Source organism: Zootoca vivipara, chromosome 6 (genome assembly GCF_963506605.1).
Source record: "Zootoca vivipara chromosome 6, rZooViv1.1, whole genome shotgun sequence".
Classification (NCBI taxonomy): Eukaryota; Metazoa; Chordata; class Lepidosauria; order Squamata; family Lacertidae; genus Zootoca; species Zootoca vivipara.
In genome coordinates, this window is record NC_083281.1 from 16,495,562 (window position 1) to 16,554,172 (window position 58,611).

At 44.6% G+C, this 58,611-nt stretch overlaps 3 protein-coding genes across 9 annotated transcripts; all 3 read left to right on the plus strand.

Moving 5' to 3' along the window:
- Positions 1-2,217: 2,217 nt before the first annotated feature.
- LOC118086693 (cytochrome P450 2G1-like) lies at positions 2,218-12,870 on the plus strand. Of its 7 annotated transcripts, XM_035118624.1 has the most exons (11): positions 2,218-2,230; positions 3,657-3,797; positions 4,272-4,297; positions 5,029-5,191; positions 5,909-6,058; positions 6,183-6,343; positions 7,122-7,298; positions 8,561-8,702; positions 11,309-11,496; positions 11,640-11,781; positions 12,689-12,870. In XM_035118624.1, exons 1-11 carry the CDS (start codon positions 2,218-2,220, stop codon positions 12,868-12,870), a joined length of 1,485 nt encoding a protein of 494 aa, XP_034974515.1. The 7 variants fall into 7 exon arrangements, with proteins under 7 accessions (XP_034974515.1, XP_034974514.1, XP_034974511.1 ...); XM_035118623.1 differs by lacking the exon at positions 4,272-4,297 and having other exon boundaries at positions 3,657-3,823; XM_035118620.1 differs by lacking the exons at positions 2,218-2,230; positions 4,272-4,297 and having other exon boundaries at positions 3,644-3,823; positions 5,029-5,212.
- Positions 12,871-20,922: 8,052 nt separating this feature from the next.
- LOC118086687 (cytochrome P450 2A13-like) lies at positions 20,923-35,687 on the plus strand. Its single transcript, XM_035118611.2, has 9 exons — positions 20,923-21,164; positions 25,213-25,375; positions 28,379-28,528; positions 30,502-30,662; positions 31,986-32,162; positions 32,547-32,688; positions 32,850-33,037; positions 33,621-33,762; positions 34,011-35,687. The coding sequence occupies exons 1-9, from the start codon at positions 20,985-20,987 to the stop codon at positions 34,190-34,192; spliced, it is 1,485 nt and encodes a 494-aa protein (XP_034974502.1). The 5' UTR covers positions 20,923-20,984; the 3' UTR covers positions 34,193-35,687.
- Positions 35,688-40,333: 4,646 nt separating this feature from the next.
- LOC118086690 (cytochrome P450 2A13-like) lies at positions 40,334-56,026 on the plus strand. The gene is made up of 9 exons (XM_035118615.2): positions 40,334-40,613; positions 49,756-49,918; positions 51,009-51,158; positions 51,454-51,614; positions 53,392-53,568; positions 53,819-53,960; positions 54,081-54,268; positions 54,700-54,841; positions 55,523-56,026. The coding sequence occupies exons 1-9, from the start codon at positions 40,362-40,364 to the stop codon at positions 55,702-55,704; spliced, it is 1,557 nt and encodes a 518-aa protein (XP_034974506.2). The 5' UTR covers positions 40,334-40,361; the 3' UTR covers positions 55,705-56,026.
- Positions 56,027-58,611: the final 2,585 nt, after the last annotated feature.

Genomic DNA, 58,611 nt, shown 5'->3' on the forward strand with positions numbered 1-58,611 from the left:
TTTTTCAAAACTTCCCTCTTTCCCCTATAATACACTTCGAGCAGCATCATTGATACATCATCACTACATCACCAGCATGTTGCAAATGGGGAGGGGTACACATGGGTTACACAAGTTCAACATTAGGTCACTTGATCAGGCACCTTTCCCAACACCTCTTAAATCCCCATCACCGAAAGAACAATAAATCTCTTTACATCTCCTTGCCCTCAGGACTTGACTGGAAGATGGGCTTTCAGAACACCTGACTTGCTCAACTGCCTCTGCGGATGTCTAGTGTTGCCCCCTTGGTGGGGGGCCCGTGTCTGTGCTCACACACTTGGGGAATTATGTTCCTGCTGCCCACATGACTTCCTGCTTCTTGGTTCATGGAGGGAGGTGGAGCCCAAATTCACCTTTCTTTAAGGGTTTAAAATGGTGTTGGAATGAGGAGACACGGATAATGTATGGATTTTCTGCAAATTTATAAACCTAGATGTGCCCCCCGTCATTTCCGTAACACTCATGAAAGCCTGTCAAAAGTGTGTTGTGTTGGGGGGGAATGACCTGCCGCAGGTTGTCTACATTGCGCTGCCTGTCAGAGGCATCTCAGGTCTTTTCATGCCTTGATAAATATTAGTCAGCTGAGGCCATACATGTTTGAGGTATGGAGGATCAGTTAGTGTTCTCACTGCCTCGCCTCTGTTGACAAGGGTTTGAGTGATTGGTGGGTAAACAAAGGCACTCAAAGTGCAAAGTCAGGCTCCCAAAGAGAGAGTTATTCCCTTGCAGGGGATTGCGTAACACCAGCTGCAACCCAATCTCGTTTTACATAACTGCTGATACAAAGCTCAGCCCCCCACCTCCTCGCCTGCTTCTGTTGATCCTCTTGCTTGCAGAGCACTTCCCAATCTCTAATTGATTTTAATGCTTGTAAAATGCTTTTCTGTTTGCTAATGTTTTAAATGAAGCAATCATCAAGCATTCTTGACATAGGACAGTTGCCTGAAAGGCCAAGGCCACTGAGTTGAGAGTTGACAACACCTGTTATTGATTTTGAGGTAGCCATGAGTTTACCTGCTGATGCTAAAGCATGGAAGTGCCTCGTTGTTCCTTTTAAAAAAATGATTTTTATTAAAGATTTCAATTTTTCGAAATAAACATTTTACAAACTTTAAGATTTCCACTGACTCCCCTTCTTCTCCTTCCATGGTTTGTTTTGCATATGCATATCCTCTGTTCCTGCATATTTTACCTTAACCATTCAAATCAGATTTCTGCTTTTACAACAATCTATTATTATAATCCCCATGATGGGGTGAGCTCCCATTCCTTGGTCCCTGTTCCTGCCAACCTAGCAGTTCAAAAGCACATCAAAGTGCAAGTAGATAAATAGGTACCGCTATAGCGGGAAGGTAAACGGCGTTTCCGTGTGCTGCTCTGGTTCACCACATGACCTGGAAGCTGTACGCCGGCTCCCTCAGCCAATAATGTGAGATGAGCGCCACGACCCCAGAGTCAGTCACGAATGGACCTAATGGTCAGGGGTCCCTTTACCTTTATTATTACTTACACTGTTGAATTTATCTTAACGCTGCCAGCCTTTTCAGCTGCGTATAGTTGTTTTCCACATATTCACCGAATATTTCCCACTCATCTTTAAATATCTATATGTTAAACCTGCGCATTCTGCAAATTCCAACATCTTAAGTTGCCAATCCTCTTTAGTTGAGACCTCGCTCACTTTCCATTTTGGGGCTAACAAAACATGGGCTGCTGTTGCTGCCTACATATGCAGGCTTTTCTGACACCTAGGGATTTCTGTCTGGATTATTCCCAATAGAAAGGACTTTGGTCTTTTTTGGGAAAGCAATTTTAAATATTTTTCCCCAACTCATTATAAATCACTTCCCAAGGAAGTGCCTTGTCATTCTTTGGGCAGCTGGAACCCTTGCATCACATGAATTTTTGAATGGGTCTCATTTTCCAAGTGGTGCCCTGTTGAAATTGCCCTGGATGAGACAAGACTCCCAAGCCTTGTACGAAGTCAGACCACCCAGCCCCAAACAGTTTACTCCACTCAGAGTTTGTTTCCGCACCATGGGGTGGAGAATCTTCAGGCAGGGCTTTGGCAGTGGCCTCTAAACCATGCAGAGATGGGAAGGACAGAGAGAGAATAACCTCCCTGTGATGTTTCAAGGTTTTCTGTGCACAAGGGGAAAGGGAGTGCTGTCAGGCATGGAGCCCTTGGGTGGCTCGTCTTGAGCTGGCCTCAGTTTACCAGCTGGAACATAGCAAACTGTCTTCCACTGAGTCAGAACACTGGTCCTTCCAGTTTGTCATAGTCTGCACTGACTGGCAGTGGCTCTCCAGAGTTTCAGACAGAGAGTCTCTTATAGCTCCATCTGGATATGCCAGGGATTGAACCTGGTCCTGAGGCCTTCTGCATGCATGGCAGCTCACAGAACTGTAGCTGGAAGGGACCCCAAGGGTCATCTAGCCAAACCCTATGCAATGCAGGAATCACAGCTGAAGCCTTCTTTCCCAGCCTGGCTATGAGATGCTGTTAGAGATTGAACCCAGCACCTTCTGCATGTGGGGCAGGTGACCTGCCACTGAGCTAGGGCCCTGCCTGGGCAGGCGATAGTTCTCCCTATGATCTCGAACAAACATCTTTCAGTATAGAACTTTTAACTGGAGGCTGCTTCTGGGACCTAGCAATGGGCTCATACATGGCGGAGCAAAGATCTCCATGGCCCAGTATACAAGCAGAGGCTGTAGATCATAGGAGTTAACTCCTAGGGAGAGCCAGTGTGGTGTAGTGGTTAAGAGCGGTAGACTTGTAATCTGGGGAACCGGGTTCACGTCTCCGCTCCTCCACATGCAGCTGCTGGGTGACCTTGGGCTAGTCACACCTCAGCCTCACCACCTCACAGGGTGTCTGTTGTGGGGGAGGAGGGGAAAGGAGATTGTTAGCCGCTTTGAGACTCCTTCGGGTAGTGATAAAGTGGGATATCAAATCCAAACTCTTCTTCTTCTTCTTCTAGGGGCCAAGGTCCCTTTGGCCCCCAATAAAATATTTGAGCCCCCCCCCAAAAAAGTTGATGGGCATTTCCATTCAAATGGTGTGCATGCATTTGTGATAAATTATGTGGGGCGGGAATTACCTCCCCCCCCCCCGATATTTTATTCAAGTTGGCACCACTGCTGTAAATCATCATCATCATCATCATCATCATCATCATCATCATCACATACAAATCTCCTGGAAGCTCAAAGGAACTTTCCTGATAAATATTGACAGCAAGGCTGTGTCATTGATTTCTGCAGACTTTGAACTCTGATCCTAAATCTGCCTGCTTCTGTAAGATACAGTAGGAAGGTGGGAAGCTATGCAGTTTTTTTGTTTTGTTTTTTTAAAAAAGCATTCTTCAGTTTAGCCAAGAAATCTTCCACGTGCCCCTAATGCTCACTTTGAACTTAGAGAGGAATCCGTCCATCCTCTACCTTCCCCACACAATGAATGTTATATTGAAACCCAATCTTGTTTTCCTGCTCTGCAACCAAGTCCAAGAGGCCAGGCTAGCTGGTTTCACTTACACGGCACGGGCATATAATGGGTGCGCCGAGGTTGGCCTTCAGCTGAATTCTCAGCCACTTGGCCATGGAGCTTGGAGGGGCACTGAGCATCTTCCTGGGCATCTGCGTCTCCTGCTTGCTCCTCATCTCAACATGGAAGAGGATGTACAAGGAAGGCAAGTTGCCCCCTGGGCCAACACCCTTGCCTTTCATTGGCAACTTGCTGCAAATCAAAACCAGCGAGCCCTTTAAGTCCTTCTTGGCGGTGAGTTGTGCTCTCTTTGCCATCAGAAGCTTGGGATGAAATGGGGGGGGAGGGTGTATGGATGGGCTGGGGCTGTATGCTTAGTTTTCAAGAATTCTTGTGTTTCAAACTGCCCGAGTGGAGCCAGGGAACAGTTATGAGCGCATGTTCCCCCTTCCGCAAGGTAGCTCTTATGACTCCATGAAGGCTCCAGCCAGGTGAGACCAGAGGTCTGCTCAGCACAGCATCTGTGACTGAGCACAACTCTCTGGAAAGCCCCCAGACGGGCCTGTAGGCAACATCACCCACACTTTTTGCTTCACAAAGGCTACTCAGAGGTATGTTGCCTCTGAAAAAGGAAGCTACCAGTATATATCACCTTTTATGAGCAAATACCCACCCTGCATGAATTTATTTTATTTCTACTTACGGCCACCCAAGCAAGTGTCCACCACCATAATTGTCTACCACCATCACCACTTAACTCTATGTTGTGTGAAGTAGAACTTTCCCCGCCTCTGTTCTGAATCTCTTGCTAACGAATCTCTTTGAATGACAGCATGTTATAAAATTAATTGCAGTGTGTGTGTGTGTGTGTGTGTGTGTGTGTGTCTGTCTGTCTGTCTGTCCACTCTCTCCACGCCATATATGCCAGCCTGGACTACAACTCCCATCAGCCTCAGCCAGCATGGTTATGGTAGCTAGGGCTGATTGAAGTTGTAGACCAAAACACCTGGATGGCACCAGGTTGACCCAGAGGGATTGTAGGCTTTTACAACCTTCTTTCATGCCTCCCGCTTTGCCTGTTTCCCCATTGTCTTCTTAACTATACGTTTCCGAGCACAGTTCAAAGTGTTGGTGCTGACCTTTAAAGCCCTAAACGGCCTCGGTCCAGTATACCTAAAGGAGCATCTCCACCCCCATCGTTCTGCCCGGACACTGAGGTCCAGCTCCGAGGGCCTTCTGGCGGTTCCCTCATTGCGAGAAGCCAAGTTGCAGGGAACCAGGCAGAGGGCCTTCTCGGTGGTGGCGCCTGCCCTGTGGAACGCCCTCCCATCAGATGTCAAAAAGGAAAACAGATACCAGATTTTTAGAAGACATCTGAAGGCAGCTCTGTTTAGGGAGGCTTTTAATGTTTAAGAAATTAGTATATTTTAATGTTTCTGTTGGAAACATTATTATTATTATTATTATTATTATTATTATTATTATTATTTCTCCTGCAGCTGCAGCAAAAATATGGTCCCGTGTTCACAGTGTATCTTGGGCCACGGAGAGTTGTGGTCCTGTGCGGACATGAGGCAGTGAAGGAAGCTCTGGTGGACCAAGCTGAGGAGTTCAGTGGGCGGGGGGAGATGGCTTCTATTGACCGGAACTTCAATGGCTTTGGTGAGTCGAGTAGATCTGGTGGTTTCTGCCAATACAACATGGATAAACTTTTATGATTGGTAAAGGAGAGTCTGTTCTGCACGTAGGAATAGAGCAGAAATTCATATTTAAAGGTGAACTGGTTGAATCTGACCTTTTTGAAGCAATACATAAACCATCATTCAGAATTTGCCAGCTCTCCAAATTTTGCAGTGCAATTCTCCAAACAAGTAACGCGTACCAAAATGTGTCCGCTAGTGTCCATAAAAATGCATATGTAAGATTCAAATATCCTTTATATTAGGGGGAATTGGTTGCAAAAAAAAAAATGTATATACTAGGAGAATATCACACTTGCAGGTTGGTTAAAATTCATGGATTTCAAACTGGCATGGGAATGTGGAGGACCAAACTTAAGTTTGGGAAAATATGAAAGGGGAAGAAACTGAGATCTACAGATTTTCCCATCTCTAGTTGGGGACAGCCTTTCTCAACTGGGTGTTCTACAGCTGTTTTGAACGACAGACAGTGAGGTCTGCTGTAAACTGGGGGAGTTTATTGGGGGCAGGCCCAGATTGCCACCAGAATTTCTTAAGTTTCCTGCCAGACAGAACCTCTCCTGGGTTTGTGAGTCGAGGAGCTGAGTTGTAATATGTGCCTGCCTTGTGGCAGGGCAGGAGATGAGGCTTTTTTCCCAACCACGGCTGCCCTAATGAATGTCACTGCCTTCATTTCCAGGAGTTGCTTTGGCCAACGGGGAACGGTGGAAGCAGCTGCGTCGCTTCTCCCTCACCACACTGAGGAATTTTGGGATGGGGAAACGGTCCATTGAGGAGCGGATCCAGGAGGAGGCCCAGTACTTGCTGGAGGAGTTTAGGAAAACTAAAGGTTAGTTTTGGCCTCGCCCAACTCCTCCCACAGTGCTGCTGCTGCCGCCGCCGCCAGTGGCTTGTGGAGACGGAAATGGGGCAAGGGTGCCGTTGACAATGACCCTTGGCTTTGTGCTTTTCAGGACTGCCCTTTGATCCCACCTTCTTCCTAAGCCGCACAGTCTCCAATGTCATCAGCTCCGTTGTCTTTGGCAGTCGCTTTGAATATGACGACAAGGTTTTTCTCTCCTTGTTGCGCATGATCAACGAGAGCTTCATTGAGATGAGCACCCCTTGGGCACAGGTAATGGATAAATCTGGAGGGGAGTCTGTCTGTCCTTCTTTCTGCAAGGGGGAAGCATTCCAAAAATGGAACCTCGGTTTCTCAAGAAGACAATGCGGAGAGGCAATAGACCCCTTCTCTGGGAGTCTCTGCTCTTTATTTATTTATCTATAATATTTTTTTATTTGATTTTACAGCTCCTTTCCCAATCATGAACACACATGGTAAAAATAGCACAAGATTCTTCTGAATCTCAAAACCTCCCCCCTCCCCTCCATGGGTTCTTCAGGTGATTTTTTTTAAACTGCATATAATAAGTCCATTTAGTTTACTATCCTCCATTGTATCCAAAATAATTTCAAGAGTTATTAAAAACCTGCACAAGAGTTCAAGTATCTACAGTGGTCTTTCAAATAGAATGTAAATTTGTCCCATTCTTTATTGAGGCTTTGATCCTCCTGATTTCTGATATTCCCAGTTAATCTTGTGTATCTGAAGAAGTGTGCATGCACACGAAAGCTCATACCAAAATATAAACTTAGTTGGTCTTTAAGGTGCTACTGAAGGAATTTTTTTATTTTGCTTCGACTCAGACCAACACGGCTACCTACCTGTTCCCAGTTAATTTTGCCATCTCTGCATAGTCCAGTAGTTTCTGCCAGTCCTCCTTGGTGGGAATCTTACCTTCTTTCCATCTCTGGGCAAGAGTCTTTGCTCTTTATTCATCTCAGTGTACAAGTTGTGTTCCTTGGGTGCATGATCTCAGAATACAGCAACAACAGCTGCTTTCCCCTTCCAGCTCTACGACATGTATTCCTGCGTCATGCGATACTTGCCCGGGAGACACAACCGCATCTACTACCTCATCGAGGAGCTCAAGGATTTCATTGCAGAGAGAATCAAAACGAACCAAGCGACACTCGATCCCAACAACCCGCGGGATTTCATTGACTGCTTCCTTATCCAGATGGAGAAGGTACCAGAATGGATCCCCAACTTCAGCGGCAGCCACAGGAGAAGGGAAGAGAACCAAACTGGACCGTATTGTTTGAAATTGGGAGGGAAGGCACCCCCCCCCCTGCCAGGATAGGGGCAGCAATACTTGGAATCCTGGTTGTGTGTGCAGCTCTCGTCACTCAGAAACATGCGCTGAAAGCCAACCAAAATGCTTGGGAGTGGCTTAGTGCATTTCCCCCTATGATGAAAGGCTACAATATCGGGTTTTCTGGTTGGGGGAAAAAAGACAGCTCAGAGGAGACATAGCAGAAATTTGTCCAATTATGCATGGTGTATGCCAAGGGTGGGGGACAGTTTTCTGCCCTAGGGCCATTTCCCCACAGCAGCGGTGAATGGAACCAGAGGAAAAAGTGGGCTGAGCAATGAATTTGAATGTGACCTTTGCATGGCAGTTTCTGTAACACCCACACCCCTCCCTATCTGTCCAGACAAGCAAGAGGCATTAGCAGAGTCAGTGCTGGATTTACGTATAAGCTAAACAAGCTATAGCTTAGGGGCCCACTCTCTTGGGGCCCCCCCAAAAAATAAAGGAAAAAAGAAAACTGCATGTACATTTCAAAATACGAGATAAAAAACAAATAAAATAAAACCTACATACAGTTAGAGCCTAATAATTATTTCACTATTACAGTGATACTTCGGGTTGCGGACCCGATCCATTCCGGGGTGTCGTTCGCACCCCGATAAGCCCACAACCTGAGCAGCGCTTTTGCACATGCACGAAAGTGCGATGGAGCACTTCTGCGCATGCGTGCGGGGGCGAAACCCAGAAGTAAGCACTTCTGGGTCCGCCGCATTCGTAACACGAAAAAACGCAACCTGCAGCAGACGCAACACGAGGTATGACTGTAATATACTTCTTCTTAATTGCATTTCTCTATTAATATACTTCTTCTTAATTGTATTTCAGTTCAACAATGACTTTGATAAAATACAAATTTCGTTATGTGCAAATGGCTTAAGATACCTATTAGGTCCATAAATTACCATGTAGCATATATTCAACACAAAAAAGCAGCAATTTGTTGTTGACAAGCTGGACATATAAAGGGCCCCATTACCTTCAGTATCTTAGGGCCTCATCAGACCTAAATCCGGCCCTGAGCAGAGTTAAAGCACACTTTTGAACCATAAAACCATTCTTCCCACCAATGGCCATGCTTGCATATACAGTACGGTGCACATGCACAAACATATGCTAATTTCTTTGTTCCTTCAAAGGAAAAAGGGAACCCTTCCAGTGAATTCAACCTGAAGAATTTGGTCCTCACCACCCTTAACCTGTTCTTTGCTGGGACAGAGACAGTCAGCTCCACCCTGAGATATGGATTCCTCTTCTTGATGAAACACCCAGAAGTGGAAGGTATGGAGGATGACATCTGGGACTGGCAGAAGTCATGCAAGTGCTGAAGCTGCCTTATAGCCAGTCAGACGTTTGTTCCATCTAGCTCAGTACTGTCAACACTTACTGTCAGCACCTCACCAGAGAGCCTCTCCTGGCCTGGAGATGCCATTGGGGATTGGACCTGAGACCTTCCCCCATTGAGCCATGGCTCTTCTACAAGCCTAGTTAGTTGCTATCACATTCATTTAGGGCAGCCTTCATCTGCCTGGGGCTCTTCAGGTATTTGGCGCTACAACGCCCATCAGACATGGGTGGAGCTGTGGTCTAAACCACTGAGCCTCTTGGGCTTGCCAATCAGAAGGTTGGCAGTTCGAATCCCCGCGACACGATGAGCTCCTGTTGCTCAGTCCCAGCTCCTGCCAACCTAGCAGTTCAAAAACATGCCCCAAAGTGCAAGTAGAAAAATAGGTACCGCTCCGGCGGGAAGGTAAACGGTGTTTACGTACGCTACTCTGGTTTCAGTGTTCTGTTGTGCCAGAAGCAGCTTCGTCATGCTGGCCACATGACCCAGAAAAACTGTCTGCAAACGCCGGCTCCCTCGGCCTGTAAAGCGAGATGAGCGCTGCTACCTCAGAGTCGCTTTGACTGGACTTAACTGTCAGGGGTCCCTTTACCTTTACCTTTTTTCATCTGCCTGGGGCTCTTCGGGTATTTTGGGCTACAACGCCCATCAGACCCAGTCGGCACAGCAATTTTAGTCCGAAATATATAGAAGCACCAAGTTGGTAAAGGCTGGTTTAGTATAGCAATCCAGGTCTGTAGCCAAATACTACCCATTAAGGCTTCGATAGCAGTTTGTAGCCATCGTCATTTATCATTGATAAGATGATTAAATGATGGCAGCTAATATGCATTAGCAGCTGTATCGAAATCAGAAGAACCAGGAGACTAGAGGTACCCAACTAGACACAGTGCTAAATCATCATGAGGATGGCTGACAGGAGGGAGGGAGGGAGGGAGGGAGGGAGGGAGGGAGGGAGAGAGAGAGAGAGAGAGAGAGAGAGAGAGAGAGAGAGAGAGAGAGAGAGAGAGAGAGAGAGAGAGAGACTGTCTTCCTTCAGTTCCTATGAAATGTGCTGCCTCACTCTGCTTTTAGTCATGGAAGGCAAGCTTCTGCTGCCGCCAATGGGGACTTTCCCCCAGAGTCTAATAGCGGGGGGGGGGGGCTTTCATTGAGATCACAGTGAAGTAAAGGTAAAGGGACCCCTGACCATTAGGTCCAGTTGTGACCGACTCTGGGGTTCTGCCACTCATCTCGCTTTACTGGCCGAGGGAGCCGGCGTACAGCTTCCAGGTCATGTGGCCAGCATGACAAAGCCGCTTCTGGCAAACCAGAGCAGCACATGGAAACACTGTTTACCTTCCCGCTGGAGCGGTACCTATTTATCTACTTGCACTTTGACATGCTTTCGAACTGCTAGGTTGGCAGGAGCTGTGACCTGCTAGAGTAGGGAACAGCTAATCCCATGCCCCCGTGGGCAGCCCCCACCTGCCTGCCTTTCCCCACATGTCCAGTCCAAGGAGTGGAACCTACCTGCCAGCTTTCTCTTCCTCCCCAGCCTCAATTTTCCTCATTGCAGAACTCAGCAGGGAGGATGAAAAATGGGGGGCAAAGCTGGGTTAGTTGGCTCTGCTTGTCACTGACTCTGGCACCACCTGCTGTTGGGCTGTCTGCCTTCCACCCAGCCAGTCCCAAGGGGCACCAGCGGCCACTGGCAAAACCTGCTCTCTCTCTGTTGTGGTCCCAATGAAAGCTGGCCTTCGCATGCCTTCTCTGAAAAAAGAAAAGAAAAGACTGGCTTCCCAATTACGTGTTTAACATTAGATCTAAGTAAGCCCTAAGAAACAGAAGAGGAGAAGAATTGGAGGGCAAAACAAAAATATCTCAGTGTGAGATGGAGAAGAGGCCAGGTGCATATTGTAGTGAAAGAGCTCCCCTTCCATCCTTACAGACCTTCAGGGTGGAAGTGCTCACACACCTTCCTTTCCCTACAGCGATTTATTGATTCCCACATTAAAGTTCAACAGGAGACAACTTCATTCATTCCTGCCCCCTTCACATGGTTAGTTGGTGAGTGATTCAATTACGGCTGCTCACCTCAGTTTTGACCCAATAATGAGGAGAAGAGAAAAAGTAGCCACTGCATATGAGTGAGGGGATATGGAAGTGGCCATCTCTGAAAGGCTTCCCTCTAGCTAACTCTTCTGCTAAGGAGGACTGAAGCAATTACTCCCTACTTCGGAGCCATCTGTATTGTCTGCCACAATGTCCCAGGTAGATAGCAGTAAGTTACGACAGCCGGAGCTTCCAGGCGTTGTTTGATACCAGCTTCTTCCAGCCCCATAGGAACTGAACAAGGATGAGGAACTGTCAGGCAGCAAGTCCACTTGTTTCCAGTTTAAGGTTTGATGGCTCGACATGATATACAGCTTCCAATTCTAATCCCAGGGCCGTTCCACTCGCATCCATAATGCGCTTCTTTCTCTCACTGATGTGCTCAGAAAGCCACGTTTTCACTTCCCCTGGTTGCTCTCGTAGAAGGTGTTTCTTGATGTCTCCACAGAGAAGGTCCACCAGGAAATTGACCACATCATTGGCCTCAACCGCATCCCTGCCAGCGAGGACAGGATGAACATGCCCTACACAGACGCCGTCATCCATGAGATCCAGAGGCTGACAGACATAGTCCCCATGGGAGTGCCACACACTGTGATGCGAGACACTCAATTCCGGGGGTACCACCTCCCCAAGGTGAGACAAGAGGGGAGTTAAGTTAAAAAGGAACAACCCTATGGAAAAGGGGGGGGTGAAAGAGTGATCCATATCTGTTTATGAGGCCCTCGCTGTCCCGTCAGTTCCATTTCAATATGGACCTCTATCTCATGTCTTTCCAGGGCACCAATGTCTTCCCCTTATTAGGCTCAGTCTTAGGTGATCCCAAATATTTCAGCAACCCCCAGAAGTTCAACCCTGGGCATTTCCTGGATGAGAAAGGACGCTTTAAGAAGAACGATGCTTTTGTGCCATTTTCTTCGGGTAGGTCTTTCATAGAATCATAGAATCATAGAATCATAGAATCATAGAATCATAGAGTTGGAAGAGACCACAAGGGCCATCCAGTCCAACCCCCTGCCAAGCAGGAAACACCATCAAAGCATTCCTGACAGATGGCTGTCAAGCCTCTGCTTAAAGACCTCCAAAGAAGGAGACTCCACCACACTCCTTGGCAGCAAATTCCACTGCCGAACAGCTCTTACTGTCAGGAAGTTCTTCCTAATGTTTAGGTGGAATTTTCTTTCTTGTAGTTTGAATCCATTGCTCCGTGTCCGCTTCTCTGGAGCAGCAGAAAACAACCTTTCTCCCTCCTCTATATGACATCCTTTTATATATTTGAACATGGTTATCATATCACCCCTTAACCTTCTCTTCTCCAGGCTAAACATACCCAGCTCCCTAAGCCGTTCCTCATAAGGCATCTTTGTCTCTGTTTGCTTTTTACTGCTTACTGAAAGTGGCCTTTGGCTAGTCAGCTCCATAGCTGCCAAGTTATCCCTTATTTTAAGGGATTTTCCCTTATGCTGAATAGGCTTCCTCGCGAGAAAAGGGAAAACTTGGCAGCTATGGTCAGCTCCCTTGTAACTTAACCGAGCCTGCAGCTCTGTTGTGAAGATACAATAGGATGATTCCTTTGTGTGCCACCCTGAAAACCTTGGAAGAAATGTGGGTAACAAAAGATGGTGATGTTTAAGAATAATAGCAGTGGTAGTGATAGCAATGGTGGTCATAATAGTATTGACAGAGAACAATGTGCGAGAGAAATATAAAGGCCAAAGGGAAGGTGGCTTTCCGAGACCTCTGTAGCATCTGCAGGCAGAGTGGAGCCCCCCTTGGCCAAGCAAATTATGACTTGTTCGGGTTGTTTTCTATCTCTCTCTCTCCACAGGGAAGCGTGTCTGCCTGGGGGAAGCCATGGCCCGCATGGAGCTCTTCCTCTACTTCACCACCATCTTGCAAAGCTTCTCTCTGAAATCCCTTGTGGCTGCAAAGGACATTGACCTCTCCCCCAAACTGAGTGGCTTTGGGAATATCCCCCCAACATACGAGGTGTGCTTAGTGCCTCGCTGATCCCAGATTTGGCAAGCCATTCCCTGTGGTGGGTGGGTGGGTGGGAAGCCTGAGGGAGGGAGGGGAGAAGATGCAAATTGGGTTCACCTGTTCATCATGGGTCCTGTACGTTTTCATTTCGCCCTAAGCTGCTCCAGAACTATGCAAGAAACACACACACCCTTATTTAGTCATATTTGTAAGCCTGTCTGGGCTATGTGACTTTCCTCTCTCCTGCCCTGCTCTGTTGTGAGCTCCTGGGAACAGAAGATTGGGATAGGTGGATTTGCTTAGTTTGACCCTGTGGGGCAATTCTGACAAAAAAAAAACCATAAGAACACAATCAGGAGCTGCTGGATCAGGTCACCAGCCTACAGGTGAAACTTAGAAAATTGGAATATCGTTGAAAAGTGCATTTATTTCAGTAATGCAACTTAAAAGGTGAAACCAATATATGAGATAGATGCATGACATGCAAAGCAAGATATGCCAAGCCTTTATTTCTTGTAATTGTAATTATTTGTCGTTAGGCGGGTCAATTATAAGTGGAATGTAATTAATGAAATGTAATAGCGATGTTGATTTTTGTATTATTGTAACAATTTGTTTTATTTCTGTGGAATTTCCAAAAGAACGCATTTGTAAAAAATTAGAAGGAAAATAAAAAAATAATAAGTTGCATTACTGAAATAAATGCACTTTTCGACGATATTCTAATTTTTCGAGTATCACCATCTAGCCTAGCATCCTGTTCTAACAGTGGCCAGCCAGATGTCTGTGGGAACCCTGCAAGTTTGACATGAGGGCAACAGTACTTTCCCCTCCTGAGATTTCCAGCAACTCATCTTTCGAAGCATTAGTTCCTCTGACAAAGGAGATAGAGCAGGCACCCCCAAACTGCGGCCCTCCAGATGTTTTGGCCTACAACTCCCATGATCCCTAGCTAACAGGACCAGTGGTAGGGGAAGATGGGAATTGTAGTCCAAAACATCTGGAGGGCCAAAGTTTGGGGATGCCTGAGATAAGAGCATAGACATCCTGTCTAGTAGCCAATGATAGCCCTCTCCTCCTCCATTAATGTGTCCAATCCTCTTTTAAAGCCATGTAAATTGGTGACCATCACTTCCTCCTGTAGGAGAGAGTTCCATAGTTTAACTCTGAAATGCATGAGGAAGGACTTTCTTTTCTCTGTCCTGAATCTTCCAACATTCAGCTTCATTGGATGTCCATGTCATGCATAATTTTAGAAACTTCTATCATGATGCCTCTTACTGGCCTCTTCTCTAAACTGAAAAGTCCCAAGCGCTGCAGCCTTTCTTCATTGGGAAGTTGCTCCGTCTCCTTGATCATTTTGGTTGTCCTTTTCTAAACCTTTTCCCGATTCTGCAATATCGTTTTTGAGGCGGAGCAACCAGAACTGCACCGTGACATTCTCCAAGGTTATGCTAGTATTGTCCCGATGCTGTTTCTGTCCAGATCTCCTAGACTCTATGCCTTTAACAGCCACCTTGTGGCCAGAGTCAGCCTATTGAACATCTACAGATGGTACTCAGTGGAGGGAGGTCGACAGGTCTTGGACCACAAATAGTCACAAGCAACCAGAGAGCTACATGGCACCCCAACATGGCAGCCTCCTGCAACCTGGCGCCCTCCAGCTGCTTCAGACTACAATGAGTTGTAGTCCAAAACAGCTGGAGGGCACCAGGTTGAGTAAGACTGCTCTGTGGCACTGGTCTTCAGCTGGTGGGCCAGGGCCCTACTATAGGGTCACAGCTTAGCTAAGGTGGAGGGCAACAACCATGCAGACGGATGGTAAAATTGGGAATTAGTCCATAAATGCCTGTTTGCGTTAAAGGTGCGTCCCAGGTCAGAAATAGAATTGCTCTGTGTGATGGTGGAGCACACTCTTTGGTTCAAATGCTGCAAAATCTCCTGTATAAATAGCAGCCACCTGGCTTTTGAAATCTTCACAGACGCTCTCGTTTTCATTAGAAACATACCCAGAAACATAGCTGCCAAGTTCTCCCCTTTTTTAAGGGAAATTCCCTTATGCTGAATAGGCTTCCTCACGAGAAAAGGGAAAACTTGGCAGCTATGCCCAGAAAGATGTGAGAGGTCACCTTTGACCAGAGCCTGCCTCCTTCTGTTTCAAGGTGTTTCTCTATCATCCGTCCCTGCTGGGGGCTGGGGTGGTTCTGAGGCACTGGTGGAGGAAGAGGAGTGGGGAGGGGAGTGCACTGCCCCTGGCAGCGCGATCCCGGTGGGGTGCCATTGTGGCTGCTCCCCTGCCCACGCTCAGCACCACGCCCCTGCAAGCGGCATGCCACGCCCCCAGGACACATGCCACCCCCTATGGGTGGCGTGCCATGCCCCCGGGACGCGTTCCATGTCCCCCCCCTTTTTATTTTCATAATACAACAGAAAAAAGAAATTAAGAAATAGAAATAAATATACTTCCAAAACAACATTGATAATAAATATACAAATAATAATACAACAAAATACAAAGAAAAAACTACCAAATAAATCAAGATAAATAGTTCCCTCCCACCCCCTTGTGTGACTTCAAGCCTATTCTCTATTTTGACATTGGTTTCCCAAAAAAATTTTGGTATACCTTTTTGGATATTTTATATCTTGATTATTTATATTGCTTGAACTCTTCACCTGTCTGCTAAGAGGTTGGCGTTTTCCACAAATTTCTTCTTATAATAATTGAATTTTTCCCAACCTTTATCGACTTTGTGTTCAGATATCCCTTTTATATCATAATTTGGAGTTAAAATTTATATCTTTAGTCAACATTTTTTTCCCATTTTCCGGCCAAAATCGGTTTTGCCAAATCCTGCCCCCATTTTTATCATGAAATCCTTTGTTAATTCATCTTTTGTATCCCACTCTAATAATAGATCGTACAAATTTTTAATATAATTTTTATTTTCACCAATTATTATCTTTTAAAATTTTGAGGTACCATTTTCAAACCCTAATACTTTATCTATTTGAAATCTTTGATTAATTTGAAAATATTGAAGCCAAACTTTTAAATATTTTTGTACCTCTTTATAATCTTTCAATGTCCCTATGAGCAGCGCGCCATGCCCCTGGGACGCTTGCCAGCCACGTCCCCGCCTGCTCTCTGCTCCCCCCCCCCGGTGCCGCAGCATGAAGCTCTGCCTCTGTTCTGAGGTTGCCTATTAGCAAATACACAAACAGCCTTGACCAGAATGTTCACTTGCATGGCAAATGCCTCTGCGAAGCTTTCTCTCTTGCATGAGCAACCGTCAATTGGTCATTACCCAGGAGAGATCATTTCCATCACATGATTCAACATAGCCACTCTATAATGCCAGGGGGATCCAGAATGAGAGAGTAAATACCCCAGTTGATTCCGATATCTCAAGCATCGCACAGATTAGAATCCATTATCTACCCAAGACTTCTTGGGAAAAAGAAGTGGGGACAGCCTGCCTTTTTAATTACTGTACTGGGTCCAAAGTGTGTTTAAGGCATATTTAGGCACAAAGCAATGGAACTGAAACAAGCTAGAGAGTGGACCAATGAGTGGCTGGGGGAAAAGGAAGTTCTCAAGCAAATTCTCAGAGACTGAATCTACTTGCAAAAAAAATCAGATAGATTTTCCTCTGAATTTTAAATTTCCCATCGTTAGTAGATAATGTGTTGTAATAGAGGTTCTAGAAAGATAGAATGAAAAATACTGCATCAAGCAAGATAATGCTTCCCATTATTGTTTTTATGTTATATTGCTGATTGTTAAACATATAATAAAATGTATTTTATCAACAAGAGAATATGGATTTAATTTATAAAGGTTGCCTTCAGACTGGAGCACAAATATGGTGTGTGGGTGTTGGCACAAGAGAGTCCCAGTCCTTTGTGGGGGAGGGACCTAAAAGCCACAATAGTGTACTGCCAATGTTATGACCCTCCTATGCCTTTTGACTCATTTACAGAATCAGTCCAAATCAATTATAATTTCACTCCTCCTCTGTTGGCAAGCAATTAACTTTGCCCCAGAAGCATCTTGTGTTGGCATGCACACTTCTGCTCATACCAATGACAAACTTAGTTGGTCTCTAAAATTTAATAACAACTGTGGAAGCAATGAGCAATTATCAGGAGAATCCAAAGGTGGACAACGTGATTTTTGACTGGACTTTTGCCTAGAAAACACTAGATAAAAAAGTTTAAAGGTGATTGGCATGGAAATCGTTTACCCACATGGGGCTGGCTGGTTCTGCACTGGATCCCTATTTTGTTTCGAAAACAGGGATGTTAGAGAATTCCACCAGAAATGGAAGCATCATTGCTTTTTTAAGTGAGTAACCATTTCATGTACTTTTTAAATTAAAAAAAAATCATTTTTTTATTTTTTGCATTGTTTTTGACATCCCCCTTCCATTGAAATGCACTGAAATTATTTAGTTTTGGCCATAGCAGATAGTAAAATGGATAGCACAGGTTTCAGCGGAAGAACGAAAAGTAGTAGGACACGAAGGGTGCTGAGTTTTGTGATAAGCACAGGATGGGGTGGAAATTGCTGCCTCCTTAGAGCCCTAAGAGCACATTGCCTGGAGATTTGTAGTCCAGTGTGAGCTGTTGCCAGGACCGGCCCTAAAGCAAGGCTGGGTGGCGCAGGGCCGCCAGGGGGGCGTCGCGCTGCAGCGCCCGTGAAAGCCGGACAGCGCCCGCCAGACAGCCGCACGCTCGGAAACCGGGGGGGGGGGCGGAGGGATAGTTCGCACCAGGGCGCCAGCTACGCTTAAGACGGCCCCAGCTGTTGCACCACCTGCTGCCAACCCCCATGGCAGAAACCCCACATGAGACACAATGGTGGCTCCCTCCCTGGGACTCACTGGGCTGTCGCAAATGGTTCCTTGCTGGCTCGGTGTGAGCAATCTCTCACTCACAGTGGCAAGGGTTTCTCTATATTAGATGGGGGAAAGGCAGGTCACCTGGAGAATATTTCCCCCTTATAGGCACCCCCCCTGGCATTTATTCAGAGTTAACCTGTGGTGTCTGGTGTCCACTAGACCTGACAGGGCAACTAGGAGATCATGGGAACATGGTCTCAGGGGCATGGCCAAGGAGGTCAAGCCGACATGGTCAAGCTATTCTCCCCTCCCCCGCCGCATCTTTCCCTCTTGCAAATATATTAGGAATATTTATGAATTGCACTTCTACAAATATTTAGTACCTAACTTAGCTTGGTTCTGAAAGCTGGTCCCTGCTGTCCCTGTTGCTTCCCTGCATGCCCTCCTGTTCTGGTTCCATCCCTGTAGTCCTGTTTTGCAAAGAAAACAAGAAGCATTCAACAGCAACATACACATTTATTGTGGGATGAAGATAATGCTCTGCTAGGATGATGAAATAACAAAAGCATTCAGCAGCACATACAGACACAGGCTGCAGTCCTAACCTCAAATACTAGAAGGAACAACACATCCAAAGTCAATGGGGAACTGTGCAAAACACACACACACACACACACACACACATTCTCAGGCTGCTAATAATAATGAAGATTATGAGAAAGCAACAGCAGAGAAATTGAGCTACGGATGCACACACAGGCTGCCATTCTAACCCTAATGTGTGCTAATAATGAGCTCCCTCTCCGAAATAAAATAAGTGAACTCACATTGGAGGCAGCCAAAAGGGCAGGAATCCCCCCCCCAAACCCAAGGCCAAGCCAGGCATGAGAAGGCTGCTAATGGGTCAGGTGCGGCTGCCATTTTTGCACCCACCTCTGTCACACACATACACACCCAAAGAAGGGAAACTTGTTTTAAAGTTGGTGGGTGGGGATATGGGGAAACCGCAAAGGCACCCATGGGGCTGGGCAAGGCAGAAGGAGGGTAACAGGCAAGGTGCACCCACCATTTTTGCACCTGTCTCCACACATACTGCGAGAAAAGAACAAGCTGCCTGTGGCCAGTCTCCATTTTGCTATGTATATGTGTGTAAAAGAGAGGGGGGAGTCTGCCCAGGCCTGACAGGACATTCACGAGACCCACTTGACACAGGACAAGGCTTGTGGTTGTGCTAATGCCTCAGGAGGGTTGTGGCGCATAAAACTATAGCCCTCCATGGGTGGCAAAGGATCTCCTCCCTCTTTGCGTTCCAGCTCAGATCTGCAAAGGGTTTTACCTCTAGGTGTGGGGCTCTGCATTTGTGCGATGCAATCACTGCCACCTGTAATTTTTCACAATAACTTTGAACTGGGTTGGGTTTTTGTGGATGTGTGTAGTGTAATCTCTGCATTTTGGGTCCCAGATTCTGTGGTTTTCTGAGCGCCTAGCACCTTCCCTCAGAAACCTATGGCTTGTCTGCCTCCATTCCCTCTTCCCTCAGAGACTTACGGGGTGAGACATCTGGTGAGGAATGAAATGAGTCCTGGGATTGTTTCTGTGGAGAAATAAGACCCCTTTTCTCTCCCCTCAGACCAGACAAGGGATGTGAGCAAATTGAGCAGAGGCAATGCAGCCGTCCTCTAGCGGAGGCGTTTCCCCACCCTTTCCCCCTCCCCCACCATGAAGAGGCTAAATTAACACCAGGCTCAAAATGGCTGCCTTTATGCCAGGAGCTGCCTCTCCCTCTCTCCCTTTCTCTCTCTCCTCACGGGCTGGAGGGTCAGGGGAGCCTTTCCAAGGCCGTGGGCCTTTAGAGAGCCGCAGGAGTTGCCTCAGGATTTTGTTTTTTAATGGAGATCCAAAAGGTTCTCCTGCTCTCTCCCCTCCCCCCCCGGAGTAAGCCCTTCTCAATGGCCCTTCTAAACAGCTACCGTCTGAAATAAATTAATCACTACACATGCCTCGTTCTGAAATAAATTAATCACTATGCACACCTCACGAGTCCCCGAGGAATTTGGAAGGTTCCCCTAGATCAGGCATCCCCAAACTGCGGCCCTCCAGATGTTTTGGCCTACAACTCCCATGATCCCTAGCTAACAGGACCAGTGGACAGGGAAGATGGGAATTGTAGTCCAAAACATCTGGAGGGCCGAAGTTTGGGGGTGCCTGCCCTAGAGGATGGCTTGGAATTGCATTGCTGGGTGAAACTGCAAGATGGCCTTGTCCCTTTTCCTTGTTTCCTTAGGTTTCCCCTCAGCTATTGAAAAGGCATAGCTGCTTCTCTTTTACCACAGCTTTCCAAATCATTGTCTTGAGGAACTCTTGAAATCCACTATGTCCTGTCCACCCTTGACTATAGAAAGCAAATAACTCATCTTTCATCCCAGGTTTTTGATTTTTGCCTTGTTTTTGAGAAAACCATCAGTATTGCATCTTTGAAATATCTGCCAAGGTAGTAATTTATTTCACGTAAAACGTTTTTGTCTTAAATAAGCTAAACCTCTTGTCACATGCTTAGCATATTGCAACTTTATTTCTTGCAACTGATAGGTATCCTGTGAGGGGTCATTTTTTTATGCTACACCTCAAATTGAGAAAGCCCCAATATCTCATCTTTCCTCCTGTTTCACTGCCAGTCAGATCAGTCGGAAAGTCCCCCAAAACCGCCGTCATAGGTCCCTTGCCTCTGGAGAAGAGGACGGGTCCTGCAAGCCTAAATCTCAATTGGAATTGAACTGACCATGACAAGGGAATGATGTCTAGAGCCCTCACTTTCAGATCACACCCACCATGCCCAGTTGAGAAAACTAGGTCCAGAATGTGGACTGCCACATGCATTGAGCTGGTGACAGGTTGGTACATTCTCACGGTCGCCATGGCAGCCCTGAAGTCCTGAGCTACCCGACAGTCAGTCGCCTTGGCATGGGTGTTGAAGTCTTCCAACACAAGCAGTCTGGGAGTCCTCAACAGTCACCACCTCCAAAGCCAGCTGTCTCAGCTCAGGCAGGTAGGCTGCCAGGCAGCGAGGTAGGTGGCAAGCCAGCAGAATCTCTAATCTGTCCTGATTGCCCAATGCCCGGAACACAAACTCTACATCCCCCTCCCAACTGGATAGAGAGGCTGGAGAGAGAGAGATGGAATAACTCCAAAAGGGTGTGTGTGATCCTTCAGCAAAATTTATATAAGAGCCTCAGTTCTGGCTACGTGGGCACTTTCTCTTCCCAGCTACTCAGAGCTCCACAGGCCACCCACAACCTCCCCATGGATGCCCTCGGAGCAGCAGCCCTTTTCCTGGTCATCTGCCTCTCTTGCCTGACGGTCCTCTCAACATGGCGGCAGATTCACCGCAAAAGCCAGATGCCACCTGGACCAACTCCCCTCCCCTTCATCGGGAACCTGCTGCAAGTCAACACAAGTGATATGTGCCGTTCACTCATGAAGGTAACTTTCTATAATGTGTCAGTTTTCCACTCTCTGATTTGTTATTATAAAATCATTTTTATATATTGCTGATTAATGAAGTTACAGGTAGGTAGCCGTGTTGGTCTGACACAGTCAAAATGAAAATAAAAAATCCTTCCAGTAGCACCTTAGAGACCAACTAAGTTTGTCATAGGTATGAGCTTCCGTGTGCATGCACACTTCTTCAGATACAATGAAACAGAAGTCACCAGACCCTTATGTATAGTCAGAGGGTGGGTGTGGGGGGTGATGGGAATGGGTGATAGGAGTGGTAAAGCTGTTGATGACTGTTAACGACTGTTAACGACTGTTAACGATCCAATTGCAGTCATTAACAGTCATTAACAGTCCTGACAAGACAGAAGTACTGTTTGCGGGGGACAGGAGGTGGGCAGGAGTGGGGGACTCCCTGGTCCTGAATGGGGTAACTGTGCCCCTGAAAGGACCAGGTGCGCAGCCTGGGAGTCATTTTGGACTCACAACTGTCCATGGAGGCACAGGTCAATTCTGTATCCAGGGCAGCTGTTTATCAGCTCCATCTGGTACGCAGGCTGAAACCCTACCTGCCCGAGGACTGTCTCACCAGAGTGGTGCATGCTCTAGTTATCTCTCGCTTGGACTACTGCAATGCGCTCTATGTGGGGCTACCTTTGAAGGTGACCCAGAAACTACAATTAATCCAGAATGCGGCAGCTAGACTGGTGACCGGGAGCAGCCGCCGAGACCACATAACACCGGTCTTGAAAGACCTGCATTGGCTCCCAGTACGTTTCTGAGCACAATTCAAAGTGTTGGTGCTGACTTTTAAAGCCCTAAATGGCCTTGGTCCAGTATACCTGAAGGAGCATCTCACCTCCATCGCTCTGCCCAGACACTGAGGTCCAGTGCTGAGGGCCTTCTGAAGGTTCCCTCACTGCGAGAAGCAAAGCTACAGGGAACCAGGCAGAGGGCCTTCTCGGTAGTGGCACCCGCCCTGTGGAACGCCCTCTCACCAGATGTCAAAAAGAAAAACAACTACCAGAATTTTAGAGGACATCTGAAGGCAGCCCTGTTTAGGGAAGCTTTTAATCTTTAAGAAATTTGTGTATTTTAATATTTCTGTTGGAAGCCGCTCATAGTGGCTGGGGAAACCCAGCCAGATGGGCGGGGTATGAATAATAAATTGTTGTTGTTGTTGTTGTTTAGTCGTTTAGTCGTGTTTAGTCGTGTCCGACTCTTCGTGACCCCATGGACCATAGCACGCCATAATATTATTATTATAATATATTATTATATTCCATCATATTATCCAGCTTCTTATTCTTCTGCTGGTGGGCTGCTCTTGATTTCTAAGCCACCTCTGGGGCTAAAAAAGACCCCTAAGGCGGCTCACAAATAATAAACGCACACAACTGCAAAAGCAAACAACACAAACGATCATTTATATATATACACACACACAGAGAGTGTATACATTTTGTGAATCTTTGTACTTTCTTCCATTTACTGTATTTATTTCTCCCCAATTTGAACTATAGGTGATTTTCTTGAGTCTGAATGAGAGTACCCCTAAACCTTTTTAAAGAAAAAAAAAAGCTCTGTGTATATTAACAGCTATCAATTGGCCCTGAAATCTACCTATGTAAGTGGTGTAAACCAGCTGAATTTGGACAGGAAAAATATCAGCCATGAAGCAGGAGGGACAAAGTCCTGGGAGAACAAGACCCCTGTCTTAATCCAAGATCTTGTTCTCCCAGGCCTTTGTGTGGATCCAGATTCAGCTTGTTGGCACCAAGATTACAAGGCAATTTTATAACTGAAGCCAGCCAAGGTTTAACCACAAATCTGGTGATGGAGGAGAAGTTTTGTCATGATAGTCTGCTGGTGTCGTGTGGCTGTAGAGGTGGTTGAATCTGTTTCTCTCACGTTCTCATTTCGGTTTCCTGCACTGAAGGGGGTTGGGCTAGATGACCCTTGGGATACCCTTCCAACACTATAATTCCATGATACCAATCTTAAGTTCAGTTCACCACATTTCTTTATCAGTTTGCACGTTTTAAATCTGTCTGGACATTCAACAGAATTTTAGTGTGCATTTTTATATGAGCATATTATAAAAGCATTTTTATAGGCAATTCTGGCCTATATCCAGCTTTATCCAAGGAACTTTCCAAAATATAATGCATTTTTGTATGTTATTTTCACAAATATATGCCTTCGATGCACACTTTCATATACATTCTTTGGTTGGAGAAGTTCGTTGCAAAATTCGAGGAACTGTGGATTTAAAAGGAGAGTCCTTGTTTGGTTTGAATATTGTTTTCCAATAGGTTTGCATTATAATGTGAACAAAACCAAATTACTCCGTCATCCCTATGAGACACATACCATACTTTTCTGTCTATAAGACGCCCCCATGTATAAGATTCAAATTTGGGGGACTCAAATTTAAGAAAATGGGGGGGAGATGGCACAGAGTTGTTGAGCTTCTTTGGGGGGGGGGGTAATCCAGGGTTATTGAGCTTTCTTCTTTCTTTTGCATCGTAAAATCCACCTCCCATCTGTCCCATCGCTGGCAGAAGCTGCCAATCGCCCGCCCAACTGCTGGAGTGTCTGCCAATCAACACCACTCATTGACGCAGCAACCAATAACATGCATAATAACTACTGACAGCCACAGAAGCTACCAATCAAACACCTACCCTATGCAGTATCCATGTATAAGACAACCCCCACTTCTTAGCATGATTTTTAAAGAAAAATACACAGAAAATACGGTACATAGAGCAAAAGGGCTCAGTTTACCTTACAGTATTTGAGTAGCTTCCATTGTCCATTTAAGTTTGCAAACACAGACCAGCTGCCCAAAATCTGGCTGCTTTGTTCAACATGCCCAATGAATCCTGTCTCCTAGATAAGAGAATACAGTACAGTGGTACCTCGCAAACAAATGCCCTACAAGACGAATTTTTTGCAAGACGAATGCGTTTTGCGATCTGATGGTGATCTGATGGTGACTCGCAAGACGAATTCGTTTTGCAAAAAATTCATCTTGTGAATCGCGGTTTCTCATAGGAATGCATTGAAATTTAATTAATGTGTTCCTATGGGCGGAAAAAGAAATTTCAATGCATTCCTATGGGAAACCGTGATTTGCAAGATGAATTTTTTGCAAAATGAATTGACTCGTGGAACGAATTAAATTCGTCTTGCGAGGCACCACTGTACTGGCCTGGCAGGAATACTGGAGTCTGGTTAGACAGTGGTGGAAGCCACCTCTGGTCTGAGCTCTGACTTGCGATGGTTTGGGTACACCAGATGCTTATGGGATGAAAGCATATAATCATAGAGTTGGAAGAGACCTTCTACAAAACCTCACTTCCCTCGCTGAGTCGTTTTTGTCAACATTCTATTGTTTCAATTTTCCTCTGAGCATTCCATGATATCACAAGAGGTTAGCCCATGGCTTTTTTTCATCTGTAACTCGCTCAAACTCAGTTCCAGCACCTCTTAGATGGGCACCATTGCCATTATAAGGCAAGGGAGGTGTTCATGGTGAGTTCTGACACCTCCAGACCCTCCAAGTGTCTCTGTTTTCCAGGGACGTCCCTGATTTAGAGAAGCCATCCTGGTTTCTGATTTGATCCCGGAATATCACTATTTTCACTAGAGAAATGTTGGAGGGTATGGAGTTATCCGACTCCCGAGCCGTCTGACGGCAATCTTGTATAGGGGAGGTTTTTTTTAAAAAAAAATTCATGTTTTATTATGTTTTTATATATGTTGGAAGCTGCCCAGAGTGGCTGGGGCAACCCTGTAAGATGTGTGGGGTATAAATAGTAAAATTATCATTATGGAATGGGATGTCCCTGTTTTCATCAGAGAAATGTTGGAAGGTATGCAACTCTTTTTCTACAAAAATTCCACTGGGTCAGCTGATGCTAAGGAGGGTAGCCAGTTTTTAATCTTGCTTGTCTTCCTGAAAACCAACCTATTTGTTCCATCTGTCCATCCGATTTCACACAATGCCCTCCCCCTCTTTTCACAGATTCATGAGAAATATGGACCTGTCTACACCATCCACTTAGGGCCCCGCCGTGTTGTGGTCTTGTGTGGATACGATGCCGTGAAGGAGGCCCTGGTGAATCAGGCTGAAGAGTTCAGCGGCCGTGGAGAGCAAGCCGCATTTGACTGGATTTTCCGGGGTTACGGTGAGTCTCTTCTTGGGCAACCCTTGGCCAGAGAGCATCATTACTGGCATTTTTATAGGATTTCTAGTGAATTTAGCAATGGTCCTTCACGCAGTCCTGTGAAGATTTTTTTGCATACCCATTTTTCAGTGGGTCTGAGAAAGGGTTTCTCTAGGCAATTAAAATGAGTCATAGAAGAGATGGGATTTGCATTTTGATATCCAAAGCCAAGTAGAGAACCAATGATGTAATTTAGTGGCAGGGGCGTAGCCAGGATCAAAACTAGGGGGGGGGCAAGCCATGGTCGTTCAGGGGCGGGGCCAAGGCACGGAAGGGGAGGGGCCACGAAGTGGGCGGGGCTAAAGGGCCAGCGGGCCTGATGACATCGTGGCGGTGGCAGCAGCGGCCACCTTGTGCTTCTGGGGCTGGCAGCGTTGGCGGCTACCCTGCTTGGCTGGAGAGGACGGGAAGGTCGGGCAGGCGAGAGGGGGTGGCAGGGTGGGCGAGGGCGAGGCAAGACACGGCCGCAGCCACGACGGCTCCGAGGCGTTGCTGCATATCAGCATAATATTTCAACCATGTTGTGGGTTCAAGCCCCACCTTAGGAAAAAAATCCTGCATTGCAGGGGGTTGGACTAGATGACCCTTGTGGTCCCTTCCGACTACAATTCTATGATTCTATTGATATATTACCATAGCATATGCATCATTCTGCTTTCTTGAATTGTCCTACTCCTAGGCATAGCATCCAACTCCTAGAGGCCTAGGTGCCCCCCCCAATTACTGGTAAATACCGTATTTGAAAGAGTCATCCCCCCATGTTGGTGGGCTTTCTATGTGGGGCTTATCTGCCCCCCCATATTTTATTAAGGATGGAAGAGGGAGGGAAGGAAGGAAGAAATAGAGAGAGAGATAACTCATATTTGTGGGTGTCTCTGGATGACGCTGTGATGCTGGAACTCTGCAGCAAGAGGACGGGAGGGTCGGGCGGGGGGGGTGGCAGGGCGGGCGAGGGCGAGGCAAGGCATGGCCGCAGCCACGACGGCTCCGAGGCGTTGCTGCATATTGGCATAATATTTCAACCATGGTTCAAGCCCCACCTTAGGAAAAAAATCCTGCATTGCAGCGGGTTGGACAAGATGACCCTTGTGGTCCCTTCCGACTACAATTCTACCATTCTATTGATATATTACCATACCATATGCATCGTTCTGCTTTCTTGAATTGTCCTACTCCTAGGCATAGCAGCCAACTCCTAGAGGCCTAGGTGCCTCTCCCCCCCCCCAATTACTGGTAAATACCGTATTTGAAAGAGTCATCCCCCCATGTTGATGGGCTTTCTATGTGGGGCTTATCTGCCCCCCCCGTATTTTATTAAGGATGGAAGAGGGAGGGAAGGAAGGAAGAAATAGAGAGAGGGATAACTCATATTTGTGGGTGCCTCTGGGTGACGCTGTGATGCTGGAACTCTGCATGTACAGGAGCCTTGTAAGCAGCTTTCTCTCTGCTTGATTTACAGCAGGCACGTCCAACAGGTAGATTGTGATCTACCAGTAGATCACTGGATGTCTGTGGTAGATCACTGGTAGGTCACTGGCAGCCCTAAAAAAAGCTCACCCAAAATTTTCCTCCTCCCTCAAAAAAGTTGAACTATGACCTGAAGCCCTAAACAAAAATGGGCCTCCCTCCCTCCTAAAAGAAGCTCAACAAGTTTGACCTAAACCCCCAAAAACAGGGCTTCCCTTCCTTTAAAAAAACTCAACAGCTTTGACCTGAACCCCCCAAAAGGGGGTAGATCACCCCCAGTTTTAAACTCTGAGTAGATCAGAGTCTCTTGGGAGGTGGCCACCCCTGATTTACAGTATACAGATGCAGGAGGAGGGGCAGACTGGAACACCAATGCTTTTTATAAACATCACTGTGTCTGTCAAAGCTACAGCCCCCCCCCTTTCTTATTCACTTCTTTTTAGCCTTGCAGAGCCACCTTAGTCAAATTGAATCCTCTGAGTCTGCACCCTCATTAAATCGCCAATAGAACTCTTAATGCTCCTGAATGCTCATTAACAACTCCCACTTAAGAACAATAGGGTGAAATGGTCAGCTATCGAATCTTGCCTGGGGATATATGCTCCATTGTCTTAACTGCTTAATTACTGGTAGCCACTTTGCTTTATTTATTTGATGTGTTTTTGTTACTGCTGTGTGTCCCCCCCCCCCAGCAAGCGGAGACTTAGCTGCTCTTGCTAAAGCAAAGCCCTTTCCACTTCAGTTTTTGGAGGGGAAAAGTGCTGGTTATGGTCTGTAAAATACATTAATTTTTTTGCTTCTAGGGGGGGCAGCTGCCCCCTCCTGCCCCCCCTGCCTACACCCATGTTTAGTGGCTTTGCAAGTTTAAATGATCGTGCCTGCACTTGGAGAAAGCTCTGGGCTTTGCATGTGGCTTCCATCAGCTGATTGTCAGCTGTGTCTTTTCCTCTATTGTTCTCCCACCCACTCTTAAAGACCTCAACTGTCTTCACACACAAACACACCCACAAGAGAGAGAGAGAGAGAGAGAGAGAGAGAGAGAGAGAGAGAGAGAGAGAGAATGTGAGGCAAGGTCCGCAAACTAAGGCCCCGGGGCCGGATGCGGCCCAATTGCCTTCTAAATCCGGCCCGCAGACGGTCCAGGAATCAGCATGTTTTTACATGAGTAGAATGTGTCTTTTTATTTAAAATGCATCTCTGGGTTATTTGTGGGGCATAGGAATTCATTCATTTCCCCCCAAAAAATATAGTCCAGCCCCCCACAAGGTCTGAGGGACAGTGGACCGGCCCCCTGCTGAAAAGGTTTGCTGACCCCTGATGTGAGGGAACACTTACACTTAGAATGTTCTTCAAAGTGCTGAAATTGCAACTTTAAAAACCAGTCAACAAAGATTTCATTGGGGGGGGGATCTCCATCACTGTGTGTTTTCAGCCACATTCCCACTGAGTGCACATTCTCCTTCTCCTCCTTCCCTTTACTCCTCCTTTGCTTCTCAGGGGTTGCCTTCAGTAACGGGGAACGGGCTAAACAGCTACGCCGATTCTCCATCATGACGCTGAGGAATTTTGGGATGGGAAAGAGATCCGTCGAAGAGCGGATCCTGGAGGAAGCCCACTTCCTGCTGGAGTCCCTGAGGGCAACAAAAAGTGAGCTCAGTTTTGGTATCTTCAAGAAATGCTGCTTAAAGAGTTACAGGTAATAGTTAGAAACTGGACAGTTATCTGGGCATTTGAACGCTGATAACCTGAACCTTCTCACTGCATCAGTTGATTCCCGATTGTATGTTGGACATCCCCAAGGCTGCAAGGAGCAAGAGCTAAAAGTGCCACTCTCTGCTTTCCTCAGACAAAATAAACCAGACACACAATAGCAAAATGTGACCCAAGTGATCCAAGCATTAAAACTGACAAAGGTGAAAGTTATAAAAACTCAAAAGATATTAATGAACAATTAATATCTCGGCCCAAGATACCTGAAGGAGTGTCTCCAGCCCCATTGTTCAGCCCAGACACTGAGGTCCAGCTCCGAGGGCCTGCTGGTGGTTCCCTCCCCGCAAGAAGTGAGATTTCAGAGAACCAGGCAGAGGGACTCCTTGGTAGTGGCGCCCACCCTGTGGAATACCCTTCCATCAGATGTCAATGAAATAAACAACTATGTGACATTTTGAAGACATCTGAGGGCAGCCTTGTTTATGGAAGTTTTTAATGACTAATGTTTTAATGTATTTTTAATCTTTTGTTGGAAGCTGCCCAGAGTTGCTGGGGAGACCCAGCCAAATGGGTGGGGTAGAAATAATAATAATAATAATAATAATAATAATAATAATAATAATAATAAATTATTATTATTATTTCAGAATTATTTACTAAACTGAAAGACATCCCTCACAAAGATATGAAGGTCTTTTTTAATAGAATAAAACTACCCCATTTAGATGATATACAAAAACAAATGCTATTAACACCTATACTGTATCGGAGGCAAGAATTAAGCAAACTGTGCTTAAAATGACAGGTGGCAAAACACAATGATTGGATGGAATCGCCATTGAATGGTATAAGATCTATTGGTACCAAAACTTCATCAATTGTATGATGGGATACTTGATAAAGTATCAGCAATATGTAACCAAGCTTATATTACAGTTATTCCCAAACCAGATAAAGATGCAAGTTTTCAGTCTATAGCATATCTTTGATTAATGTTGATACAAATATTTTACAGCAATTATCAAGGATGACAGATCAACTTTATAAAAAAACAAGACAAGGAGAAGCTGCAGATAATATTAGATTAGTGGTGGATTTGGTAGATTAAAATAAAAATCAAGGCCAGTTTGTAATCCTATCACTTGACACTGAAAAGGCTTTTCATAAAATTTATGAACAACTTTAATTAAATTTGGATTTCCTTTGGACTTTATAAAATGGATTAAAGTAATGTACGAGGCACCTACCGGTACCTCAAGAGTCAAAGTGTATGGTATTATGTCTGCCACCTTTCCTCTCGTCATTGCTTTCTAATATTTGCTTAGATCGCTTGGTTTGTGCCATTATATAACATGGTGAGATTCATGAGGTGGTTCATAAAACACTTGAATATAATTTAGTTTTATTCGCAGATGACATACTTTTGTTTATTTCAAAACCTCAGAATAGTATTCCTATCTTGATGCAAATGATAGATGCTTTTGGTAAAATACCTGGTTATTCTATTAACTGGTCCAAATCGGAATGGATTGGAATAACACTTGTAGTTTAATGTTGAATTCTGGACACAATTGAGATGAAAAAGATTTTGATTATTTTAAAAGATACAGGAGGAAATTGTTAACAAAAGGACCCACAAAGGGGAGGAGGGAAGTTCAGGAGATTCTTTGGAATCTTGTTTTTATGTTGGTTGTTGGATAATTGATTGTAAAAAAAGCTGAACTGAAAAATTAAATAAATTTTAAAAAACCACAAATTGGAATTGATGCCAGTAGGTCAAAAATTTGATTGCACATTCATTAAAGGAATATCAATTTAGGATTTGTTCCGAATCTGTTAAATACCTAGGCATCTTAATAACAAGAGATATAACACAGTTAGTTACTGTTAATATATATATATATTTCTAGGTGCGCCTTTTGACCCCACCTACGTCCTGAGCCGTTCAGTGTCCAACGTGATCAGCTCCATTGCCTTTGGCAACCGCTTTGAATATGAAGATAAGGAGTTCCTCTTCTTGCTCAGCATTTCGCTGGAAATCTTCCAGTTTACTTCCACCGCTTGGGGACAGGTAAGTGGAGGAGAGGGGGAGAACTTTCAGCATGAGATTGTGAATAATGCAATTTCTCGTAATCTGCTCAAGGCACAGCATGCAGGGCAGCCAGCGGCAGGTGGGGCCTTGTCATTACCCCAAAGGCCATCAGTGGTCAAGGCACAGAGTTAGAAGCAGCAGCAGTGCCAGCTAAGGAGCCAGACCACATTCAGGGGTCTGAGTGAGCCTGACCAATAGAAGCCCACAGCACAAGCTCCCATAGCACCAGGGACTGTAGAACCACAGCAGGACCAGGACCCTCGCAGGTGCCTTTCACAAATGAACCAAATATCTCTCCCAGTATTTCACAGGAACTGCACCAAGAGAGGAGAAACTAAGTTCTCCACAAGTGGGCAGAACCTGGGAAAGGCTTGAAAATGTTTTGCTATTTGTTGGAGCAAGCGTCTCACTCTGAGCTCTCCGTGGTGCTGCAATTCCTGTTCTGCCTTAATCCAGCCAGAGCAACTTTTCAATGTTCTTCAAACAGAGTTTATCCCAGATTGAGACACTGAAGCTGCTGGCTTTGTAAGCAATTCATCCACACAGCCTGATTCTTCCTCCAAATTGCCTTCCTCCAAATTGCCAGGTGGGGCCTTGTCATTACCCCAAAGTCCAGCAGTGGTCAAGACACAGGGTTAGAAGCTGCAGCATCACCAGCTAAGGAGCTAGATCAAATTCAGGGGTCTGAGTGAGCCTGACCAGAAAAGCTAATATTACAGTCTTCCATACCAGCAGAAACTACGTAAGTTCTCCACAAGTGGGCAGAACTTGGGAAAAGCTTTAAAATGGTTTTGATATCTGTTGGAGCAAGCGTCTCACTCTGAGCTCTCCATGGTGCTGAAACTCCTTATCTGCCTTGCTCTTTGGTCAGGCTCTGAGCAAGTTTACAATGTTGCTTCAACCACAGCAAATCTCAGATTGAGGCACTGAAGCTGCTGGCTTTGTAAGTAATTCCTCCTCACCCCCTGATTCTTCCTCCAAGTTGCCTTCCTTGTCACTCAAAGAGGAGAAGTAAGGCCCTGAGGTTGTGTCTGTGACACGTTTATGGCTTAGTCAGCACCAATTTATATCTGGGTGGAGTCAGGAGTTCCCTCTGTCTGTTCTTCTTGGAGAGACACTTCTCCAGCCTCCCTTTTCAAGCCACCTGTTTCTTCCAAACCTTCCATGATAATGAGGAACCAAGGGAGGGAGGAACTCCTGCTTCTTCCTGCCCCCCAAATCCATTTCATCTTACTTTGTTCAATATCTGTTCTCTCTCTTCCTCCCCCTAACTCTGCATTCCTCCAAACCCAACACACACAGCTCTACGACATGTTCTCGGGCATCATGCAGCACCTGCCTGGCCCACAAGATAAAACCTTCAAGAAGGTGTCGGGTCTGAAGGAGTTCATTAAAAGGAAGGTAAAAGAAAACATGGAGACCCTGGACCCCAACAACCCTCGGGATTTCATTGATTGCTTCCTAGTGAAAATGCAGCAGGTAAGATTATGTTCTTCTAAGGACTATGATCAATTTCTCCATAAGGAAAGTTTGTAGACCCTGCACCCACTGGGAGGATACTGTAACTAAAGCAAATTCAGACACAGGAAGAAAAATGTTGGAGGATTCAGGACAGATCAAAGAAAGTATTTCTTCATGCAGCATTTGATTAAACTCCCCCTCCACCCACCCATCTGTTTCCCACAAAATCATTGGGCTGCTTTTCAGCACTCCACAACTGTCCCTTCCCCCTCATTGGATTGAGCATGACATCACTGCAGCTCAGCCAATCAGTAGGGGGGGCGGAGAGCTTTATAGAGAGGAGGCAGGCAGATTTTAGCCTATCCCAAGAAATAATAAGTGAATACGTTTTCTTCTGGCTAGGAAAAGGAAAACCCAAACTCAGAGTTCTTCCTAGAGAACCTGGTTTCTACAACAGCTAACCTCTTCTTCGCTGGCACAGAAACGGTCAGCACCACCTTGCGCTATGGCTTCCTGCTTCTGCTGAAATACCCGGAGGTTCAAGGTGAATGTGGAGAGGGGTGAGAAGGAGGGTGGAGAGATGTGTCCTTGCCTTCCTATGGGAGGGTCCCTCTTTGTTTTCCCAGCTATGAGCTGGGATCCTTCTTTAGCTCCCTGGAAGGTGCAAATAGCACTTTTGGTCTCATCCTGCTGATTTCTCAACAGAGAAAGTCCACGAAGAGATTGACCGGGTGATTGGCTCGAATCGCACTCCCAACATGGATGACCGTCCCCTGATGCCCTACACGGAGGCTGTGATCCACGAGATCCAGAGATTCGCTGACATGCTCCCCTTGGGGGTAGCAAGGCGTGTGACCCGTGATACCCAGTTCCGGGGATACACCATTCCCAAGGTACTGTGGTTCTATTAATTCCTCAGACTTACACTCCACCCTTCCAGATATAGTTTGTGGCTCAGTGAAGTTCCCCAAGCACATCTGTTCTACCTGTCCTTACCCTATGAGTGATAATAATCAGGGAGACAGAGGCACCACACCAAGGGCGGTGTCCCAGAAGTGGGGAACGGTCACTGTAAATAATAAAAAAATATTATTATTATCACACCTCAGGGTAAGTGGAAAGACAGTTCTCTTGCATTGCCAATGGCAATAATAATAATAATAATAATAATAATAATAATAATAATAATAATAAATTTATTGTTTATACCCCGCCAGTCTGGCTGAGTTTCCCCAGCCACTCAGTGACCTTGTATTGTTTGTTAATGGCCCTAGCTTGGCCAGGTTATTCTGCATAGGCTAGCCCAGGAACTCCTATTCAGCTCTCTCCCAAATAATCAAAAACCTGCCATTTACTAATTTATAAAGTTTAGGGAGCTCACCCACCCCCCAAAAAACTATAATAGTAATTTCTTGCCCACGAGAAGAATATTCCATTTCTCCCCTCTCTTCTCATTTCTCTCCCTCTCTTGTTCAGGGAACTGAAGTGTTTGCTTTGCTGGGATCCGTGCTGAGAGACCCCAAACATTTTGCAAGACCAGACATGTTTGACCCACAACATTTCCTGGATGGGAATGGGCAGTTCAAGAAGAATGACGCTTTTATGCCATTCTCTACTGGTGAGTCCTCAGCAGCCGCTTGGCAGTTTACAGCAAAGAGTATCCTAACATAGTCAACCAACTGAAGTGAGAAGAATTAGCCAGAAAGTGTTGATGATGATGATGTACCCCTGTCTCTCCAAACAGTATCTCAAATTGCCTTCTACAGAAAAATCCATTTTTGAACCATGCACACCAAAATTGTTTTTATTATTTATTAAATTTGTATATTTATTATTTATTAAATTTGCTTTCCTCCTCCTTCCTAGGGAAACGTTATTGCTTTGGAGAGCAGCTGGCCCGAATGGAACTTTTCTTCTTCTTCACCAGCATCCTGCAGAACTTCCGCTTAAAATCTCCTGTCCCTCCTGAAAAGATCGACATGTCTCCCATGCTGGTTGGTTTTGCCACCGTTCCACGTTTCTATGAAATGTGTGCCATTCCCTTGTGAAGGCAGACAGGTGTCTTGAACAAGCGGAGGACTGTTGTCACCCACCTTGGCTGCCCCAAGTGCAAAAGTTGGAGAGAGCTTGAACTCATGAAGGGCCAGAACAGGTTGACCCTCCCACCTCCAGAATCTTTCTTTTTAAGCTCCATGATCTCTGTTTCCATCCCGATTCTGCCGGGATCAGAATGCGGCCAGGATCTCATCCGCTCAGGTATTTGAGGACTAGAACAGCCTCATTTGTAGGTTGGGGACACACACACACACCCCACACACAAATTTATGCCAGGGGCAGAAGGGGCTCCATGCTGACGATTTCCTTTGCTTCTGTAGATAACCTTAGCATAAGTATCTTAACGCGTGTCTACTCAAAAGTAAGTCCCATTTGAATTCAGTGGAGGTTACTCCCTAGGCGGATATAAGATTTATTTCAGGTTTATAACTAACCTTGAATTGAATTTAGTGAGGCTTGCTTCAAGGAAAGTAAGTGTAGGATTACACTATTAAAGTGAGAGCATGTTTACTCGCAGGTAAACTCCATCCCCAAGATCTGCATTACAGGATCCCTAAAAAGTTTACTAAATTAATATATGTCAGATGTTTTCAAGTTTATGCAATATAGATGATAATATCAGGGACTGCTGTTTATGGACAATTTCTCAGTGCCTTTAAAAGCTGCATACCGGAAATCAACTGATGGAGCTACTCCTTGTTGCAGTGATGGAAACAACTTCACCTGCTGAAGGCAAACAGCTTCTGTCTATGAAAGAGCAACAAACCTATCAAAACGCAATTGACAAGTTTCCCAAGAATATATATTTATTTGGAAACTGCTACTCCCCCCCCCTCTTTACAAAAGACACAGAAAAATGTTACAGATAACACATCTAAAGAAAGGATAATTTGCAAGTCAATTGTATAAAAAAGGGCAGCTGCATGCACACTCTATAAACATTTGCAAAATATTTTTATTTTGCTGCGCTCGCTGGGGCACCCCTGGGGGGGCCGGCGCCCTGTGTTTGATATATGATTGGCCGGGGGGGGGGGAGAAGGTGATCTCACCTAGGGCGCAAAAAACCCTAGCACCGGCCCTGAATACGATACAATGTAACAAGTAAAAATAAGATGACTTCAAAGTCCAGACTTTCCGTTTAAGGCCAAAATCGCTCTAGAGAAGAAACTGTTCTTGAGAGGGCTCGTTCTTGCCTGCATTGTTCTGTATCTCCGTCCCGATGGCAGGACCTTGAAGAAACGGTGACCAGGATGCGATGGACCTCTTGATATGTTGGAAGAGGAAGAGTGGGAGTGTGGTGACGAAGAGGGAAGAAGAAGGGTGTGGGGCCAGGATAGTGGTGGTTTAGGTTAGGCTTAGGATAACTTGAAGTTAAAGTCTGACAGAGTTAATGTATAACTGTAACTAAGCTTGTAAACTTATGCATTGTTAAGAAAAGAAAAAACTATGTTCTCAAGAAAATAAAATTCATCTTCTTTTTGTGTCAAAGAGTATCGTCTTGGTTACTCCAGCAGCGTATTATTATTCCAGCAGCAGGTGGAGACTCAGAATAGGGCAAAACTTACCTAAGGAAAAGGGGATAGTTTGTGTCCTAGAGTCACACAGGAAGGGCAGTATGGTGAAAACCTAGAGTGCCACAAGTTTGCCAGGGTGATATGGCAGACTGATACAGTGGGGATCTGAGTTGAGGGAGTCCCTGTTCTGTAGGCAAGAGGTTGTTCATTCAAATAGCCCTGAGTGTTTGTGAGATCAGGCCACGAAAGCTGGAATTAGACTCTCTTTACTGAGAAGCCCAGAATTGAGGGGTTTATTTTAAGGCGTAAGGAATTGAGTGGGGATTGCTTTACCCCTGTACCCTTTCGTCTCGTAATCTAATCAACGTCGGCGAGGGGGTTCGTCGCACTCCTCCTGAGGCCGGAAGAACATCGGCCGGCTATTATTTTATTGATTTAATATGCTCTACACCGCTTTGAGGTTTTTATTAAAAATATAAAGCGGTATAGAAATTAAAACAAACAAACAAACAAACAAACTTCCTGGTGAGTACCGGCACCTTTTCTTTCTAGAAAGAAAGAAAAAAAGCACTGAGCCCATCCATTCATGGGAGCTTCTTTTTCTTAGCTTTCTGGCTATATTCTATTGGTTCTGCTCTCACTGAACCCATCTCTGTTTAAGAATTTATTTATTTATTTTAAGATTCAAATTACCCAGTAATTCTAAGATACTGTCATTAACTGGATTTCTTGAATTACAACGTTGGCTATAGAAAGCAAATAACTGCACTTTTGTTCATCCCTGGTTTTTGGGGTTTTTTGCCTTGTTTTCGTAGCAACCCTCAGTATTGCATTTTTAAAATAACTGCCAAGCTAGTAATTTCTCTTGCATTGCCCCTTCTCAAAACATATTCATCTTCAATAAGCTAAAGGTCTCTCTGCATGTTTAGTGTCATGCAGCTTATTTCTTGTTAATGGTCATTTTTCTGCTGTCCCTCCAGTTGAAAAGCCGCAAGATCAAATATTTCCTCCTGTTTCTCTGTTCTGTTATCTTCCTCACACTTCTATTTATAAAACACTGCTCAAATCACTGCTGTAAACGCTTCTCACAAAGTTCTAATGTCATATGCTGTCCCCGTGTTGTGAATAAATAAATCACAGGTTTCCCTTAGGACCTGTCCTTTGACTCCCAATTCCTGTAGATCATTTGCATCTAAGTTCCATATCCTATCTCTTATTGACACATTCTATACTTACAGGGGCATGATCAAGAAGAAGTTTGATTCCGGGTTTCCAGTTATGTCACAAGTCAATGGTGGTTGCTCCTTGCTGCCCTCTGCGGGCAGCAAGGAGGTTCAGGCAGGGGAAAGCCAGGATTTACAGTATGAGGCAAAAATTCCGGCAATGCCCTCCAGTTTGGTCTGGGGAACTCACTGTATCCCACTGTGCTGTGCAAGCCTGTGTCTGCCAACTTGAAAGGCAGAGTGGGTGCAACCTGGGAGTGTGTCCCTGCCATAGATGAGCCTCTGTCTCTGGCATGATTTGTGGTTGGTTCCTCTATAATTTGGACAATTGGCATGAATCAAGAGGCACTCCTGGACCGACATATGCTAATGGGCTGCAATCAGTCAGCTGCCGAAAGGACTAGGCTTGGGTCTTTGAAAGTATCTGAATGTTTTCTTTGGAGCTTGAGAACCCTTACAATAGCTGGAAAAGGAAGGGGGGGGCAAGGAGCTTTGTGCTTCTTTATGGTTTTCAAATGGTCTCCTTTCCTCTTGTCCTCCCCTGCAAAATGAAAGAGATGTGTGTAGCCGCTGTTATGTTATTTTGTTTGTTACTTCAGAAAAGAGGGGGGAGGCTTTCGATTTATGCTCAACAAGGAATTTAACAAGGTTTTACTATGCCCTCATCCCCAACCAAGGCTGAATGGACTTTATTTGAAATGATTCCTGGACTGGACTAGGAGTGCTGATGGAGTAATGCAGTGAAAAAAAGAATGAACTGCTGCTGAACAGATCTGGCAAAGAGGCTGAATTTGAGGGAGAAAGAGGCTGAATTTGAGGGCCTTCTGAAGGTTCCCTCGCTGTGAGAAGTCAAGTTACAGGGAACCAGGCAGAGGGCGTTCTTGGTAGTGGCACCCGCCCTGTGGAACGCCCTCCCATCAGATGTCAAAAAGAAAAACAACTACCAGACTTTTAGAGGGCATCTGAAGGCAGCCCTGTTTAGGGAAGCTTTTCATCTTTAAGAAATTAGTGTATTTTAATATTTAATATTTATGTTGGAAGCCGCCCAGAGTGGCTGGGGAAGCCCAGCCAGATGGGCGGGGTATAAATAATAAATTATTATTATTATTATTATTATTATTATTATTATTATTATTATTATTTCTAATTGTGTGCCAAGGAAGAACTCCAGAGCAGAATTTTAATGGCAGAGTTTGGATATGCTCTCTGTAAGTTCTTTATGGCTGCAGCTTGTACGCTAGTTGGTAAACAGTGGAAGGAGTGGAATGTGAACTTGTACTATCCAGATAAACACTGCAAAGAACCGAATAATTTGCTGTTGTTGATTAGTCGTTTAGTCGTGTCCGACTCTTCGTGACCCCATGGACCAGAGCATGCCAGGCACTCCTGTCTTGCACTGCCTCCCGCAGTTTGGTCAAGCTCAGGTTGGTAGCTTTGAGAACACTGTCCAACCATCTTGTCCTCTGTCATCCCCTTCTCCTAGTGCCCTCAATATTTCCCAACATCAGGGTCTTTTCCAGGGAGTCTTCTCTTCTCATGAGGTGGCACTCATGGCTGATTTCCTTCAGCACTCAGGGCTGATTTCCTTAAGAATAGATAGGTTTGATCTTCTTGCAGTCCATGGGACTCTCAAGAGTCTCCTCCAGAACTGAATAATGGAAGATAGCAATGAACTCTCCCAGCACACCAGGTCTGGAACAATGTACACACGTTAAATGGATTACTTATTTATAAAATGTAATGGAGGTGCTGTTTTGTAAGGCAGAAAAAGTAGTCAGCTGGAAGAATGGTTTAATGGCAAGTGAAGTGTGTCAACTGGACTCTGAATAAGAAATGATGACTCTAAATAAGCTATGTGAGGAAATGGTGATGATCATATGCTTGGAACCGGAGCAGGAAACCTGATTTTTAGAAATTGTATTAGATTAAATTAATTTGGTTTGTAATAATTTGAAAAAATAATAAAATAATTTGGAAAAAAGAAGAGGTTTAATTCCAATTTTTGCCTTTGAAAAGTCCTGGTGGCATAAAAATACAACTAGTCCTAGGGTAAGAATGATCACTTACAAGTATAGTTTATCTCTTTCTCAATTGTGGTGTCTAAATTCATTTTGATTGGCCAGAATATCAGGATGCATTCCCACTATTTCCTCTATCCAATGCCTTTCAATACTCAGTTTTTCTCCCACCCAATAAATGGAGGTTAATAGCTTTCCTCACCTGTAGGCTAATATATTTCAGTAAGATTTCTCTAGGGTATTCCACCCTATTGGCCTGATTTATGCCTACTCATGTCCTTCATTCTAGCAGAAGGATCTGCCTACCCACAGTGGCTAGAGAGCAGCTGCCATGTTTATGGAGGGCAAAGAGCTCAATGCAATGGATTCTTCTATTTGTGAACAACATGGGACACCTCTGCTGGAAGTGCTGCACTGGGTGCCGATCTTCCATTGAGCCTCTGCACCCTGCAAGCCCTAGAATAATAGAATTGTAAAGTTAGAAGAGACCCTAAGGGTCATCTACTCCAATTCCCTGCAATGCAGGAAAGAAAGCCATGGATCAGGCATAGGCAAAGTCAGCCCTCCAGATGTTTTGGGACTACAACTCCCATCATCCCGGACCACTGGTCCTGTTAGCTAGGGATGATGGGAGTTGTAGTCCCAAAACATCTGGAGGGCTGACTTTGCCTATGCCTGATCCATGGATAGATTTGAGCCATCAATCTAATCCAGATCTGGAAATGAAAGACACATTGAAGAGAGCCTCGACCAATTCACCCAGTGCCAGGAAGATACCTTAAATAACCTCAGCCATCTTCACTCCTGCATGTGAGGAGGTTTGATGTGAGGAGGTTTGATGTGGTAACCGAGTCCATCACGGCCACATGTACTTCAGCTGCCTCCATCTCTGGGTCTCCCTTCCTTGTTTTATACTACCAGAGACCCTGTCCAACAATTGGGAGGGAATTGTGCATGTCCCGGGGACTCCATGAAGGTCTCCATGAAGGGCTTGGGCAGGTCATTCTCTCGGAATTGCCTCTCTCCTTGATAGCTTTGTGCTTCTGTTTGTGGAAATCATTTGGGTCTCTCTCTGTCATGCTATGTTATTACACTGAGACACAGAATCCACCCATGTCTGCCTAAAGAGTTGACAACGGATGCAGAGGAGCCATCCTCTGCCTGGGAAATAATCTCCAAATAGTGCCAGTTGTATGAGTTCCCTCTTGACTTGTACATAAAGCATGAAAAATCAATGAAGCAGGCCTGTCTCATGCAAAAAAATAAGAGCTCTGTACTTTTGGCAGGAGGCTCATCTCTTCTTGAATAGAAAGGAGACCAAGAGGTGTGCCTGCAAACAAGTTGCATAACTTCCACAAAGGGTGTTACACAAAGGGTGTTACACAGCAGCCTCAACTGGGGCTGCGCATGTATTTTCCCTTCCCAGCTGGTCAGCAACACATTGCCTGTAGAGCTCCACAGGCCACCTGCAACCTCTCCATGGATCTCCTGGGAGCAGCAGCCCTTTTCCTGGTCATCTGCCTCTCTTGCCTGACCATCCTCTCAACATGGCGGCAGATGCACCGCAAAAGCCAGATGCCACCTGGACCAACTCCCCTCCCCTTCATTGGGAACCTGCTCCAAGTCAACACAAGTGATGTGTACCGTTCACTCATGAAGGTAACTTTCTATAATGTATCAGAGCACAATGTCCCATTCTCTGAATTGTTGTTATAAAATCATTTTTATATATTGCTGATTAATGAAGGTCACTCCCATCTACCTACCCATCTTTTTTTCTCTCTCTCCCACTTGACTCATCTTCTCCTCATAATTCTCCTTCCATCACATTCTCCAGCTTTTGATTCTCTCTCTCTTTATATTTCTGCCTGAGTGAAGGGATGGGCACACCTGTCAATTCTCATGTCCTCAAGAAAATTAGTCAGCATTTTAGTGTGCATTTCCTTTTAAATAAATAATTTTTAAATAAATAATATAATGTTGTTGTTGTTTAGTCGTTTAGTCGTGTCCGACTCTTCGTGACCCCATGGACCATAGCACACCAGGCACTCCTGTCTTCCACTACCTCCCGCAGTTTGGTCAAACTCATGTTGGTAGCTTCGAGAACACTGTCCAACCATCTCATCCTCTGTCGTCCCCTTTTCCTTGTGCCCTCAATCTTTCCCAATATCAGGGTCTTTTCCAGGGAGTCTTTTCTTCTCATGAGTTCCTCTGTGGTCCCCTTCTCCTAGTGCCCTTAGAATAAAGTTTGAAACCAGTGAAGATAAAATGCCAAGAACTTCAAAGAGGTGGCCAACCTGTGGCTGTTGAACTCCCTTTAAAGCTGGTTAACAATTCTTGGCTCTTCAGGGAGTAAACCAACACAAAAAAGGCCCTTGTCCCCTGATAAATTAGGTAGCTGCTGTTGCGAATTAACAGGCTGAATGGAAAATACCACACTGTTGCATGAGAAGACTAAAGGAACTGAACAACAAATTAAGCAAACAACTGAACAACAAATTAAGCAAACAAACAAAGGACTCTCTGAGCACTTTCATGTAGCACGTGGGCCCCTTCTGTATTATGCACATACTTTGGCATGTGGTAAGAAAATAAGGAGGAAGGCCATTCCTGGTACCTTTAGGACGGAATGTCTCCTGATACAATGGGGCAACTCTTCGGTGCAAGATTAGCTGCAGGTCTCTAATTGCCACACTGCTAAGACAGCAAAAACACTATCACATAAAGAGAAAAACAAACAAAGCCCAATTAAAAAAATCACCCAGAAATAAATATTGCACTGCGCAAGGAGTTCCAGCTATTGGATTCTTCGAATCAGTTGGAAATCCGACACCGAGCAGAACCTGCTCTGCCAGGTAGGTGAAAATGGAGACTGTGCTAAGCTTGTCCAGGCAGGGAGGTGGTGCCCAGGGATTATCCAGATGGCATGTTACGTTATGTTGTGTTATATTATGTAATTTATTTATTATACTCATTAATTTATTATACTCACCTTTCAACCCAAAAAGTCCCCTAAGGTGGTTGACAAATAACAAATGCATACAAATACAAAAACAAACAAATGATCAAAGTTCAAAACAAAATCTTAGCAGCTATCAAATGGCCCTGCAATTTAACTATGTAAGTGGTGCAATTCAGCTTGCTGGCACCAACTACGCAGGTAGATTACAGGGCAACTTGATATCTGAGACCAGCCCAGATTTAACCACAAATCTGGTGATGGAGGAGAAGTTTTCTCAGCTTAGCCTGCTGGTGTCATGTGACTGTCGAGGTCGTTGAATCTGTTTCTCTCATTGTTCTCATTTCTCTCGGTTTCCTGCACTGAAGGGTGTTGGGCTAGATAACCCTTGGGGTACCTTCCAACTTTATAAATCAAATCAAAAAGTTTATTGCATTAGCCATATAGCCATAGCACATATAAAAGATCAAACAGGCAACTGTCGCACAACAACATAGAATACAACAAATACAACTATAACATTAAATATAAAATCCAGCTGAGTGCGGCTGGTAAGGTAAAAGACAAAGCGAGGCATGTCAACTGTGAGTACAACAGGGATTTGCATAGGACTAGGGCTGGGCAAGTTAGCCCAAAAGGTGGCCCTGAGTTTCAGGGCCTGTAAAATGTAGGTGGCCACATCGCATGAAACCAAGGGGTTGGTGTCCACCAATAAGTAGTTCATGTGGTCGATGTCCCATGCGATGGTCGTCGGGATTAAAGAGAGAAGCCTGGATCTTACTGAGGCATATAAAGGACAGTAAAAGAAAAAGTGTAAATAGTCCTCAATCTTTCTCTCATTGCATGGGCAGAGTCGAAGGTTCAATGGTGTGTTGGGGGGGAAACGCCATGTAAGAATGCTGTGGGGATGACGTGGAATTGAGCTAGAGTGAAGGTCCTTCTTAATGTGGAGTTTGTCAATTCGCTCAAATAGTGGGCCAGAGATCTAACTGCCTTCACGTGGGGAAACCACGTGCAGAGTTTGGCCGCTTTAGATTGTGCTAGATTGAAAGCTTCATCCCTAGCTAGGATCCAACTGCAGATTTTATCGTTATCCCATGAGGTCACGGCAGCAAAGTCTGGAAGGGAGTAGCAGTCACAGATGAATTCCATGGCCTTAGACCAGGTACTGCTGCCGGTAAGGGCTGTAAAAGCTTGTTTAACTAGTCAGGAGTTTTGAATTTCTGCAAGGGATTTGTAATAGATAATTATCCTGGCATGGGCTTTAGCTACTATAGATGGTAATCCCAATTCTAGTCTCAATTGGGCGGCCATGGACCCATTAGGGAGGCCCAAGATTTTTCTTGCCAGGAGATTTTGCAGAGACTCCAGACGCTGGAGTACATTCATGTTCCATCCCCATATTTCCACCCCGTATAGCAGCATTGGGGGTACTTTGCTGATGTAGATCTTTCTGGTCTACATCTGGTCGGCGCCACCAGTTGTCCACCATTTCCAAAGAAAAATTTCACCAAAGCACCGATGGTCCGGCGAGCGGCCAAAATAATCGTGTTTAAATGGGCTGTCCAAGACAATCTATAGTGAAAAGTGATGCCCAAGTATTTAAAAACTGAGCATTGGTCAATGGTGTGATCCCCGAGGTACCACGGTGGGTTTGGTTTTGTCTTGCCAAAAGGGATTATTTTGGTTTTGGAAAAATTGATTGTTAGGAAGTTTTCTACGCAAAATTTCATCAGTCCTCTCATCATGTTGTTAAGTCCCCACTTTGTTAGCGAGAGGACTGCCATGTCATCAGCATACAGTAAGATGGGAATTTTTGCTTGTTGCAAGGATGGGGCAGGTTGATTAAGGGCTTTAATGTTGGAATTTTTGAATAATCAAGTTACTTTAGAGCCGGTCTAATGTAAATACTGTCTGTTTAAGAGAAACAGGTGTCTGTGTTTCTGTTAATTGCTCACAGGCGTGGGCTCTGTTTTTTGTATATAAGGCTCTGCCCACAAGCCTTCTGTATCTCTTAGTTAGATCTTTCAGTTTGATTCATCTCTAAGTAGATCACTCTCTCAGTTGTTCTCAGTTTAAGAGATTCCTTAGTTGAATCTTAGTATGATTGCTTAGTTATAATGCTAGAATGTTGTTAATTCTCGGGTATTTAATTTAATTGGGGGTTTGTGGGAGGTTTTGGAAAGTGGGTAGATAACATTGCTAAGAGAGAAAGCATTTATCTTTAGTTTAAAGTCTCTTTAGAGTCAGTTTGTTTTTCAGTTAAAGAAACCCAACCATTTGTATTTTCATCTGCATACTTTTACAAGTGTGCAGCTAGTAAGGGGTTTCATATAAGGGAGATAATTCTTAGAATTTTGAAGTGTCAGGCATAGCTCTAGTGGCTTTAGCCCAAACGTAGCAGAGTTTTCCTGCACAGCGCAGAAGCTAGTTGAGGTGGAAATGACTAGTCGGCTAGACGCAGAATAACTTGGTTTGATATTTGTCAATCAGAGATTGAAGGACTAGGCAGTGGCCTGAGGTGTTATGGCCTTTCCGAAAACCTGCTTGTTCTGGGTGGAATATACTAATTTCATCAGCCCAGTTGGTCAACTTCTCAAGGAGAGTCTAGTCTTTATAATTCCATGATTCCAATCTTAATTTCAGTTCCCCGCATGGAGGAGAGGTTTCCTCATGGTAGCCCGCTAGTGTTGCATGCCTTTAGTGTTGGATGAATCTGTTTCTTTCAGTTTCTCTCAGTCCATTACATTCTGCATCAGTTTGTATGTTTTAAACCCTTATGGAAATTCCTCAAAAAATGGCAACAAGAAATATCTAAATTTATATGGGAGGGCAGGAGACCCAGGATTAAACATAAAATTTTAATAGATGCAAAGGATAGAGGTGGCTTTGCCCTGCCCGATTTGAAATTGTATTACGAGGCAGCCTGCCTCACGTGGATGAAGGAATGGTACAATTTGAAAGATATGGATATGTTGGACTTGGAGGGACATAATAACTGTTGGGGTTGGCACGCTTATTTAATATATGGAAAGGCAAAAATACACAGATTTCTCAAATCGTATCATAAGGAGATCACTTCTTAAAGTTTAAAAAAATTCCTTCAGTAGCACCTTAAAGACCAACTAAGTTTTTATTTTGGTATGAGCTTTCGTGTGCATGCACACTTCTTCAGATACAGTCTTCTTAAAGTTTGGCAGAAATATAAAGATTAATGGTTGGAGTTCAAAATCCCATGGTGGGCCTCTCCAGTAGAGGCCACAGTGGTGAAGAAAAAAAATATGTCGGAAAATTGGCCTACCTATAAAACACTTTTAAAAGAAGAAGAGAACCAATTGAAACGTAAGAGCTTTGAGGAATTAAGAAATGTCATTACAGATTGGTTCCAATATTATCAAATATTCAAAAGATTTAAAGTAGATAAACAAAAAGGATTTGCCAAGGAAACCTCGGGATTTGAATCTGACGTAATAAATTCAAAAAGTAAAACCCTCTCTAAAGCTTATCACCTCCTCCTTGACTGGGATTTTGAGGAGGAGGAAGCTACATCAGCCTTGATAAAGTGGTCTCAAGACTTTGGGTATGCTGTAACAATGTCCCAATGGGAAAAACCTGTGGAAGAATAATTGGAAATTTACTACGTCCTATGCCATAAAGGAAAACTTGTTAAAAATGCAACACCAGTGGTATTTAACTCCATGGAAATTAGCCAAAATGTACAATGGAGCCAAAAGTAATTGTTGAAGATGTGGAGACCAAACAGGCTTACTGTACCATATATGATGGCAATATAGCAAAATAAAGAATTTTTGGGAGGAAATCCACTTTGAACGAGAAAAAATGTTAAGAATCTCATTTATTAGGAAACCAGAGGCATTTCTGTTGGGCATTACTGATTCAGATATTCCTTTAAAAATTAAATATCTTTTTTGTACGCAACAGTGGCAGTGAGACTTCTTATAGCTACAGGGTGGAAGAGCGACATAATTCCTTCTAGACAAGAGTGGATACAAAAATTGACTGAATATGCTGAATTAGATAGTCTATCTGAAAAAAATAAAAAAACAAACCAAGAATTGAATTTGTATCAAAATGGGAGGCTTTCAGAACATATCTTAAACAAAATTATACCATGTTAAAATATGTAGCAGCTTTTGAGTGGTCCCAGCAGTTTTTATTAATTCCTTATATAAATATAAATATTTATAAATTGTGAAAATATTAATATAAAAATAGTATTTTGATATGGCAGGAATAAGGAATAAATGGGAGGTTGGGTATAAAAGATAATGAGATTTTTATTTTTATTGTAACATGAAATTGCAATCACAAATTTATGTCATAATTTTTATCTTATTAACAGATTGTGTAAATTTTATTTTCTTTCCTTTTCTTTCCCCTCTTAAGTTGTACCCCTTTTCAGTATTGTGTTTTTTGTATGTAATAAGCATGGGGGGGGGGACAATAAATTTTTTTAAAAAAATACTCATAGAAATTCATCAGAATTTCATTGTGCATTTTCCTTATAGAATACAGTATACACATTTTTTTGTGGGCAGATCTGCCTTATATCCACATTTATGTAGTGAATCCACCCCAAATATAATGCAATTTTGTATGTTATGTTCACAAATGTATGCCTTTAAATGCACACTTTGTATACTTGTGGGTATTTGGGGGGGTTGGAGAAATTCATTGCAAAATTTGAGGAACTGCAAATTTCAACCACTACCTTCTGAGGGATTCCACTGTAGAATTGTTGTTTAGTCGTTTAGTCGTGTCCGACTCTTCGTGACCCCATGGACCATAGCACGCCAGGCACTCCTGTCTTGCACTGCCTCCCGCAGTTTGGTCAAACTCATGTTCGTAGCTTCGAGAACACTGTCCAACCATCTCGTCCTCTGTCGTCCCCTTCTCCTTGTGCCCTCAATCTTTCCCAACATCAGGGTCTTTTCCAAGGATTCTTCTCTTCTCATGAGGTGGCCAAAGTATTGGAGCCTCAGCTTCACGATCTGTCCTTCCAGGGAGCACTCAGGGCTGATTTCCTTAAGAATAGATAGGTTTGATCTTCTTGCAGTCCATGGGACTCTCAAGAGTCTCCTCCAGCACCATAATTCAAAAGCATCAATTCTTCGGCGATCAGCCTTCCTTATGGTCCAGCTCTCACTTCCATACATCACTACTGGGAAAACCATAGCTTTAACTATACGGACCTTTGTCGGCAAGGTGATGTCTCTGCTTTTTAAGATGCTGTCTAGGTTTGTCATTGCTTTTCTCCAAAGAAGCAGGCGTCTTTTAATTTCATGACTGCTGTCACCATCTGCAGTGATCAAGGAGCCCAAGAAAGTAAAATCTCTCACTGCCTCCATTTCTTCCCCTTCTATTTGCCAGGAGGTGATGGGAGCAGTGGCCAAGATCTTGGTTTTTTTGATGTTGAGCTTCAGACCATATTTTGCGCTCTCCTCTTTCACCCTCATTAAAAGGTTCTTTAATTCCTCCTCGCTTTCTGCCATCAAGGTTGTGTCATCTGCATATCTGAGGTTGTTGATATTTCTTCCGGCAATCTTAATTCCGGTTTGGGATTCATCTAGTCCAGCCTTTCGCATGATGAATTCTGCATATAAGTTAAATAAGCAGGGAGACAATATACAACCTTGTCGTACTCCTTTCCCAATTTTGAACCAATCAGTTGTTCCATATCCAGTTCTAACTGTAGCTTCTTGTCCCACATAGAGATTTCTCAGGAGACAGATGAGGTGATCAGGCACTCCCATTTCTTTAAGAACTTGCCATAGTTTGCTGTGGTCGACACAGTCAAAGGCTTTTGCATAGTCAATGAAGCAGAAGTAGACGTTTTTCTGGAACTCTCTAGCTTTCTCCATAATCCAGCGCATGTTTGCTATTTGGTCTCTGGTTCCTCTGCCCTTTCGAAATCCAGCTTGCACTTCTGGGAGTTCTCGGTCCACATACTGCCTAAGCCACTGTAGAATAGGTCTTACCATCAGAAAGTTCTTTCTGAGGTTAAGCCAGAAGCTCTTTTCTCATTACATGAATACATTGGGTTGGTCCTACCTCTTAGTGTTTTTAAGTGTCAGGTATAACATCAACCTGAATACAGCAGAGTTTGCGCAGGTTTTCCAGAAGCTTCTGGCGGTAGCGTAATGACTAGACGTCTGGACGCAGAATAACTATATACAGTGTTTATTGGACAATCAGTATCCAGAGTTACTATGTACAAACTTCAGAACACAAAAGAAATAAAACAAAATCCTTTCCTCTCTGTCTCTCTCTCTCACACACACACACACACACAACACCTGTTACAAAAACCACAGTCTTTTTCTTCTCCTCTGCCTTAACATCACACAATCCTTATCTTTTAGGAGCTTGTTATCCAATCAGAGAGTAGTTGCTAGGCTCCTGTTACCATGCTGTGAGAGAGCTGATCTTTTGCACGTATGCACTTTGCAAAAACCCGAACACTACCCTCTGGCACAGGAGCAAACAAGCTTGTTCTATTTTCCAGGTGACAGTCCTTTAGATATTTGAAGAAGGCTCTCCCTAGTCTTCTCTTATCATGGCAAAACATACCCAACTCCTTCAACCGTTCCTCATAAGGCTTCATCTCCAGACCCTTGATCATCTTGGTCGCCCTTCTCTGCACATGTTCCAGCTTCCCAACATCCTTCTTGGGGTGCCACAGGATTCTGTCTTGGGCCCAATCTTATTCAACATCTTTATCAATGACTTAGATGATGGGCTTGAGGGCATCCTGAGCAAGTTTACAGATGACACCAAATTGGGAGGGGTGGCTAATACCCCAGAGGACAGGATCACACTTCAAAATGACCTTAACAGATTAGACAACTGGGCCAAAGCAAACAAGATGAATTTTAACAAGGAGAAATGTAAGGTACTACACTTGGGCAAAAAAAAATGAAAGGCACAAATACAGGATGGGTGACACCTGGCTTGAGAGCAGTACATGTGAAAAGGATCTAGGAGTCTTGGTAGACCACAAACTTAACATGAGTCAGCAGTGTGATGCAGCAGCTAAAAAAGCCAATGCAATTCTGGGCTGCATCAATAGGAGTATAGCATCTAGATCAAGGGAAGTAATAGTACCACTGTATTCTGCTCTGGTCAGACCTCACCTGGAGTACTGTGTCCAGTTCTGGGCACCACAGTTCAAGAAGGATACTGACAAGCTGGAACGTGTCCAGAAGAGGGCAACCAAAATGGTCAAAGGCCTGGAAACGATGCCTTATGAGGAACGGCTTAGGGAGCTGGGTATGTTTAGCCTGGAGAAGAGAAGGTTAAGGGGTGATATGATAGCCATGTTCAAATATATGAAAGAATGTCATATGGAGGAGGGAGAAAGATTGTTTTCTGCTGCTCCAGAGAAGCGGACACGGAGCAATGGATTCAAACTTCAAGAAAGAAGATTCCACCTAAACATTAGGAAGAACTTCCTGACAGTAAGAGCTGTTCGGCAGTGGAATTTGCTGCCAAGGAGTGTGGTGGAGTCTTCTTCTTTGGAGGTCTTTAAGCAGAGGCTTGACAGCCATATGTCAAGAATGCTTTGATGGTGTTTCCTGCTTGGCAGGGGGTTGGACTGGATGGCCCTTGTGGTCTCTTCCAACTCTATGATTCTATGATTCTTAAATTCTGGTACCCAGATAATGGAGAACAAAAGGTGCATCATAAAGGATGTGTTTTTCATTGCCTAATTAGGCTTAGGCTGTCAGGAGCTACTAATCTCTGCAGAGGTAGGGGAGCAATTTGCTCCATCTCTCCGTCAGTTCCATGACCTCACACAATGCCCTCCCCCTCTTTTCACAGATCCGTGAGAAATATGGTCCTGTCTACACCATTCACTTAGGGCCTCGCCGTGTTGTGGTCTTGTGTGGATACGATGCCGTGAAGGAGGCGCTGGTGGATCAGGCTGAAGAGTTCGGTGGCCGTGGAAAGCAAGCCACGTTTGACTGGCTTTTCCGGGGTTACGGTCAGTCTCTGCTTGGGCAACCCTTGGCCAGAGCGCATCCTTATTAGCATTGTTTTGGCACTGAACTTAGCAGTGGTCCTTCCTGTGGTCCTGTGAAGTACCAGTAGATCTTTTTATACCAGTTTCGCTGAGGTTAGAAGTGAGGTTGCAAGAGGGCTTCCCAACATCATTCAGACAAGTCATAGATGGGATTTGCATCTGAATATTCATAGCCAAGTTACTAATAGCCAAGCCACTGGTGTAACTTATGGCTTTGCAAGCATAGATAATGTTGTTGATTGTCAACTGTCCCTTTGCCTCTTTTGTTCTCACAGTTACTCTTAAATGTTGGGATGTGAATAGATGGTAGGAGATAATATATTTATTAGATATTATCCTTTCTTCCACAGGGACGTGGGTGGTGCTGTGGGTTAAACCACAGAGCCTAGGGCTTGCCGATCGGAAGGTTGGTGGTTTGAATCCCCTCGACGGGGTGAGCTCCCGGTGCTCGGTCCCTGCTCCTGCCAACCTAGCAGTTTGAAAGCAAGTCAAGTGCAAGTAGATAAATAGGTACCGCTCCGGCGGGAAGATAAACGGCATTTCCGTGTGCTGCTCTGGTTTGCCAGAAACAGCTTAGTCATGCTGGCCACACGACCTGGAAGCTGTACACTGGCTCTCTCGGCCAGTAAAGCGAGATGAGCTCCACAACCCCAGAGTCATCCACAACTGGACCTAACGGTCAGGGGTCCCTTTACCTTCATCCTTTCTTCCTCACATTTCCGAGTTCCGTAGAGTGCATCCCTTTGCAGGGAAGCTTTGATAAGCTAAAAGGCTAAAACTAGCCTAACTAATCCAGGATGTTTTAAGGCAGACTGGATTCTCCTGGTATTTCCCCCTTTTCTTCCCCTTAAAATAATCCCACAAAATGGGAAAACAGCATTACTCACTCAGAATACCTGTTGAAGAGTAACTGAAATACCGTAGCAGCATTTTCCTGGGAGTCTTAATATCGCAATCCAGTTTAAAATACATACTTAAGTCTAGCTTAAAATGGTGTCACCCTCCAGCTCCTCGTTCTCCTCCTTACTTCTCTGGCTCCTTTGCTTCTCAGGGGTTGCCTTCAGTAACGGGGAACGGGCCAAACAGCTACGCCGATTCTCCATCATGACGCTGAGGAATTTTGGGATGGGAAAGAGATCCGTCGAAGAGCGGATCCTGGAGGAAGCCCACTTCCTGCTGGAATCCCTGAGGGCAACAAAAAGTGAGCTCAGTTTTGGTATCTTCAAGAAATGCTGCTTAATTAGTTACAGGTGATAGTTAGAAACTGTGGGCTGTTAAGTGGCTTTATGCTGAAAATTATCATGGCTGCTTTTATGTTTGGTAATGGGCGGGAAAAGACATAACTTAGCCTGAGCTAAATACATCACCAACACTCTACATCCTCTCAAAGGAATTAAGAGGTAAGAGTGGACTGCTTTGCAAAGTGTATTCTTGATTTGTTCCTGGGTTGAGTGACTTGCTTTCTAGGTGCACCCTTTGTGTGTCTTTCTTTCTAGGTGCCCCCTTTGACCCCACCTACATGCTGAGCCGCACGGTGTCCAACGTCATCAGCTCCATCGCCTTTGGCGACCGCTTTGAATACGAAGATCAGGAGTTCCACTCCTTGCTGAGCATGATGCTGGGTAGCCTCCGGTTCACTGCCACCTCTTGGGGACAGGTAAATTGGAGGGCAGGGGGAGGACTTCCATAGTGAGTGAGTGAGTGAGTGAGTGAATAATGCCACTCCTCTTAATCTGTCATTACCCCAAAGTCCAGCAGTGATCAAGACACAGAGTCAGAAGCTGCAGCATTGCCACCTAAGAAGCAGACAACCTTCAGGGGTCTGAGTGAAGCTGACCATTACAGAAGCTCACAGTACAAATAGCACCAGAACCAGGAGAGATGTCTTCCCCTGAGCCTGAGAAACCAAATACCTCACACAACACCTCACCAATCTAGGAGTGCACCAGAGACATGTCCCTTGAAGGGCTTATACAACTTCTGTTTGTCTCTGTGCCTGCTGTCACAGCCTGTCCCAGATAAGGATGGCACCAGTCTGATAGTTAATTCTTTATTGGCAAGAGAAACACTTCCAGGTTTCTGACCACGCCCATGGCTGAATGGCAGGTGCATGGCCTCAAATCCTTTGCCTCATCGGCTTGCAGTGCGATGAACCCCCTCGCCAACGTTGCCGATAGATTGAGACGAAAGGGTACAGGGGTAAAGCAATCCCCACTCAATTCCTTATGCCTTAAAATAAACCCCTCAATTCTGGGCTTCTCAGTAAAGAGAGTCTCATTCCAGCTTTCGTGGCCTGATCTCACAAACACTCAGGGCTATTTGAATGAACAACCTCTTGCCTACAGAACAGGGACTCCCTCAACTCAGATCCCCACTGTATCACCCTGCCATATCACCCTGGCAAACTTGTGGCACTCTAGGTTTTCACCATACTGCCCTTCCTGTGTGACTCTAGGACACAAACTGTCCCCTTTTCCTTAGGTAAGTTTTGCCCTTTTCTGAGTCTCCACCTCTGTGAGTTTTAATACACTGCTGGAATAACCAAGAGTAGACGATACTCTTTGGCACAAAAAGAAAATGAATTTTATTTTCTTGAGAACATAGGTTTTTCTTTTCTTAACGATGCATAAGTTTACAAGCTTAGTTACAGTTATACATTAACTCTGTCAGGCTTTAACTTCAAGTTGTTGTTGTTGTTGTTTAGTCGTGTCCGACTCTTCGTGACCCCATGGACCATAGCACGCCAGGCACTCCTGTCTTGCACTGCCTCCCGCAGTTTGGTCAAACTCATGTTCGTAGCTTCGAGAACACTGTCCAACCATCTCGTCCTCTGCCGTCCCCTTCTCCTAGTGCCCTCAATCTTTCCCAACATCAGGGTCTTTTCCAAGGAACTTCAAGTTATCCTAAGCCTAACCTAAACCACCACTATCCTGGCCCCACATCCTTCTTCTTCCCTCTTCGTCACCACACTCCCTCTCTCCCTCTTCCAACTGCCAAAATGGTTATTCCCTCTTTTTTAAACCGGGCACCGTCCTACCTCCTAAAGATGCGCTGTCAGTTAAGATGGAGGTGGATTAACTCTTTCTAATCCAGGGTGTAATAAATCTTCCACAGCCTGTCCCAGATCAGGAAGGCACCCGTCTGATAGTTAATTCTTTATTGGCAAGAGAAACTCTTCCAGGTTTCCGACCACGCCCATGGCTGAATGGCAGGTGCGTGGCCTCAGGTCCTTTGCCTCATCGGCTTGCAGCAGCACATCTCCCACTGCCCTGTCAAAGGCATCAGCCTCCACCATAAAGGGAGGATCGGGGTTGGGTGTGTTAGGTGAGCCTCAGAGGCAAATAGCACCTTTATCTCAGCTTCACTTTGGGGAATATCTGGTTTCTCTCTCTTCCTCCCCACGACTCTGCACTCCTCCAACCTGTCCCATGCAGCTCTACGAAATGTTCTCAGGCATCATGCAGTACCTGCCAGGCCCACAGCAGGAAGCCTTCAAGCAACTCTTAGGGTTGGAGAAGTTCATCACAAGGAAAGTAAAAGCCAATGAGGAGACCCTGGACCCCAACTCCCCTCGGGATTTCATCGACTGTTTCCTTGTGAAAATGCAAGAGGTATGATTATTCCGTTCTAAGAACTGTGGTGATTTTCTTGGGAAAGAAACTTGTCTTGCCCCATGCCAACTTGGAGGGCCATGAATTGAAGGCACCTTTTCAACAGTCTGCGGCTGTCCATATCCCCTTATCTGATTGACCATTGCAGCTCAGCTGAACAGTAAGAGAAAGACGCCTTGTAGGAAAGGCTTTAGACTATAACAATGTTTAATAAAAGAAACCTCCTCCTTCCCCTCTTCCTTCTGGCTAGGAAAAGGAAAACCCACACTCTGAGTTCTCCCTAAGGAATCTGGTTTTGACTACCCTCGCCGTTTTCTTTGCTGGCACAGAAACTGTCAGCACCACCTTGCGTTATGGCTTCCTTCTTCTGCTGAAATACCCAGAGGTTCAAGGTGACTGCAGAATGGGGCGGAAGGGGGGGATACCGCCTTCCTTCCTTTGCGAGGATGCCTGTTAGCTTTCCCAGCTATGAGAGGTCTCCCTTTTCTTATATCCTGCTGATTTCTCAATAGAGAAGGTCCAAAAGGAGATTGAGCGTGTGATTGGCCGGAATCGCAGTCCCAGCATGAACGACCGGCCCCTGATGCCCTATACGGATGCTGTGATCCATGAGATCCAGAGATTCTCTGACATAATTCCTATGGGAGTATCACGACGAGTGACCCGTGATACTCAATTCTGGGGATACACCATTCCCAAGGTATTACTTTTTCCTCCTTTTTTTTTATAAAAAAAATCCCCTTTTAAAAAAAATTCCTGAGACCCCACCCTTCAGTGCTATTTCCAGATATGGATAATGGGCCAGTTAATATTCCCAATATTCTCATCTGTCATTCGCTGTGGAGTCAAAACCATAATAAAAGCAGAGAAGCCCAGCCAGATGAAACCACCTTGGGTCCATCATGCCTAGCATTCCTCTTCCCCAAAATGGCTAACCAGATCCCTGTGAGAAGACCACACAAAGAGGACAGGCGTGTTTTAAAATTCCTTATGAGTGTTTATTATTATGAGGGAGGGAGGCACACTTCACCAAGGGAGGAAATATAGAAATGGGGAACTGTCACAGATTTCATAACAGAAGAATCTGCCATTTCTCCCGTATCTTCTCATTTCTCTCCCTCTCTTGCTCAGGGAACTGAAGTGTTTCCCATGCTTGGGTCTGTGCTGAGAGACCCTCGACATTTTGCAAGACCAGACATGTTTGACCCCCAGCACTTTCTGGATGGGAATGGGCAGTTCAAGAAGAATGAGGCTTTTATGCCTTTCTCTATTGGTGAGTCCTCAGCAGCCCCGGGGGTGGGGGGAGTTTACAGCAAATCATAGCCCAACCACCGGTAACAATAGTGGACCAATTGAAGTGAGAGAAATTGCTAGAAGATGGTGCTGCTGCAGATTCCACCCCCAGAATTACGCTGTCTGTCCAGCGGTATCTCTTTTCCCTTCTACATAAAATCCCTTTGCCAACTAGAGGTAAAACTCGGGAAATTAGAATATCGCCGAAAAGTGTGTTTATTTCAGTAATGCAACTTATTATTATTATTTTTTAATTTTTACAAATGCTTTCTTTTGGAAATTCCACAGTAATAAAACAAATAGTTACAATAATGCAAAAAATAAACAAAAATAAACATCGCTATTACATTTCATTAATTACATTCCATTTATAATTGACCCACCTAACGACAAATAATTACAATTACAACAAATAAAGGCTTGACATATCTTGCTTTGCATGTCATGCATCTATCTCATATATTGTTTTTGCCTTTTAAGCTGCATTACTGAAATAAATGCACTTTTCAACGATATTCTAATTTTCCGAGTTTCACCTGTATGCACACCAAAGGACCAATGGTGTTATTTTATGCATGGTTGTGTGGGTTGGAGGAGTTTTTGCCCGAACATTTCCAAGCAGCCTATAACAGCCTGCCTTTGCTTTCTTCCTCTTCCCTAGGGAAACGCTATTGCTTTGGAGAGCAGCTAGCCCGGATGCAACTCTTCCTCTTCTTCACCAGCATCCTGCAGAACTTCCACATCAAATCTCCCATCCCACCTGAAAAGATTGACGTCTCTCCCATGCTGGTTGGCTTTGTCACCCTTCCACATTTTTATGAGATGTGTGCCATTCCCCTCTGAAGCAGGACTTGAAGAAGTGGAGCCCCATCGTCACCCACCTTGGCCACCCAAGTGTCAAAGGAGGAGGCATTTTTCAACATGTAAAACACCAGAACAGGCTAACCATACCAAGTCTTGATTCTTTCTTTTGAATTTCCATTAGCTCTGTTTCCATTTGTGGAATTTCTTTACTCTGCATTTCTTTTGGAATCGATCTCACAGGTGAATAAATATCTGGTCCCTGGCTCTCTGCCCTCTTCCTCCTCTACCCACTTCCCCGAGGCACCTCTCCTCTTTCCCCTTTCTGACCATCAGCATCCCTCCTGGCATCTAGTCCAACCATGGAATGCCCCCCCCCATCCTTCTTTCCCTTGTGGTCTGTTTGCCAACATTCCTTTGCTGACACTTTCCCAGTGAGTAGCTAAGGAAGAATAGTTAACCCTGCGGGTTATGACAGTTGCTGGTAGGGTTTACAGCCAGAGGTCAGCCATAACCTAGGAAATCTTGCCTCTCTGGGATCTTGTCATCTCTCAATCCACAGTATGAGGAGGGACAGGAGGCAACGCTGGTGCATTGTTTGGATCTGAGTCCTCCTCGGGAAGACTCAGGGACCCTGAAGAGGGGACATCACATCATCTGCCAACTAAGGGCACCTTTTGAGCCCCACCTCCATTGTAACTCAAAGTTTCTTCAATGTCATCTGTTCCATTAACCTTGGGAATATGTTTGAGCGTGGAGATGGAAAATTTCTCACCTTTAACCAGCTGATAATGCAACTACTTCAGTCCCCTTTATAAATTTTTCTCAATGCCTCAAATACTTAGGGCCATTTTACCCTGTCAAAGGCTTTTGTAGCACGTAAAAATAATAAAACAGTAACTTGTTTATCTCTGCTTTCCTCACAATGTATACTACTTTTTCAATATATGTACTCAGGTTCCTTCTCTTAATAAATCTAGTTAATATAATCCATTAATGTTTTTGAGTCTTCTTGCTATGGCAATTGCCAGAATTTTAGCAATGACCATTTTTAACAATTTTCTAATTTTCTGAAATTACTTCTTTGTCTACATATTTAGTATCTTGCAGCTTTATTTCTTGTGAATGTTCATTTTTCTGCTGCACCCCTAATTGAGGAAGCTGCAAGATCAAATATTTCATCTTGGTTCTCTATTCTCTTCTCTTACCCACATTTCTGCTTATAAGGCATACCCGAAACATGGCTGTAAAATCTTCCCACAGTGTTCCAATGTCATCAGCTGTTCCCACGTTGTGAATAAAGAAATAACAAAAATTGCATTGTTTAAATCTACTTTTCAACTGTATATGCCTTTTGTTGCACACTTTACTAAGGTTGCCCCAAGATTTTGTAAGACCAGACATGTTTGGCCTCCAACACTTTCTGGATGGGAATGGACAGTTCAAGAAGAATGAGGCTTTTTTGCATTTCTCTGTTGGTGAGGCCTCAGCAGCCGCTGGGAGAGGAGGGGTGACAGCGCATAACAGCCCAACATAGTCGACCAATAGAAGTGCAAAGAATTCGCCAGTTCAAAACACCTGCAGTTGCTGCTGCAGATGTAACCCTGAATTACCCTGTCTCTCCAAACAGTCTCTCTTTTCCTTTCTACAGAAAAATCATTTTGCAAACCATAAGTGTTTTATCCAGGGGTGTGTGGTTTAGAGGAGTCTTAGCACAAGCACTCACAAGCAGGTTACAGCAACAGCCTTAAAGCCCATCTTTGCCTCCATCCTCTTTCCTAGGAAAACATGATTGCTTTGGAGAGTGGCTGAGCCATTTCACTTCCCTTGCTTCTCAAAATAGCCCTTATTAAATAAAGCTATCTCCACATATTTAGTATCTTGCAACTTTACATTTCCTTGCAACCAGCAGTTGTTCATAGGAACCTGTGACCAGTCACTTATACGCTGCAATTCAGATTAAGAAAGATCCAAGATTGAATCTTCCCTCCTCTGTTTCTTTTACTTTCTGTTACCAGCACCAATATATATATATATATATATATATATATATATATATATATATATATATATATATATGTTTATATGTTTATATAGAAATATACATTTATATATGTATAAAACAGCCTGAGGGAAGAGGATTCTGACAGAGCTCACGCAACTCTGACGTCATATCTGCCTTGGTCCTTGCAGAGGGAGAAACAGACAAGGACAAAGATATTTATACCTTTAATTATCAGATGGGCAGCCTTGAGTTTCTTTGAAACCTGTGCTTCAAAGTTTTGGGAAAGTTGACTCAGACAGCTCACAGGCAGCAGAGAGAGTTTTAGCAAACTTCACCTGGGCAATAAAAAGAAACTGCCAGCTCCAAAAAGCCCGTAAGCACTAAATTTGAGATAAATCTGAGAACAGACAGAAAATAATACTGCATTTTCAAAATACCAACAGAGCAATTCTTCTTTGGTTAGTTGGCTAGGCTACAAACGGGGATGGGCTCTTGTTCAGAACTGGGCTGTTCACATTTCATAAGAAGGAAATATTTTGGGCCAATGAAGGAGTCTTCAAAGTCGAACCTGAAAACAGGACCTCGTCTTGACTATTCAAAAAGCACAAACTTCCCTGTCTCTCTCACACACACAGCCAAATAATCAAGAGGGCTTTTCTGAAATGTGTAAAAACTCCCTGTAGTGTCATGAGAGAGAGAAAATTCTCTATGCACTTTCTCCATGTCATGCATAATTTTGTAAAATTATATCAGGTCCCCTCTTGCTTTTTATCTAAGCTAAAAAGGCTGCAATCTTTCAACATAGCGAAGTTGCTCAATCCCCTTGATCATCTTGGTTGTCCCTTCCTGAGTCTTTTCTCAACTCTAAAATGTCCTTTTCAGGTGAGCTTATGAGAACTGCACACTAACGTTCTCTGTCCACTGGAAGAAGCACTCAGCCTAAC

What these genes read in the sequence shown, in the direction of transcription:
- LOC118086693 (XM_035118619.1), top strand. Translation starts at nt 3,644, where the DNA reads ATGGAGCTTGGAGGGGCACTGAGCATCTTCCTGGGCATCTGCGTCTCC. An exon ending in CCTTTAAGTCCTTCTTGGCG is followed by an intron (nt 3,824 to 5,028) that starts GTGAGTTGTGCT and finishes TTTCTCCTGCAG; the next exon opens with CTGCAGCAAAAATATGGTCC. An exon ending in CCGGAACTTCAATGGCTTTG is followed by an intron (nt 5,192 to 5,908) that starts GTGAGTCGAGTA and finishes CTTCATTTCCAG; the next exon opens with GAGTTGCTTTGGCCAACGGG.
- LOC118086687 (XM_035118611.2), top strand. Translation starts at nt 20,985, where the DNA reads ATGGATGCCCTCGGAGCAGCAGCCCTTTTCCTGGTCATCTGCCTCTCT. An exon ending in CTTCCACCGCTTGGGGACAG is followed by an intron (nt 30,663 to 31,985) that starts GTAAGTGGAGGA and finishes CAACACACACAG; the next exon opens with CTCTACGACATGTTCTCGGG. An exon ending in TCCTAGTGAAAATGCAGCAG is followed by an intron (nt 32,163 to 32,546) that starts GTAAGATTATGT and finishes TCTTCTGGCTAG; the next exon opens with GAAAAGGAAAACCCAAACTC.
- LOC118086690 (XM_035118615.2), top strand. Translation starts at nt 40,362, where the DNA reads ATGTATTTTCCCTTCCCAGCTGGTCAGCAACACATTGCCTGTAGAGCT. An exon ending in TGTACCGTTCACTCATGAAG is followed by an intron (nt 40,614 to 49,755) that starts GTAACTTTCTAT and finishes CTCTTTTCACAG; the next exon opens with ATCCGTGAGAAATATGGTCC. An exon ending in CTGGCTTTTCCGGGGTTACG is followed by an intron (nt 49,919 to 51,008) that starts GTCAGTCTCTGC and finishes TTTGCTTCTCAG; the next exon opens with GGGTTGCCTTCAGTAACGGG.